General features: G+C 42.3%; 2 protein-coding genes across 12 annotated transcripts; one reads left to right on the forward strand and one right to left on the reverse strand.

Moving 5' to 3' along the window:
- Positions 1 to 6,377: 6,377 nt before the first annotated feature.
- Positions 6,378 to 21,875, reverse strand: LOC109902357 (survival of motor neuron protein). 11 transcript variants are annotated; one of them, XM_020498642.2, is made up of 11 exons: positions 21,578 to 21,867; positions 21,326 to 21,403; positions 16,870 to 16,995; positions 16,588 to 16,692; positions 15,321 to 15,527; positions 15,020 to 15,148; positions 14,694 to 14,831; positions 12,856 to 13,005; positions 11,105 to 11,168; positions 6,786 to 6,831; positions 6,378 to 6,606 (listed from the first exon to the last, which is right to left on the reverse strand). In XM_020498642.2, exons 1-9 carry the CDS (start codon positions 21,623 to 21,625, stop codon positions 11,106 to 11,108), a joined length of 1,044 nt encoding a protein of 347 aa, XP_020354231.1. In that variant the 5' UTR covers positions 21,626 to 21,867; the 3' UTR covers positions 6,378 to 6,606; positions 6,786 to 6,831; position 11,105. The 11 variants fall into 11 exon arrangements, 8 of the variants coding, with proteins under 8 accessions (XP_020354231.1, XP_031642131.1, XP_031642130.1 ...); XR_002256870.2 differs by lacking the exon at positions 11,105 to 11,168 and having other exon boundaries at positions 6,786 to 7,376; positions 21,578 to 21,875; XM_031786271.1 differs by lacking the exon at positions 6,786 to 6,831.
- A 2,412-nt stretch (positions 21,876 to 24,287) lies between these two features.
- Positions 24,288 to 26,314, forward strand: LOC109902355 (growth arrest and DNA damage-inducible protein GADD45 beta). Its single transcript, XM_020498639.2, has 4 exons — positions 24,288 to 24,549; positions 24,734 to 24,835; positions 25,003 to 25,219; positions 25,376 to 26,314. The coding sequence occupies exons 1-4, from the start codon at positions 24,506 to 24,508 to the stop codon at positions 25,487 to 25,489; spliced, it is 477 nt and encodes a 158-aa protein (XP_020354228.1). The 5' UTR covers positions 24,288 to 24,505; the 3' UTR covers positions 25,490 to 26,314.
- The last annotated feature ends 45,775 nt before the right edge of the window (positions 26,315 to 72,089 follow it).

Consider the following 72,089-nt stretch of genomic DNA (forward strand, 5'->3'; position numbering starts at 1 on the left):
CCCGCTCCTCTTTTCCAAATAAAAAAAGTATCTACTGTTCTTTTCGCCTTTTTCAAGCCATTGTTTTCTGGACCTTATGAAGGCTCCTCTAGCCTTTTCCGCATAAAATGTAACAAGTTGATTCTGTTAATCATTCAATTTAGCTTTCTCATTAAGATCAAGATGCTCAATCTCTGCGATATCAACAATTGTCCTAGAGAGCTCTGCTACCTCACAGCTCCTTCTTAAAGCAAGCCATTTCCCATAAGTAATACAGGCTGAGCGGATTTTACGTTTCAGAAGTTCAGAAGTCCAAATATTTCCCATATTCTGCATTAAAGGTAGCTACATTCCAGTAAACAGAAATGTGATTCTTAATCACATTTTTTAAAATCATCATGCAATAACAATGATTTATTGAATCTCCATTAACCACCAGAATATTTCTTATTATAATTACTGCACATTCTTACAGTCAGCCAAATGACTTTATGATCCCTTCGGGACTGCAGGCAGTATTTTTACCTCTACAGTCTTGGGTTCAAGACTAGAGGTTATCACCCACAAGTAAATTATTTTTAAAATATTTTGTTTGTTTTTAGTTTTTAGTTTTTTACCCCTTTTTCTCCCCAGTTTCATGGTATCCAATTGATAGTTACAGTCTTGTCTCATCGCTGCAACTCCCGTACGGACTCGGTAGAGTTGAAGGTCGAGAGCCGTGCGTCCTCCGAAACACAACCCAACCAAGCCGCAAGACACAGTGCCCACTTATCTCCGAAGCCAGCTGCACCAATGTGTTGGAGGAAACACAGTACAGCTGGCGACCGTGTCAGTGCGTACTGCGTCCGACCCATCACAGGAGTCACCAATGCGCAATGGGACAAGGACATATTTTCCGGCCAAACCCTCCCTAACCAGGACGCCGCTGGGCCAATTGTGCGCCACCCCATGGACCTCCTGGTAGCAGCCAGCTGTGACAGAGCCTGGGCTCGCAACCCCGAATCTCTGGTGGCCTTAGACCACTGTGCCACCCGGGAGGCCTGGCACTAACATGGTTACTCCATGAATATCAGTCTGAAAGAAGTTGTTCAAAAGAGCCAGTGGTCTCTACAAGGCAGAATGCTGAATAAAATTATATTTACACGTTATCGGTTGTATATGCTGTTGGTCATTTTGGCAGTAGGATGTGGAGATAGGGTATCCACAAGAAAGAGTTGCACGGGTAGGTTCTGTTGCTTTGATTTTTAATATGTTGACGCATTGCATGTGATGCACAATATGTAAACAATAGCCGAACATAACCGACTGTAGTTGACCGAAGCGCGTTTCCTCGCAATCAGCTGAAAGTGTTTGCCTTTCGGTTAGGCTCGGCCATATTGTGAAAGATGGAGGCCTATTAGTCATCTAGTGTATACAGTGCCTTCATAAAGTATTCACACCCATTGACACATTTTCCACATTTTGTTGTGTTACAGACAGAATTTAAAATGGTTTCAATTTACATTTATTTTTTGTAATTGACCTACACCGAATACCCCATAATAGGTATGGAATTGTTTTTCAAAATTCTTTACAAATTAATTAAAAATGAAATGTCTTGAGTCAATAAGCATTCAAACCCTTTTTATGACAAGCTTAAATAAGTTCAGTAGTAAACATTTGCTTAACAAGTCAAAAAAAGTTGCATGATAGTGTTTAACATGATTTTTGACGTGGCCAGAACTTTTGATATGGTAGACCATTTCATTCTTGTTGGCCGGCTAAGGAGTATTGGTGTCTCTGAGGGGTCTTTGCCCTGGTTTGCTAACTACCTCTCTCAAAGAGTGCAATGTATAAAGTCAGAAAATCTGCTGTCTCAGCAACTGCCTGTCACCAAGGGAGTACCCCAAGGCTCAATCCTAGGCCCCACGTGCTTCTCAATTTACATCAACAACATAGCTCAGGCAGTAGGAAGCTCTCTCATCCATTTGTATTTGTGTTAAATGCTCTACAATAAAGCTTTCTTTAGTGTCCAACAAGCTTTCTCTACCCTTAACCTTGTTCTGAACACCTCCATAACAAAGGTCATGTGGTTTGGTAAGAAGAATGTCCCTCTCCCCATAGGTGTGATTACTACCTCTGAGGGTTTAGAGCTTGAGGTAGTCACCTCATACAAGTACTTGGGAGTATGGCTAGACAGTACACTGTCCTTCTCTCAGCACATATCAAAGCTGCAGGCTAAGGTTAAATCTAGACTTGGTTTCCTCTATTGAAATCGCTCCTCTTTCACCCGCTGCCAAACTAACCCTGATTCAGATGACCATCCTACCCTTGCTAGATTACGGAGACATAATTTATAGATCAGCAGGTAAGTGTGCTCTCGAGCGGCTAGACATTCTTTACCATTCGGCCATAAAATTTGCCACCAATGCTCCTTATAGGACACATCACTGCACTCTATACTTCTCTGTAAACTGGTCATCTCTGTATACCCATAGCAAGACCCACTGGTTGATGCTTATTTATAAAACTCTCTTGGGCCTCACTCCCCCTATCTGAGATATCTACTGCAGCCCTCATCCTCCACATACAACACCCGTTCTGCCAGTCACATTCTGTTAAAAGGTCCCCAAAGCACACACATCCCTGGGTCACACATCCCTTGTCTTTTCAGTTCGCTGCAGCTAGCGACTGGAACGAGCTGCAACAAACACTCAAACTGGACAGTTTTATCTCAACCTCTTCATTCAAAGACTCAATCATGGACACTCTTACTGTCAGTTGTGGCAGCATTGCGTGATGTATTGTTGTCTCTACCGTCTTGCCCTTTGTGCTGTTGTCTGTGCCTAATAATGTTTGAACCATGTTTTGTGCTGCTACCATGATGTTTTGCTACCATGTTGTGTTGTCATGTGTTGCTGCCTTGCTACGTTGATGTCCTAGGTCACTCTTTATGTAGTGTTGTGTTGTCTCTCTTCTGGGGATGTGTGTTTTGTCCTATATTTATATGTTATTTATTTATTTATTTTTAATCCCAGCCCCCGTCCCCGCAGGAGGTCTTTTGTCTATGGTAGGCCGTCATTGTAAATAAGAATTTGTTCTTAACTGACTTGCCTAGTTAAATAAAATAATATAAAAAATAAATTGAATGACCACCTCATCTCTGTACCCCACACATACAATTACATGTAATGTTCCTCAGTCAAGCAGTGAATTTCAAACACAGATTCAACCACAAAGACCACGGAGGTTTTCCAATGCCTCGCAAAGAAGAGCACCTATTGATTGATGTGTAAAAAAATAAAATCTGACATTGAATATCCCTTTTAACATGGTGAAGTTATAAATTACACTTTGGATGGTGTACAGTATCAATACACTCAGTCACTACAAAGATACAGGCGTCCTTCCTAATTTAGTTACTGGAGAGGAAGGAAACCGCTCAGGGATTTCACCACGAGGCCAATGGTGACTTTAAAACAGTTTCAGAGTGGCTGTGATAGGAGAAAACTGAGGATGGATTAACATTGTAGTTTCTCCACAATACGAACCTAATTAACCGAGTGAAGGAAGCTTGTACAGAATAAAATGATTCCAAAACATGTATCCTGTGATTGCAACAAGGCACTAAAGTAATACTGAAAAAAAATTGTCAAAGCAATAAACTTTTTGTTCTGGATACAAAGTGTTACATTTGGGGCAAATCCAATACAACACATTACTGAATACCACTCTCCATATTTTTAAGCATAGTGGTGGCTGCATCATGTTATAGGTATGGTTGTAAACATTAAGTACTGGGGAGGTTTTCAGGATAAAAATAAATAAATGGAATGGTGCTAAGCACAGTCAAAATCCTAGAGATAAACCTGGTTCAGTCTGCTTTCCATCAGACACTGGGATATTAATTCACCTTTCAGCAGAACAATAACCTAAAACACAAGGCCAAATCTACAATGGAGTTGCTTACCAAGAAGACAGTGATTACTCTTGCAGAGTTACAGTTTTGACTTAAATCTGATTAAAAATCTATGACAAGACTTGAAAATGGTTTCTAGCAATGATCAACAACCAATTCGACAGAGCTTGAAGAATTATGAAAATAATAATGGGCAAGTATTGTACAATCTAGTTGTGCAAAGCCCTTAGAGACTTACCCAGAAATACTCTGCCATAATTGCTGTCAAAGATGATTCTAACATGTATTGCCTCAGGGGGTTGAATACTTACATGTATTCAAGGATTATTAATTTTTTTGCTCATTGTGGATTACAGGATGTCTAAAAGCTGCAGCCACGCCCCAGTTCTCATTGATGGCACTGAGGTGGAGCGTGTGCCCAGCTTCAAATTCCTGGGTGTCTACATCTCCGAGGACCTCTTTTGGACCATCAACACCTCATCCCTGGTCAAAAAAGGCGTAGGACGTGATGCATCATCAGGGACACTTCACATCCATGCCACAAATTGTTTTCCTTCCTACCATCAGGCTAACGGTACATGTCTCTACGTTCCCACAACTAGCAGGCTCAAGAACAGATCCTTTCCAGCTATTGTAACCCTGCTGAATTCTGTGACATAGCACTAGCCATATCCACCCGCCCACCTCTTAGTACTGCCTCTTAGGGACCTTGTTGCACGACTCTCTTTGCACTCTTCACAGTACTACTGGACTCAGTACTACTGTTTTTTTGCAAGATGACGTTTTACGTTTTACATTCTCCCAACCAACTATGCTATTTTGTTATTATTCTGACATTTCACATTCTAAAATAAAGTGGTGATCCTAACTGACCTAAGACAGATAATTCTTACTAGGATTAAATGTCAGGAATTGTGAAAAACTGAGTTTAAATGTATTTGGCTAAGGTGGGGGTTGGGTTGTGTATCGGAGGACGCATGACTTTCAACCTTCGTCTCTCCGAGCCCGTACGGGAGTTGTAGCGATGAGACAAGATAGTAGCTACTACAACAATTGGACACTACGAAATTGGGGAGAAAAAAGGGGTAAAAAATATATATATAACAAAGATTGTACTTAATTGTTTCACTTGTACATTTTTTGTACTCTTTTATTTGCACTTCTGGTTAGATGCTAACAGCATTTCATTGTGGTGTACTTGTACTTGTTCAATGACAAAGTTTAATCTAACTATAAGACTGCAGATATGGCCAGGGCAATAAATTGCAATTCTGTACTGTGAGACACCTAAGGCTGTGGGGAGACAGGGAGACAGGACGGACAGCTGAACATTCTCGCAGTGGCAGAGTAACAACAACTGCACAGGATTGGTAAATCTGAACATCACACCTGCGGGATGGATACAGGATGGCAACAACAACTGCCCGAGTTACACCAGGAACGCACAATCCCTCCATTGCTCAGACTGTCTGAGAGAGGCTGGACAGGGCTTGTAGGCCTGCTCTAAGGCAGGTCCTCACCAAACATCACAGGCAACAACGTCGCCTATGGGCACAAACCCACCATCGCTGGACCAGACAGGACTGACAAATGTGCTCTTCACTGACAAGTTGCGGTTTTATCTCACCAGGGGTGATGGTCGGATTCACGTTTATCGTCAAAGGAATGAGCGTTACACCGAGGCCTGTACTCTGGAGCGGGATGGGTCGGTCATGGTCTGGGGCGGTGTGTCATAGCATCATCGGACTGAGCTTATTGTCATTGCAGGCAATCTCCACGCTGTGCGTTACAGGGAAGACATCCCCCTCCCTCATGTGGTACCCTTCCTGCAGGCTCATCCTGACATGACCCTCCAGCATGCCCATGCCACCAGCCATACTGCTCGTTCTGTGTATGATTTCCTGCAAGACAGGAATGTCAGTGTTCTGCCATGGACAGCGAAGAGCCCGGATCTCAATCCCATTGAGCACGCCTGGGACCTGTTGGATCGGAGGGTGAGGACTAGGGCCATTCCCCCCAGAAATGTCTGGGAACTTGCAGGTGCCTTGGTAGAAGAGCAGGGTAAAATCTCACAGCAAGAACAGGCAAATCTGGTGCAGTCCATGAGGAGGAGATGCACTGCAGTACTTAATGTAGCCGTGGAAAGTCAAGGGGTGTGAATACGTTAAGGCACTGTATATAAATAAATCATCACTGCTTTGTCATTGCTGTCCTACATTTTCAATCTGATACAAATCTATATTCTCTGGACAAATTGAAAATAAAGTCTCAAATAAATTTAGTCTAAAATATCATGTCAATTAAGGCCAATTTTGATTATTATGGTAGCATAATGATGACAGATAATACAATGCTGTAATATGTGTATTATTATTAATAAAAATAGGTGGTAGTTTCCTTTTCACACGTGGACATGTTTTGCCTCTTGAAATTTCAGCTCTGTTGCACCCTCTAGAGTAATATCTCCCAACATTTTCAATGCAGAGATGTAGGTAGTAAAGACGTTTACTTCTTTAATTAAAGAGAAGTCTTCAAAAAATTTAATTCAATTCTTAAACATTTACATATCTAAAAGAGAAACATTTGAGAAAACACAATTTGTCCTCATACAGTGTGATGATTGATCTGATGGTAGCTGTCATCCTCGATTCCCTCGTTCCCCGTGAACACTCGCACAACTTCCCAATTCTTGCACCTTTGCCAACTGCACATTGTTGATCCGCATCACACTGTGGGTACAGAGAACTTATTTATTTTTGCTCTAGTACACTGTAACCTACTTGACAATATCAGACACAAAATAATGGTCACTCAAATGACAAACATTTCGATGCTCTGGCATTTCTAAACAAGTTTCTACAATACAATTATATTACAATAAAGTAAATCCTAAACCCAATCCTCTTACCATGGGAACCCAACCAAACTTCTAATCCTAGGACAATGTCTGCTTACTACAGAGAAGAAACAAGTTTAGTTTGGCATGTCCATGTTTCTGTCTGCAATGGTAGCTTATAAACATAGACAATCTAACAGTTTCAACAGTTTCACCATTATGAGCTATATGCATTAGTGTCCATTCGTGCAATCAATGTGTGTGAATTGATAGCACACAAAACCATCTGTCCAAGTCATTGAGCAATGTACTTTTTAGAAGTTAGAACCCTATTGGTAGGCCTATAAACCCTTTATAAAACATAATCATGTTATTCCAGCAAGCATTAACTAAAGAACTTTTCAATAATCTTTTTTCATCTGGTGTCTGGATTGAGTCTTCTTCAGGGGAGCGCCTTTCTTTTTCCAGAAAGTCGTGGGAGCTGGTCGTCAGTACCAACACAGAGTAGGTAGCGCGGAGGAGGAGGAGCTGGCTGCCGATTATGGTGCTGAAATGCACTGAACCTGATTGGAGGTCGATAGCAAAGAGACGCGGGCGGGGCAGGCGCAGCAGTAGGTCTAGACGTCTGGGCTCGTATTCCGGCTGGCAGACCACCTGGAACAACTTTTCATTGACATCATCTGTTACTATAATCATAACACTGAAATGATGGAAAGATTTGACAGGTAACATGTTGAGTCAAATGTGTTCACATTGCCTATACATTTGATTTATTAGGATCCCCATTAGCCAACGCCAATGGTGACAGCAAGTCTTACTGGTGTCCAACACATAACGGGGGGAAAAAACAGTTTACATGTTAATGTTTTGAAATGTGTGTAAATTGTAACGTGTGTGTGTGAGCATCTATCAGTTCCACATGTCAGTACATAGACACGGGAGAGAGAAGGGCAACGGTGTGGATTTATGTTTTTTTGTTGTATACATGTGCTTTTGCCATTTTCTAAGGGGAACATAACTTATTCAACTCAAACTGTTATTCTACAATGTAGAAAATACTAAAATAAAACATTTTAAAAACCTTTTGACTGGTACTGTATATTGGCAGCTATTGTGTATCCTAGACAAAAATCCATAGAAATCTTACAGCGTTTCTGCAAAGAACTCTTTACATAAAATTGTCTAACTACAGTATTCAAATTCCCAATATAGATACTAAATCAATCCTATTTTGAGAGTCTAAGGGTCATTTGATCTTTTGACCATCTACGTCAAACCACATCTGCTTCCCATCTCCTCATCCTTGACCTAAGAGTCGTTCCAAATTGGCCCCCAGTGTTATATCTGGAACACTGCGTCATCCACACAGATCATTGACTTATTAAAAGTTCAATTTCGTGGTGACTGGTGAAGGTGTGTGTCATTTAAGACTCAAATAATGATTTAAACCACATTTTCTGCATTTAGGCTGCACATATACTTGATGCAAAAATATGCAATTTTTTTTCTCAATTTTTTTTACATTGGTGTTTAATAAAAGTGTAAAAATTTAACTAGTCCCTACTCGCTCACACATTTCTGAGAAACAGTTTAATTAATTGCCATAATATTGACACTATAGTTCTTACGTCCTGAAGAAAACTATGTGGTGAATCTCAGGGATAAAGGTGAGGAGATGAGTAAACCATGCTGGGTGGTTTGAGAGACCCAATTGCCACCAGTCTGATATTATATTGTTTATCATGTCTGCTATCCTTTTAAACAATTACTATTCAATTGCATCTAAATAAAACATGCATAACAAAATTCCAAGGCATGTGACTTGGTCGTAATCCTTTTCTCTTGACAAAAAAAAGCAAGTGACAAGTCTGAAATAATTGAACACAAACTTCCTTATCAGTAAGCAGACATCAGTGAAGCATGACCATTGGTCAACAATGTATTCCAGATGTCCTGAAACAGGGAAAACAGCACCCAGATTGTCCGAATATATACTGAACAAACATATAAAACGCAACATGTAAAGTATTGGTCCCATATTTCATGAGCTGAAATAAAAGATCACAGAAGAAATGTCCCATACAGACAAAAAGCTTATTCTTGATATGTGCACAAATTTGTTTACATCCCTGTTAGTGAGCATCTCCTTTGCCAAGATAATCCATCCACCTGACAGGTGTGGCATATCAAGAAGCTGATGAGCATGATCATTACACAGGTGCACCTTGTGCTGGGGGCAATGAAAGGCCACTCTAAAAAACAACAACACAATGCCACAGATGTCTCAATGTTTTGAGGGAGCCTGCAATTGGCATGCTGACTGCAGGAATGTCCACCAGAGCTGTTGCCAGAGAATTTTATATTTTACCATATGCTGCCTCAAACCTTGTTTTAGAGAATTTGGCAGTACGGCAATGTTCAATATATTTGCAATGTACAGCAGTAAAATAAATTCCTCAAATGAACTGAAACCAACATTTCCTGACAACAGCTGAGGGATCAACAATTCATTCTAATGGTTTCCACTTGACCAAAAACTAGCATCCCATTATTTTCTCTTTCCCCCAAAAACTATCCTTGGCAAACCTTTTATCAACAGTATAAAAAAAACTGAAAAGTGTCAAAAACTGAAAAGTAAAGATAGTTTTCCAAAAAGCCTCTTAAAGAGCAAAGTTAACGCCATATTGAACTAGGGTCAACATACCCCTAACTGCTTATCCACATCACCTTCTTGTCAAAACACACATTTTCAGTAAGAAAAAAACCTGCAAACTGTGATGCATCCCACAGAGCCCAAAATTAGACTACCTCTGTGTAGTACACGATCATTCAGTCTTTGGAACTCTTGTCCTGTTGCAACAGGACAGCTCTTTCCTCTTCTTCCCCAATCTTGGGTCTTAAACCTGATCCACCTCTACGCAGACGACATCATTCTGTATACTTCTGGCCCTTTGGACACTGTGCTAACAACCCTCCAGATGAGCTTCAATGCCATACAACTCTCCATCGCTGCCTGCACCTGCCTGCCCGTCCAACGTCACTACTCTGGATGGTTCTGACTTAGAATATGTGGAGAACTACAAATACCTCGGTGTCTGGTTAGACTGTAAACTCTCCTTCCAGACTCACATCAAACATCTCCAATCCAAAGTTAAATCTAGAATTGGCTTCCTATTTTGCAACAAAGCATCCTTCACTCATGCTGCCAAACATAACCTTGTAAAACTGACCACCCTACCGATCCTCAATTTCAGCGATGTCATTTACAAAATAGCTTCCAATACCCTACTCAATAAATTGGATGCAGTCTATCACAGTGCCATCCATTTTGGCACCAAAGCCCCATATAATACCCACCACTGCAACCTGTACGCTCTCGTTGGCTGGCCCTCACTTCATACTCGTCGCCAAACCCACTGGCTCCAGGTCATCTACAAGACCTTGCTAGGTAAAGTCCCCCCTTATCTCAGCTCGCCGGTCAACATAGCATCACCCACCTGTAGCACGCGCTGCAACAGGTATATCTCTCTGGTCACCCCCATAACCAATTCTTCCTTTGGCCGCCTCTCCTTCCAGTTCTCTGCTGCCAATGACTGGAACGAACTATAAAAATCTCTGACACTGGAAACACTTCTCCCTCACTAGCTTTAAGCACCAGCTGTCAGAGTAGCTCACAGATTACTGCACCTGTACATAGCCCATCTATAATTTAGCCCAAACAATTACCTCTCCCCCTACTGTATTTATTTATTTTATATTGCTCCTTTGCACCCCATTATTTCTCTCTCTACTTTGCACATTTTTACACTGCAAATCTACCATTCCAGTGTTTTACTTGCTATATTGTATTTACTTCACCACCATGGCCTTTTTTTGCCTCTACCTCCCTTATCTCACCTCATTTCCTCATATTGTATATAGACTTATTTTCCTACCGTATTATTGACTGTATGTTTGTTTTACTCCATGTGTAACTGTGTTGTTGTATGTGTCAAACTGCTTAGCTTTATCTTGGCCAGGTCGCCATTGTAAATGAGAACTTGTTCTCAACTTGCCTACCTGGTTAAATAAAGGTGAAATAAATAAATACAATTAAAAACCCATTAGAAAGGGAACAGGCAGGCAGTTATGAGAGCTTAATAGTACATAGCCTACCTGTGGAATTCCCCAGGGTGGTATCTTCAGTCCTAATATATCCTCATACGAGAATTACTCAGCCTGCAATCTTCAGTGACTGCAAAACTTAGGCCTTTACTTTTATAAGATTCAAATAAACCTACAGTTTTAATCGATAGATAGTGCCATCCCACATCCCAATTCAAATATTTAAAATAACCTTTGATAAAGCAGTGGAATTGGAATTGAAACCGCATGAAGGTAGATCACTTTACCTTATTCCTCTGCCTGTTTCTCTTTATCAGCCCTCCTGCGACTTGTTTTCGTCTGTTGCATTGCCTAAGTACCAACAAGTTAAGTTCTATATTTCATTATGGAATCACTACAAAGCTGTTCAGCTCAAAATCACGATCCGGGAGAAGGATATCAAGGAGAGGTCAATTTAAGGTTGACAAGAAAAATAAGTATTCATGTCATACCCCATACGAGACCCTGAAATGTTAAATGAGGAGTACTGACATTTACCTAGAAACCTACAGTGCATTCGGAAAGTATTCAGACCCCTTGACTTTTTCCACATTTTGCTACTTTAACAGCCCTATTCTAAAATGGATTAAATAGTTTTTTCCCCCTCATCAATCTACACACAATACCCCATAATGACAAAGCAAACACCGTTTTTTTTATTTTTTACTTTGCACATTTTTTAAAGATACCCTTTACTCAATAATTTGTTGAAACACCTTTGGCAGTGATTACAGCCTTGAGTATGACGCTACAAGCTTGGCACACCTGTATTTGGAGAGTTTCTCCTATTCTTCTCTGCAGATCCTCTCAAGCTCTGGCTGGTTGGATGGGGAGCGTCACTGCACAGATATTTTCAGGTCTCTCCAGAGATGTTCGATCGTGGTCAAGTCCGGGCTCTTGAAGGCACACTCAAGGACATTCATAGACATGCCCCGAAGCCACTCCTGTGTTGTCTTGGTTGTGTGCTTAGGGTCGTGGTCCTGTTGGAAGGTGAACCGTCGCCCCAGTCGGAGGTCTTGAGAGCTCTGGAGCAGGTTTTTATTAAGGATCGCTCTGTACTTTGCGCCGTTCATCTTTCCCTCGATCCTGGACTCACCTCCCAGACAGTCCCTGAAAAACATCCCCACAGCATGATGCTGCCACCACCATGCTTCACCGTAGGGATGGTGCCAGGTTTCCTCCAGACGTGACACTTGGTATTCAGCCCAAAGAGTTCAATTTTGGTTTCGTCAGACCAGAGAATCTTGTTTCTCATGGTGCGAGAGTCCTTTACCACTCTACCATTAAGACTAAATTGGTGGAGTGCTGCAGAGATGGTTGTCCTTCTGGAAGGTTCTCCCATCTCCACAGAGGAACTCTGGAGCTCTGTCAGGGACCATCGGGTTCTTGGTCACCTCCCTGACCAAGGCCCTTCTCCCCCAATTGTTCAGTATGGCCAGGCGGCCAGCTCTAAGAAGAGTCTTGGTGGTTGCAAACTTCTTCCATTTAAGAATGATGGTGGCCACTGGGTTCTTGGGAACCGTCATGCTGCATAAATGTTCTGGTACCTTTCCCCAGATCTGTGCCTCGACACAATCCTGTCTCAGATCTCTACGGACAATTCCTTCGATCTCATGGCTTGGTTTTTGCTCGGACATGCACCGTCAATTGTTGGACCAATCAATTTAATTTACCACAGGTGAACTCCAATCAAGTTGTAGAAACATCAAGGAGGATCAATGGAAACAGGAAGCTCCTGGGCTCAATTTCGAGGCTCATACATAAGTATTCAGACCTTTTGCTAAGTAAGGTATCCGTTTTTTATTTGTAATAAATGTGATTTTTTTTTCTTTCGCTTTGTCATTATGGGGTATTGTGTGTAGATTGAGGAGGGTTATTAATTTTAGAATAAGGCTGTAACGAAATGTGGAAAAGGTCAATAGGTCTGAATACTTTCTGAATGCACATGGCAGTGTCAATAGGAATGCATGGTCTAGAAATGGAAAAGGCTCTTGCTAACCATGTAGCAGCCGGTGTGGTAGCCACACAGGTACCAGGACAGGAGCATGCTGGATATGTCTGTCACGGCTGAGTCTAGCCCATCGCTAGCATCGGCCAGCACTGCTCGGGGGGGCCATACACACGGTGGAGGTGGAGGAGGCAGGAAGTCCTGGAGAAGAAGATACCATTATTACACCTACAGTGCATTCGGCAAGTATTCAGACCCTTTGACTTTTTCCACATTTTGTTACGTTACAGCCTTATTCTAAAATGTATTAAATACAAAAAAATCGTCAGCAATCTACGTACACACAATACCCCATAATAACAAAGCGAAAACAGGTTCAGAAATGTTTGCAAATTTATACAAAACTGAAATACCTTATTTTACATAGGTATTCAGACTCGAGATTGAGCTCAGGTGCATCCCGTTTCCATTGATCATCCTTGAGATGTTTCTACAACTTGATTGGAGTCCACCTGTGGTAAATTCAATTGGTTGGAAATTATTTGGAAAGCACACACCTGTCCATATAAGGTCCCACAGTTGACAGTGCATGTCAGAGCAAAAACCAAGCCATGAGGTCGAAGGAATTGTCCGTAGAGCTACGAAACAGGACTGTGTCTCTTTCTAGAGCTGGCCGCCCGTCCAAATTGAGCAATCGGGGGAGAAGGGCATTGGTCAGGGAGGAGACCAAGAACCCGATGGTCACTCTGACAGAGCTCTAGAGTTCCTCTGTGCACTCCGCCAACCAGGCCTTCATGGTTGAGTGGAAGACGGAAGCCACTCCTCAGTAAAAAGGGACATGATAGCCCGCTTGGAGTTTGCCAAAAGGCACCTAAAGACTCCCAGAAATTAAGAAATAAAATTATCTGGTCTGATGAAACCAATATTGAGCTCTTTGGCCTGAATGCAAAGCGTCACATCTGAAGGAAACCATCCCTACGGTGAAGCATGGTGGTGGCAGCATCATCATGCTGTGGGGATGTTTTTCAGCAGTAGGGACTGGGAGACTAGTCAGTATCAAGGCAAAGATGAACAGAGAAAAGTAGAGAGAGATCCTTAATGAAAACCTGATCCAGAGCGCTCTGGACCTCCGACTGGGGCAAAGGATAACCTTCCAACAGGACAACGACCCTACGCACACAGTGGCTTCAGGACAAGTCTCAATATCCTTGAGTGGCCCAGCAAGAGCCCGGACTTGAACCCGCTCGAACATCTCTGGAGAGACTTGAAAAGAGCTGTGCAGCAACACTCCCCTTCCAACCTGACAGAGCTTGAGAGGATCTGCAGAGAAGAATAGGATAAACTCTCCAAATACAGGTGTGCCAAGCTTGTAGCTTCATACCCAAGAAGAATCAAGGCTGTAATCACTGCCAAAGGTGCTTCAACAAAGTACTGAGTAAAGGGTCTGAATACTTAAGTAAATGTGATATTTAAGTTGGTTTAAAAATATAAATTAGCAAACATGTCTGAAAACCTATTTTTGCTTCGTCATTATGGGGTACTGTGTGTAGATTGATGAGGGGGATAAACAATTTGGAATAAGGCTGTAACCTAACAAAATGTAGCAAAAGTCAAGGGGTCTGAATACTTTCTGAAGGCACGTATATGAAATACAAGCTGAGTAGCTCTTATTTATTGCACACCCACGACATGGAGGTAGCCAATCAAATCAAAAGTGTATTTGTCACGTGCGCCAAATACAACAGCACAGTGAAATGCTTACTTACAGGCTCTAACCAACAGCGTAAAAAAGGTATTAGGTGAACAATAGATAAGTAAATAAATAAACACAACAGTCTCACACAGGTTGAAGATAGAAATGTAGGTAAGAACACACACAGTAGTCTCACCAGAGAGTCCTTGGGCGGTGGCACTGGAGGAAAGAAGGAAAAGGGGTGATTGTTTGGTACCTCTCGCCGGCCACTTGGCTTCTTCTTATCCCCATGCTCCTTGCCAAAGTCATAGCTGCTTTTGCCATAGTCTTTTCCCTAAATATCACACACACACACAAATCTTACAACAAATATCAGAATTGTCACATGCCATAGTGACAAGTCTTAAATAATTGAATGCAAACTTCCTTATCAGTAAACATCAGACCTCAGTAAAGCATGGCCATTGGTCAACAATGAAATTCCAGGTGTCCTGAAACAGAGGGAACAGCACCCAGACTCACTGGAGCAAACTTAGGTGGCTGAGGTGAGGACAGCTCCTCTCGTCCCTCTTGTTGAGCTGTCCTCCAAACTCTTTCCATCCTCTTCCAATCAGCAATGTTGTTACTAGTGGAGCTGAACCCATCAACAGCCTAGGCACAAGAGAATTGCCTTAATGGACAGACCCACGCACTGCTTTATCCTGGATTGACTGACATGTTTGTGGTAATTTAAACTTTGATACTATAAAATGATGACCCTACAAGTAACACTTATTCCATCTGTCATACAAGGCCAAAAATGAATGTTCAAGTGAAGTGTTACCCCTTGTTGCACTTTGGCATCAACTCTTCCTCTGTGGCCTCCCAGTTCTACTGGAGATAGCAGGCTGCTCAGCTCCAGCTCTTCCTCATTCCCGTAGCCTTCAAACTTCACCCGGCAGCGTTCGCCCCTCAACCACACCAGCACCGCTGGGTAAACCAGGCCATCCTCGGAGTACACCGTACGACACCGGTATCCCAGCCTCCACACCTGGTACACATAGGTGTTTTTATTACTACAACTGGTAGTAATAACAGCAAGCTTGAGAAAAGGAACCGAAAGAAGTCGAGTTAACAGTGCTATCATGAATCTTTTACCATGGGTTTCTTTATTAGTCACACACCGTTGCAAAACGTTTTACACCGTAGCACGTTTTGCTACAAGAACAAAGTGTTCTCCTGATAAAGACATAAAAACGCAGAATTCCTGCTTTTTGGTTTTGGAAGGGGCCATCTGCTGACCACATGCCACAATCTCAGTCTTCTGTATAGCCTAACTCAGGGATGGCCAACTTTGACGGGAGTGGGGACCACAAAAAATCTGAACGCAGTGGCTCACAGGTCTGTGTACCCACATCCATACCCACACATGCAGTCAGAGCCGGCTCTAGCCTTTCAGGGCCCTAAGCAAAAGTTTGTTGAGATTCGGGGAGTTTTGATTCTCTCAGTTCTGGTCGGTTGTCTCCAAGCTTCTCTTTCGCTATCTTTTTCATCATTACATCTCTGAAGGATGAAAGAAAAACAAAAGGAGTTGTGTTTCTCCTAGGATTTTTTCAGTAGCGTTGGCAAAGGTAGCGGGGGGCTGGGGTCTACCCCCTTGGATCTTTTTTGGGGGGGGGGACAACAGAGAAGGACACTTCTTAAACGGACATTCTACTCCAAAATAAATTCAAATTAAACACCATCTGAAATAGAATTGTCCCTTTAAAACCATTGTAACCTTTAGCTCGACTGATGCAGCATAGTGGCTTTAGGCTGAAGCATAGGGTTGCTCATCTGCATTTACCATTTAAAAACCCAAAGACTTTGCATGCATCAAATTCTACTTGCTACAAATATACGTTGTAACTTGTCCCTCTGACCAATTAATATGTATCGGATTTTTTTGGTCCTCCAATAAATCGGTACCAGCGTTGATAAATCACAATCAGTCGACCTCTAAATGGGACCCTACCTCCCACTATTGAAAGAATCACAGAAAGAGCATTGTGGAAAAGCATCACCCCTACATATTCCAAGTGTTCATTTTCAACCTATGCCTAATTGATTACCTTTGAGTTTGTCTTCGGGTCAACTGGTCCTTTGGTCGGCACATATGATTCAGACAGCGTCTGCGGATTGTCTGCAAGCTTCTCACCGCTCTCTTTTTCAGCCCTCTAAAAGATGAAACGATGAGATTATTCAGGACCTGTTTTGGAAAAGTGTTCTTCTATTTGGTTTTAAGACATTCCTCCCATCCTCAATTCACAAGGATGAATCTCATGACTTGGAAGGTGCCACCTGCTGACCACATCCCAAAAAACTCAAGTCTCCCGTATAGCCTAACTGATTACCTTTGAGTTTGCCTTTGGTTCAACCGGCTCCTTACTCAACACATGAGATTTGGGGAGTTTTGAGTCTGTCAATTTCGGTGGGTTGTTTCCAAGCTTCTCTTTGCTCTCTTTTTCATCATTACAGCTCTAAAAAGGATTAAACAAATATTACAGGAGAAAATGCAGGATTCGTTATTGGATCATTGTCATGTCTTGGGGGTATGACATTTGACCCTCTTAACATTCTCATTCATCCCTATTCACAATTCATTCAGGATTACCTGTAATAAATGGTAGCATCCAAATTAATGTAGAAGTGTTTAGAAACATATTTTATTCTTATTTATATTAAAAGTAACTCCAAAATGGCACAATATATTAATTACCATTCATTTCTATTGGGCACAAAATAATCTGAAAGACAGCCAGACATGAAGGAGACATTCATGCTATTTTTGGGGGGTTTTAACACGTGCCTCCCATTCTTCGACTCACAAGGGGTGAATGTCATGAGTTAGAAGGGGCCATCCTCTGACCACAAAACATTTAGAGACTCAGATACCAAGATGAAACAATGATGAGAAAAAGCTTCAAGCCTGCACACCCCAAAAATGTCAGTCTATCTATAGACTTATTACCTTGGAGTCTGCCCTTGGGTCACTTGGTTCCAGACCTGGCACACAAGATTTGGACAATTCTGATTCAAACAATTTCTGTAGATTGTCACAAAGCTTCTCACTACTCTCTTTTTCATTGTTTAAGCTCTGAAGTATGAATGAAACAAAGGAGATTCATTAATGTACTGTTTTTCGTTTCAAGACGTCGCCGTCAACAAAACAAGTCTTACAGGCACCAGTTTTGTCGTACCTGGACTACTGCTCAGTCAAATTATGGTCAAATTCTGGCCGCCACAAAGAGGGACATAGGCAAATTACAGTTGGCCCAGAACAGAGCAGCAGGGCTGGCCCTTAAATGTACACGGGGAAATAACATCAATAACATGCATGTCAATCTCTCCTGGCTCACAGTAGAGGAGAGGCTGACTGCATCATTACTCGTCTTTGGGAGAAGTATTAACATGCTGAAAGCACCGAGCTGTCAGTTTAAATGCTCAGACACCCATGCATACCCCACAAGACATGCCACCAGAGGTCTCTTCACAGTCCCCAAGTCCAGAACAGACTATGGGAAATGCAAAGTACTACTGGATGTTGTTAAGAGATAGATGAGAGAGGTTGAGTGGAGCTGAAGGGTGGGACTAAAACAAAACAAAGATAACTAATGTAAAATATATTGTGTTTGTAAAATGTATATACACTGCTCAAAAAAATAAAGGGAACACTTAAACAACAAAATGTAACTCCAAGTTAATCACACTTCTGTGAAATCAAACTGTCCACTTAGGAAGCAACACTGATTGACAATAAATGTCACATGCTATTGTGCAAATGGAATAGACAACGTTTGGAAATTATAGGCAAATAGCAAGACACCCCCAATAAAGGAGTGGTTCTGCAGGTGGTGACCACAGACCACTTCTCAGTTCCTATGCTTCCTGGCTGATGTTTTGGTCACGTTTGAATGCTGGCGGTGCTTTCACTCTAGTGGTAACATGAGACGGAGTCTACAACCCACACAAGTGGCTCGGGTAGTGCAGCTCATCCAGGATGGCACATCAATGCGAGCTGTGACAAGAAGGTTTGCTGTGTCTGTCAGCGTAGTGTCCAGAGCATGGAGGTGCTACCAGGAGACAGGCCAGTACATCAGGAGACGTGGAGGAGGCCAACAACCCAGCAGCAGGACCGCTACCTCCGCCTTTGTGCAAGGAGGAGCACTGCCAGAGCCCAGCAAAATGACCTCCAGCAGGCCACAAATGTGCATGCGTCTGTTCAAACGGTCAGAAACAGACTCCATGAGGGTGGTATGAGGGCCCGACGTCCACAGGTGGGGGTTGTGCTTACAGCCCAACACCGTGCAGGACGTTTGGCATTTGCCAGAGAACACCAAGATTGGCAAATTCGCCACTGGCGCCCTGTGCTCTTCACAGATGGAAGCAGGTTCACACTGAGCACATGTGACAGACGTGACAGAGTCTGGAGACGCCGTGGAGAACGTTTTGCTGCCTGCAACATCCTCCAGCATGACCGGTTTGGCGGTGGGTCAGTCATGGTGTGGGGTGGCATTTCTTTGGGGGGGCCGCACAGCCCTCCATGTGCTCGCCAGAGGTAGCCTGACTGCCATTAGGTACCCCTTGTGAGACCATATGCTGGTGCGGTTGGCCCTGGGTTCCTCCTAATGCAAGACAATGCTAGACCTCATGTGGCTGGAGTGTGTCAGCAGTTCCTGCAAGAGGAAGGCCTTGATGCTAAGGACTGGCCCACCTGTTCCCCAGACCTGAATCCAATTGAGCACATCTGGGACATCATGTCTCGCTCCATCCACCAACGCCACGTTGCACCACAGACTGTCCAGGAGTTGGCAGATGCTTTAGTCCAGGTCTGGGAGGAGATCCCTCAGGAGATCATCCGCCACCTCATCAGGAGCATGCCCAGGCGTTGTAGGGAGGTCATACAGGCACATGGAGGTCACACACACTACCGAGCCTCATTTTGACTTGTTTTAAGGACATTACATCAAAGTTGGATCAGCCTGTAGTGTGGTTTTCCACTTTAACTTTGAGTGTGACAAATTTGATTTCCATTGATAATTTTTGTGTGATTTTGTTGTCAGCACATTCAATTATGTAAAGAAAAAAGTATTTAATAAGAATATTTCATTCATTCAGATCTAGGATGTGTTATTTTAGTGTTCCCTTAATTTTTTTTATATACACATACATACATACATACATACATACATACATACATACATACATACATACATACATACATACATACATACATACATACATACATACGGGGGACTGGAAATCATGCAGTCAATTACACTGATGGAAGCTACAATCTGCAATATTAAAGCTGCTCTACCCCCTAAAAATGTTTATGAAATAAACGCACAGTACTACATAGAGCCATGACTACATGGAACTCTATTCCACATCAACTAACTCAGTTAAGCAGTCAAATCAACAAACAAAAACATTTTAAGATAAAACTACACCTTATGGAACAGTGCGGATTGTGAAGAGACAGACACACACTACTATACACTTTAATATTGCTGTATTATGGATTTTGTATTTTACACTGAAAAAAATATATATAATCCCAACATGTAAAGTGTTGGTCCCATGTTTCATGAGCCGAATAAAAGAACCCAGAAATGTTCCATACGCACAAAAAGCTTATTTCACAAAATAATGTTGCATCCATCCATCTGACCGGTGGCATATCAAGAAGCTGATTAAACGGCATGATCATTTTACAGGTGCACCTTGTGCTGGAGCCAATAAATAGCTACTAAAATGTGCCGTTGTCACAAAACACAATGACCCAGATGTCTCAAGTTTTGACAGAGCGTGCCATTGGCATGCTGACTACAGGAAGGTCCACCAGAGCTGTTACAGAGAATGTAAATGTTAATTTTTCTACCATAAGAGAAATTGACATTCATTTTGCCTCCAATGTCATTTATGGTATGGACAGTGAACTCAATTGCAGTTTATCAATGGAAATTAGAATGCAGAGATACCGTGCCATTTATCTGCTGCCATCACCTCATTTTTCAGCATGAAAATGCACGGCACCATGTCAAAAGGATCTGTACACAACTCCTGGAAGCTGAACATTCCCCAGTTCTTCCATGGCCTGCATACTCACTAGACATGTCACCCATTGAGCATGCTCTGAGATGCTCTGTACCAACAAGTACGACAGCGTGTTCCAGTTCCCGCCAATATCCAGCAACTTTGCACAGTCATTGAAGAGGAGTGGGACAACATTCCACAGGACACAATCAACAGCCTGATCAACTCTATGTGAAGGAGATGTGTCGAGCTGCATGAGGCAAATGGTGGTCACACCAGATACTGACTGGTTATCTGATCCACGCCACAACCTTTCTTTTTAATGCTACTAACAAGTGCATGTTTTTATTCCCAGATATAGATTAGGGCCTAATTCATTCATTTCAATTGAGTGATTTCCTTATATGAATTGTAACTCAGTAAAATATTTTATATTGTTGCATTTATATTTTCGTTCAGTATAGATATGGTGTGGTATAGTGTGTCATGTACTGTTTTATTTTGTATGCAATTGCCGCTTGTTTGGACACCAGGAAGAGTAGCAGCAGCTAATGGGGATCAGTAATAAAATACTCCCCACCACCATCGACTCACAAGGGACAAATCTCATGAGGCGCTTCCTTTCCCTTTGTCTTGTCTCTTTGAGCTGAAGGAAGCTAGCTAGCTAAGTAACGCTACATCAGAGCCAAGTATTTAGGGGAGAAAACATCTATGGCTCTGCACTACACCAAATTAGTTCATCCATCCACTTGTATACTTGTCAAACTTTACCCGAAATGTTCGGAGCCCGTCTTCATAGGCCTTTACCAGTGCGGAGTCGTCAGTAGCCACAGCTAAAGACACGTTATCCTACATCAAAACAGTAACAACATACTTTACATTTTAACTTCGTAATAATAAGAAGTAGCTAGCAATGGACGTTAGCTATTAACTTTCTCATTGGTTAACTGGCTCATCATCAGCTTGGTTGAGATTGTAACGTTAGTTAGCTAGTAACTTCACGTTATGCGATAAAACCCTTACCTCGACTCTTTCACTTCGGAAAACAATACTTTCATAATATTCATCCATAACTAGCTAGTTGAATTAAACACACGTATTAACTTGTTATATTTTTCGTGACATTAGGCCATTGTCAAGTTTAGTAGCAAACGCTTTGATTGCGCATCGTTCAAAACACCTGGGAACTCGGAAATATCCGACTTCAGTGTGTTCAAGATAACTACAAATGTGGGAAAATTAGTTTTGAACCGTCATCCAACTTGGAATTCCAAGTAGGAAACTCTGGCATCTGTCTAGAGCACCGACTTGAAGGTCATGATTTGACCACGTTTTTTTCCCGAGTTCACAGTCACCTTGAAAACACAATTAGGCTACATTAATGGTGCGTTCAAGACAACTGGGAACTCGGAAAAATACGAGGTCAAATCATGACGTCAATGACCTTGTCGGAAAGTCAGAGTTCTAGTTGGCCCTCAATATTAATTACCGTGTTAGGATAACCACAGTGAGTTCCCCAGGGTGTCTTTCCATGCACCCCATATGAAGAACGCGAGACCTCTGTATTACAAGTTGCAGGTCTACCAAAATTACTTCTTTTTTTTAAAGCACGCAATTCCCCCCTTATAATCAGATACCGTTCGGAATGGACTTGGGCAGAAGATTAGAACGTTCCCTTTCATCTGTGACTAGAGATTCACACCGATATGAGTCCAGAAATTCGGGGCCCAGAAATACTAACGATCAAATATAGGCTAAGCAGTCACATCTATTTGTTAATAACATAATCCGCCGATTTATCAAGGAATTGATCAACTGCTACAAAGTTGACAGTGCATGACATCTTCACCAAGAGAAGAAGAACATCGATAGCCTAGATTGTATTTGTGGACTAGTGTGCTATAATTTGATTTCATCACAACTGCGCTATTCACAGCTCAAGATAAGCCTTTCCAGTCGCTTGACAATTTATGATATAAGCCTATCAAACCTGAACTACACTACTGCAGTATCAAGTAGTGGTTGCTAATTGTCCCCATTGTCTGTTTGGTTTACATTCATATAGCGTGAAACGCGTGATTTCAGAATTGGGAGCAGATCAGGGAACAAATCAGCGAATTTCTCCAAAATGGGCCACACCTGATACTGTGTAAAGTGCGACTAGTCTGAATCAATATCAGTCTTCGAGAGTGTAGATATTCAATTGGCCACTAAACGGCGCTCCACGCTAAGAAGAACAACGTTTTATTATAGCCTCACTGCACATACGGCTTTCTGATCACTGTTCTAGCACTCTCATTAGGTACATGTTTAAGCAAACAATGAACGTTTTGAGCCAATATGACAATTAAAATATGTAGCCCCTAGAGTTGAACAATAACATGAGGTTTATTTAAAAGTTGTATATTTATACAAATTAGTAAGCAGTCTACTTTATCTATATGGATATCATCTGCAGAGTATCTGCATTATCTGCAGAAATGTGGCTTTTTCAGTACAATGTGAGAGCTTGGTCTTGGTCTCATGACACAATTCAGCATAAGGGGGGACAGTAAGAGTTGCAACTTGTTACAACATGTTTCAACTTGCAGTTTCCTTGCGATGCAGCACAGAGTCCACTGAGGGGCGACACGTGGTGAGCGATCTAATGTGAAACCCCACTGTTCTTTCTTACAATCACCATACTCTATAGAACAGGCCTTAAAAACATATAATTGAAAACTGTTCCCGAGAGTATTGGCTAACATATAAACCTATAAGTATTGGATGCTATAGGCCAATGCACATATAATAACAATGTAATAAGCATATAATAACAATGTAATAAGCATATAATAACAATGTAATAAGCATTCATAGGCCCATACAGTAAGTAGCCTTCAGTATCATGCAACATATGGATTGGAAGAAGTTAGAATTGAGACAAATGGAGTAGCCTAGTTTACCTGTCTGTCTGTAAAGTGAGATTCCGTAACAGACAGGATAACGCAATCCACTAATAGATCCTGTGACTGCAGATGCAATTTGCCACGGTGGAACTAGAAGCTAGGTATAGGTGATGAAAGTTCCAGGTAGCTGAGTTCACCGCAGAAATTCGGTCACATTCTATAAGATAGACGACTTTCAGAAGAAAAAAACAGGTAGGGGAGCAGATACCCCAAGAAAATGTCATTTACATTGGTTTAACTGTCTGGACGCATCTTGGTTACACAGTACAGTACTATGGGCTGCTTGCTGCACGTGGTTTAACAAGAGGGAGGCCAGGTGCTATGGTAACAAACATGGATGTTAACAATGTGTCCCTCTCTGCAAACTCCTCTGACTGCGGTGCAATCAACCAACGGACTTTGTCACAATGTTATTTTTGGCATAAAAACAATTGCATTAATTGTTGTATTGAAAAATGTAATGGAACAATATAGCTTATGTTAAATTAAACATACTTTCATAGACATGATCACAGTGTCGACCCCAATATGAAGAAATACGCAGCAATGGAGAAGCTAAAGAAATTAATTCGGTGGCACACCGTAGAAGTAAACAAATTGATACTGAGCGAGGAAGGTGGGGGATTCTCTGAGACAGCCCACGTGGGTCCCCGAAATGTGTTGGCGTAAACAGCCAATGGTTGAAAAGAGTAGGGATTCCATGTATACCAATGAACAAATCAGGAAAGTAGCGAGTGAGTAACACCACGCCCATGACGAGAGTGGATATAACCATTGAGTTTCGCACGATTGTGTCAGAAACCACTGAGCCACAGACAGGAGAACTATTACAAGGACTTTGCAATTCAACAACGAGCGAGTTTACGCTGAAACACTGCAAGTTAACCTATACCATATTGGATTACTTCATTGACACGGACGTTCTGCAAACCCCGATTCGGGAATATACTCATTGGAGATTATCCTGGATATCCTTGTGGATTATACAATTACGGATTTCAATATGACTCTGGAGGAACTCGTTGGATGCAATATCACTGAGAAAAAGTAAGTTCCTTGTACATTTGTCGCTCATAATAGCTGACACCTTGCTGCAACATACTGTGCATTGAGAGTAGATGGTTTGGCAGTGAACCGTGAAGCACATATAGCCTCAGTACTGAATTCACCAGGTGTTAGTAGCCTATTCTCAATTGCGGTGCATAACTAACATAATGTATTTTTCTTGAAGGATGGAGACCGTGAATCAAGCACTAGAAGAGCTGCTGGTGGCAGCGCAGCAACAAGACTGCCTGACTGTGGGAGTCTACGAGTCTGCAAAGCTGATGAATGTGTAAGTACATTATTGACCATTCTATCCTATGATTGACCATTCCATAATATGAGTCAATGGTGCATAGCTGCAAGCATGACGCCCATTGCAAGACTTTTGTCTGCATATGTATCTATATTTGATATACAGAACAGATCATTCATGTACTATTCCCTTTCTTTCTGCAGTGATCCTGACAGTGTTGTGTTGTGTGTTCTGGCGACTGACGAGGATGTCATTCCACTGCAGATTCACTTCACGCTCATCCAAGCCTTCTGTTGCGACAACGACATCAACATACTGCGTGTCTCCGGCATGAGGCGCCTCGCTCAGGTTCTTGGCGAGCCAAGCACCGCTGACAGCAACGGCAACGAGCCCAATGATCTGCACTGCATCCTTGTCACTGTAAGTACATCCTCCTATATTCTTATTTGGATTACACTGAACGGGCAATAGGCTTTATGCGTAGTTATTCATTTTGAATACATCGAAATGATCAAATCATCACAATTTCCTAATTCAAGACATTCCTGACGATATCTCTCCCCCTTTTGCCTACAGAACACCCAGTGCCAATCTCTGAAATGCCAAGCGTTGCAGGATGTCGGCAACTACTGCGAGGAGAGTCGTTGCAAGAACCAATGGGTACCTTACCTGTCCCTGCAGGAGCGCTGAACTAATGACCCTCGCTGAGAAACGTGAAAGCGATGAAAACAAGTGAACAAGTCGTCATTCTTCCAGAATGAGAAAGGCGTTCAAGAAGGCATCGTCGACATGCCTGTGTTTGCCTGCTCTGGGCCGCTATCCAGTGACGGAGATGAGCATGCGAAGGTTCCGATGGACAATGCGCATACAACCATGACGCATCTGACCCCGCTCTCTTCCTTCGCGGAAAGGAACTGTGTCGGCGGGAGTGGGGCGTAGGAACGAACTGTAGAGAAATCTCGCTGCTGTTTGCCCAGCCATGTTGGAACAACCGGCGGGGGCGGTTGCATCGCGTGGGAACGGACTTGCAGTTTCGTTATTTGAGAGGAGGGACAAAGCAACTGTATCAATGAGAATACAGACTTGAAACTGAGTTTAACCCTATGCTTTCTGACGTGGAAGTCAGTGTGTTTATGATGCAATGTGCAATGTGAATGACTGCAATGCTCTACAGTTGGATGTTATGAGTAACAGTGCAATGCAGAAGTCTTCAGAGCAACAATGCCTATGGGTGTTATTGTGTAAGAGATATCGATAGGGTATTGTGTAAAATATTTTTGATAGAGTATTCTGGTTACACTCATAGCCAGGTGGCTGCCTGTTAAGAGGGTCAAAAACAATGTAACAATGCCACAATGTAACAATGCCACAATGTTGCCATGTATTGATTTATTTGACATTGACACAATTAACTAATGTATTGCCATTATTTAAGTTGAACAGAGTAATATATAACAGTGAAATGCATTGTTGAATAGAATGTTAAACTTATTTGAATAAATGATTGAACTGAAATTGAATTCTCTGAGTGCTTTATCCTATGGGAAAGGGGGCGTGCAATTATTTGCCGAGGTGTGCTTTGGGTACTGTTTCAGTGTTCTCCAACATTGTTTCTGGTAACCTAGGCCTACTGTGCAGTATTGCACATATATGAACTTCACTCCAGCTGGGAATCAATCAGACAGTAATTAACAGGCCTATACCTATTGGATTATAAGGAACCAATTCAGAGTATTTTATGTTCACCCTTGTCCTGTCTATAATGTACACATGGAATCAGCAACACTTCCTAAAACAGTCCCAATACTTTACTTACACTTGATGCCATTTCAACTTTACAGCCATGAATGAAAACCTGCATCAGAATGTAGCCTATATACTGTTTTTCCAAGGCTGGAGTTTTAAATGACACCCAGCCTAATGCATATGAACTAATGTCTTGCTATTTCTCACCAAGATGTAGGTTTCACAACACCATTATTAAATGCAATCGTGTACTTTCATACACATTGTTGAGATACACTGTTTACTTTAGGCCAGACAGTAGCTTTCTGATGCTGTGATGCATCCACAGTAGCCTACAGTTTGATATCCAGAGAGCCTTCATCACTCAAATGCCATGCACGGGTAGTTGGAAGCATCTAAGCTCTCAAATCTTGAATCGGTCTACGTAAAGATTGAATCCTTTCACCTGAGTTTCTTGTGCAATTAATGTAAAAAGACAGGTCAAACCTAGTTTCAGTTATGGGTCTTTTGTTGTTTAAAAAGACAAATAGGAACCAACCAAACAGGTGGGCTGTACTGTAGTTTCAAACTGATTTTTCCTTCACAAACTGATTTTTGCCCCCAATGAGACACTAACTGAAAAAAGGATTGCAGCATGGCTCGTGGTATATTCTCCTTCCTTGTACTGTTGACGGCACTTATCCTCTTTCAAAACCCCTTGTGCAAACAAACAGAGTGTATCAAGATCTGGGTGTACAAATAGATGAGGGTGCAGACCCGTCTCCTGGCTTTACTGGTAACTACTTCACATCCTGGATGGCGGCCAGCACTGTTGTGACACCCTGCCCAGGAACAGACTGTGACTCCATATAGGCCCAGAAATGCAGTATACTTCCTTGACTTGGCAGTTGTCCTGGACCTTTCGTGTGCCTAGGGTACAGCTTAGTCCTAGGTCACTAACGGCAGTTCACTCAATCTATTGTTGGCCTGTCTGGGACACAGGTAACAGACAGTTGGCTGATCTAGATAAGGCTTAAGGTTTGAACTACGATAGTTTGGTACATCGGAGAGACAAGGGTGCCACTGGGATGAGCTGTAGCCTAGTAATGATGTTGTAATAGGCAAATAAGTCCAAATCTTCTCTCCAAAAAATTGGACAGAGAGCTGCAATATATAATAAAATAAGCTGCAGAGTGCAGAGGTGGTTTAAGGGGAGGGAAACAAGCCTATTTGGACATCTACAGTCCAAAATCGACATACTGCAGGCTATACTACACTGAGTGTACAAAACATTAAATACACCGTCCTAATATTGAGTTGCACCCCATTTTGCTCTCAGAACAGCCTCAATTTGTCGGGGCATGGACTTTACAAGGAAAGCGTTCCACAGTTATGCTGGCCCATGTTGCCTCCAATGCTTCCCACAGTTGTGACAAGTTGGCTGGATGTTCTTTGGGTGATGGACCATTCATGATATATACACATGGGAAAATGTTGAGTGTGAAAAACCCAGTAGCATTGCAGTTCTTGACATACTCATACCGGTGCGCCTGGCACCTACCACCATACCCCGTTCAAAGGTACTTAAATATTTTGTCTTGCCCATTCACCCCCTGAATGGCACACATATACATGCATGTCTCAATCGTTTAGGCTTGAAAATGATTATTTAACCTGTCTCCTCCCCTTCATCTACACTGATTGAAGTGGATTTAACAGGGGACATCAATAATGGTTCATAGCTTTCACCTGGATTCACCTGGTCAGTCTATGTCATGGAAAGAGCAGGTTTTTCTAATGTTTTGCACACTCAGTGTATGTCCTCTGATACACCTTTCATTATACGTATACAGTACATACAGTACCATTAAAAAATTAGGACACACCAACTAATTCAAAGGTTGTTTTTTTGTTTGTTTTTTACTATTTTCTACATTGTAGTATAATATTGAATACATCAAAACAATGAAATAACACATATGGAATCATGTAGAAACCAAAAAAGTGTTAAACAAAGCTAAATATATGTTTTTGTTTTAGAATCTTTTAAGTAGCCACCCTTTGCCTTGATGACAGCTTTGCACACTCTTGACATTCTCTCAACCAGCTTCATCTGGAATGCTTTTCCAACATTCTTGAACGAGTTCCCACATTTGCTGAGCACTTGTTGGCTGCTTTTCCTTCACTCTGCGGTCCAGCTCATGCCAAACCATCTCAATTGGGTTGAGGTCGTGTGATTGTGGTGGCCAGGTCATCTGTTGCAGCACTCCATCCCTCTACAATTTGGCCTTATAGCCCTTACACAGCCTGGAGGTGTGTTGGGTCATTGTCTTGTTGAAAAACAAATGATAGTCCCACTAAGCGCAAACCAGATGTGATGGCGTATCACTACAGAATGCTGTAGTAGCCATTCTGGTTAAGTATGCCTGGAATTCTAAATAAATCACAGACAGTGTCACCAGCAAAGCACCCCCCGCACCATCACACCTCCTCCTCCATGCTTCACAGTGGGAACCACACATGTGGAGTGTCACCCAGTCCAGGGCTTCCAGCGACAGTTCCCAGTCCAGGGCTTCCGGCGACAGTTCCCATTCCAGAGCTTCCGGCGACAGTTCACAGTCCGGAACCTCCTGAGACGGTCCACAGTCCGGAACCTCCTGAGATGGTCCACAGTCCGGAACCTCCTCAGACTGTCCACAGCCCGGAACCTCCGGCGACGGTCAACGGTCTGGAACCTTCAACGAGGGTCAACGGTCCGGAGCTTCCAAACACGGCGTCCAGTCCAGCTCCATGGCAGGAGCTCTCCTCTGCGCCGATGCCCAGTCCAGATATGGCGTCCAGTCCCGCTCCATGGCGGGAGCCTTCCTCTGCACCGAGGTCCAGGCCAGGGCTGGTGTCCAGTCCCACTCCATGACAGGAGCCTTCCTTGACACCGAGGTCCAGGCCAGGCACATTGTTCAGCCTGGGTCCATGGCTGGATCCACGGGATGAGCGGGATCTTCGGCCCGCACCAGAGCCGCCCCCGATGCTGCCGGTTCCACGGGATGAGTGGGTTCTTCACCCCGCACCGAAGTTGCCACCGACACTAATCAAACCCTACCCTCCCCATTTGGTTTCAGGTTTTGCGGCCGGAGTCCGCACCTTTGGGGGGGGGGGGACTGTCACGCCCTGACCATAGAGAGCCCTTGGTTCTCTATGGTGTTTAGGTCAGAGCGTGACTGGGGGGTATTCTAGTTGTCTCTAATTGGGGATCATATTTAGGGAGCCTTTTTCCACCTGTGTTTTGTGGGATATTGTTTTTGAGTTAGTGTATGTAGCACCTGTGTAGTCACGGTTCGTTGTTTGTTTCTTATTTTGTTTTATAGTTTCCCTTTAATAAATTATGTGGAACTGTAATCACGCTGCGCCTTGGTCCTTCTCTACAAACGATCTTGACATGGAGATCATCCGTTCACCTACTCTGCGTCCAACAAAGACACGGCGGTTGGAACCAAAAATCTCAAATTTGGACTCATCAGACCAAAGGACAGATTTCCACCAGTCTAATGTCCATTGTTAGTGTTTCGTGGCACAAACAATTCTCTTCTTATTGTTAGTGTACTTTAGTAGAGGTTTCTTTGCAGCAATCGACCACAAAGGCCTGATTCACGCAGTCTCCTCTGAACAGTTTATTTATTTGGGCTGCAATATCTGAGGCTGGTAAGTCTAAGGAACTTATCCTCTGCAACAGAGGTAACTCTAGGTCTTCCTTTCCTGTGGCGGTCCTCATGAGAGCCAGTTTCATCATAGCTCTTGATGGTTCTTGAATTTTTCCATATTGACTGACCTTTATGTCTTAAAGTAATGATAGACTGTCGTTTCTCTTTGCTTATTTGAGCTGTTCTTGCCAATAATATGGATGGCCTTTAACCAAATAGGTTTACCACACCTACCTTGTCACAACACAACTGATTGGCCGAAACGCATTAAGAAGAAAATACATTCCACAAATGAACTTTTAACAAGGCACGCCTGTTAATTGAAATGCATTCCAGGTACATACCTCATGAAGCTGGTAGAGAGAATGCCAAGAGTGTGCAAAGCTGTCATCAAGGCAAAGGGTGGCTACTTTGAATAAAAAAAATTTGAAGAACACTTTTTTGTTTGTTACATGATTTCATGTGTTATTTCATAGTTTTAATGCCTTCACTATTATTCTACGTAGAAAATAGTTTTTTTTAAATAAAGAAAAACCCTTGAATGAGTAGATGTGTCCAAACTTTAGACTTTTACTGTACATATGTGCAAACAGTGAACATAGCCTAATCTAAAACCACTGTCACCGCACTTGCAGGTTTCTATCAGTGAGGTTGGGGAATCCTGTCCAGACAAAATAGAAGGGGATAGACAGGGAGAGAAAGCGAATCGTGAAAGAAGCCCTAGTAGTAGGTGTGCGGTGGGATCATTGGTCTCACACACACACACACACACACACACACACACACACACACACACACACACACACACACACACACACACACACACACACACACACACACACACACACACACACACACACTATAATTAGGTCACTATGGCAACCACAGATCAGTGTCCGAGACTAAATAGGCCCCAAACTGGTGTGATAAGGCTTTAGAATAGACTGTGTCATTTATCCCTGCAGCACGTTATACATGTCGGGAGGAGTTACAAGTAACCAATGATACCATAAACAGGAGCCCTATAGAAGTGGTCCTGTGCGGCTCAGTTGGTAGAGCATGTCGCTTGTGTTGCCAGGGCTGTGGGTTTCGATTCCCATGGGGGACTAGTATGAAAATGAATGTACTCACTGGATAAGAGCATCTACAAAAATGTGAAATGTAATTCTGGGGTGGCTTTTGCCATAAACACTTACTCTCTATCAGAAGAGCATGTGGTTTAGAGCGTAAAATGGAATCCAGTGTGTGGCTCCAAGATATACATCATACCTGTGTTCTGGCTGTCCTGCAACCAGACAGACATCAAACAAATGTCACAGAGTTTTCCACGTGTGTGTGTGTGTTAGAGAGAGAGAGCGCAATATTCTCTCGTCTCAACATTTGCAAAAATATTGATTGCCATTTTGTGGACATCATTCCTGGCCATTATTACAGCCAGAATTGAATCTCCCTTCTAGCTTTTAAGATGTATTGGAATACATGAGGCAAGCACATGAGAGACTGTATATGTCTCATTCTGTAGACATGTAAGATAAAGATTTCGCACTAGAAAGCAACAATAATAGCTCTGGTAAATCTTAAAACAGAGTTTCATGCATTCCTTAAATAGAAGGCATATTTTTTGTTACAGAGACAGAGGGCTATTTTCGAAGTCTTCATTATCATAGCATCATGCCCAGATCTATTGCTGCTCTGTTTTTATGGAGTGAGATGACCACATACACACAATGCAGCTCGGTAAAGTGTGCGTCACATTGCCATAGAAACGGCAAGGGGTAGCCAGAGTATCTTTGCTGGCTCTGTATCAAGTGTTTCTAGTCTTTATCTTTGTTAAATAATGAGTACAACCTGAACCAATCACACTTGGCTACTGACATGTATTCTACCACGTATGGGTGTCGTCATTGCTAGGTCCCTGTATTTTGGTGAATCATGTCACATGACCTGGATTTTAACCTTTATTTAAAGAGTTTTCATCAAACTGTCCCCTTTTTTTTATGTCGATGGTCCAGCACCATCCTCAGAAAATGTAAATAATTTTGGTGTAACTCTAATTTCTGGAGAAAAAAAATCAAATACAGGTCATGTGACATAAATTAAAGGGTCCTAGTTTCATTTCTTATGTAAAGTTGGATTTGAGACATTGGATGCTGCATCACAGTCACAGGAAGATGATCAGTCATAGCAAAATTGAGCATTTCTGGTGCTGAGAAATGTGGCAGGTTTTTTGAAGAAGAAAATTAATAAATCACGCCAATTTATATCCGCGAACGACAACGTTATAATACTGTATATTATTTAGAAGGCACTCAGGACAGGGAAACACTCGTTATTTTCTCCAATGTCACATATTTGTTATTGCTGTTTAATTACACATCATCACCACGACACGGTATTGTTCACTCAGGAGAAAACGAGAATCTCCTACGATTTCCGCCTAGGTTCTGTGTCGTGCGCGACTTGCTTGGCAGCAGCGCCGCTGGAATGCAAAGAATGCGGACCGAGCGGCGCGTCTTGACGGGAAGTGCGCTCGAGTAGGTTTTTCAAACGGTAATTTGCATAGGCAGTGTGGCCCTCTTTTCCAGAGCGAAGTCAGGTAGGCAGGCTGAAGACACACTCACGTTCACGTTTGCACACACAATGGAGCTAAATAAAAGATAATTTAACATAAGAACTTGTATTATAAAATGCAATAAAACAATTCAGTGAAGCAGCAGATGACTGTATGATTGGGAATAATCATGGGTGCAAATGCCATATTTCGTTACCTAATTCAACCGATAATAATAAACACCGAGCTCTGTTGACATAGCTATGCAGCTTTCACTCAACAACTTTTAAGGATTTTACATTTTGTGATGTTCTCTTCCAAGTTGTTTTCGCGGGTCACAAAAAGCAAAATTAGCATGACACGAGCTGAATTAAATGTCAAAGGCTTTGAGAATAAACAGCTTGGTATAAGCACCGTGCAACAGAACAGTGTCATTTCACAGAGATACACATGTTTTCATGAGAAATCTAGAAAATAACAGGAATTTCGAATACATTGCCAGTGCTTGGTTTGGCTGGAAGCATGTCAAGTGATGGTTTGCTGCTAATGGGCCTCTGTATGCCTATGTAGATATTCCATTCAAAATCTGCCATTTCCAGCTACAATAGTCATTTACAACATTAACAATGTCTACACTTTATTTCTGATCAATTTGATGTTATTTTAATGGACAAAAAAATGTGTTTTTCTTTCAAAAACAAGGACATTTCTAAGTGACCCCAAATTTTTGAACTGTATTTTTCTGGAATTTGTCTTTCAGCATAACTGAACTTTCCTCCACCAGTGAATCAACAACGGTTAACAAGCAGCACTTTAGGTATTTTGTCTTTGTATTTCCCAATCTTTATGATAATAGATAATGACTACGAAAGCTCAGGATTTGCAGTCAGATTGGTAACTAAATCACCCTGCCTGGTCTAAGTGGTTTGACTGCTACTTACAGGCATGATCATAAATATTTCAGTTATGGACTATCAAATATTACATTATGTTGCATGTTTTCTCAAATGTTAGAGTGAAAACCTTAGGATTGTAAAATGTAACTTTGCCACCTGGCAAACAGGTTAATAACTTGTAGCTACACAATTCCCTTCCATTCATGGTCCCCTTTCTATGCGCTAAAGGGTCATCACTGAGGACAGCCTGCAGGAGGAGGAGGACCACAAGGCAGGGCCGCCGGAAAAAGTGAGGCCACATTTGCCACACGCAGCATTTGCCAAAGCACTTTTGATTTAGTTTAATAAAAAATATTGTCGCCAAAGTACTCTTTTTTTAGACCGATTTGCATCACGAATTGTCAACTCTTGCACAATTTATCTGTCCTTCACATCCGAGTTCTTCACATTCAAGTGTTTCTGCAGGCGCTTTGTGTATCTTGACCAATCAGATTCACGGAAATCGCAGGTCGTGTGCGGGCAGGGCACAACCCACAAAGATCGAGGTGCGCTGTCCGCTTTCCTCTGGTATTTATTTAGCAAGAGTGATAATAAATCACTCACGACAGACACAAGCAAAAATGATTTCATAAATGTAGCAGCCTATACACCTAAACATTAGCGATCTGATATGCTGTGTTGCATGGAAACTAGACCATTTTTCAGTCTGACCAACTGTAGGCCACTAACAACAGCAGCTGCATAGTCTAGCCTACTATGCGCCCTGTCCTTCTGGCCAGGGTAAACTTGGGCTGAATACCTAGACTTTTTTAATACAAAATGATTAACTGGAATTAATCAATAAACACAATAGCTGACACAGACTGAGTTACTTTTCAATTAGGCCTACAGTTGCATAGGACAGGACTACACGATACAAACCTGCATAAAGTAAGCTCAGCGATGTGAGTTTTATTGTCCAATCATGCTGGTGTCCACATTACTAACATACTATCATGGTTCAAACACACCAAGACAGTTGAGAAGAGGGCACGACAAAAACTATTCCCCATCAGGAGACTAAAAAGATTTGGCATGGGTCCTCAGATCCTCAAAAGGTTCTACAGCTGCACCATCAAGAGCATCCTGACGGGTTGCATCACTGCCTGGTATGGCAACTGCTCGGCCTCCGACCGCAAGGCATTACAGAGGGTAGTGCATATGGCCCAGTACATCACCGGGGCCAAGCTTTCTGCCATCCAGGACCTCTATACCAGGCGGTGTCAGAGGAAGGCCCGAGAAATTGTCAAAGACTCCAGCCACCTTAGTCATAGACTGTTCTCTCTGCTACCACACGGCAAGCGGTACCGGAGCGTCAAGGTCCAAGAGGCTTCTAAACAGCTTCTACTCCAAACCAAAAGACTCCTGAACATCTAATCAAATGGCTACCCAGACTATTTGCATTGTCCCCTCCTCTTTTACGCTGCTGCTACTCTCTGTTATTATCTATGCATAGTCACTTTAATCACTCTACCTACATATACAGATGACCTTATTTACCTCGACTAACCGGTGCCTCCACACATTGACTCTGTACCGGTACCCCATGTATATGGGTATTTTTCTTAATCTGCATTGTTGATTAAGGGCTCGTAAGTAAGCATTTCACTCACTGTAAAGTGTTGTATTCGGCGCATGTGACAAATAAAATTTGATTTGATTTGATTTTTTATATAACACAAACAGATCGAAGACCAAGCTAACATTTGGCTGATTGTCAGAACAAAAAGAGTGAAACTTCAATGTACTTGAGGACTACTCTAGAAATGTTTAGTTTGGTACAGGAAACACCTTCCAGCCGGTGTCAATTTTGCTGTTATTCTGGCTGAACTTTTTGATGTGACTGTAAATTAGGCATAGTTGGCTAGCTAGCAAGCAAGGGATAAGAACGTTGCCAGCCAGTATGGCAATGGAACATTTAGAATAAATATCCATGGATACTGAACAAAAAGACTAAACGACTGGGAAGAACGTTGCCAGCCAGTCTCTGGCAACCGAACCAATAGAACGAACAACCAGCTTGGGTAGTTTGGGTAGTTTGGGTAGTAACCCTAGATTTGTGTCGTGAATATATCTTGTGGAAGGATGAAATAGTATGAATAAATTAATTTAAAAAACGCTTTGAATGAAAATATGTCAATCATTATTTGAATATTTTGGTAACATGTAAAAGTGGGAATGCCCTTGAAGCCGTTGTTCAGAGGATATATTGGGACGGTTTTCATTTGTGCCTGATATCAAAAATGAAAGAAAAGTTATGTTGCAAATTCAGCAGGCTATGGTGTGAAATAGGCTTGTGCAGTCTTTATTTTATTACTTATCTTTAAAGCCGTCTTTGGCGTGCTTTGGTGTGCTTATCGAATCACAAGCACCCTTTTCCCACGCCTATCGTCCCTTCCCTTCTTCTATCTATGGAGCAGCTTATTGCGTTGTGGCCAGAGACATTTAATCCATAGAAGGGGTTTTGAAACCTCTAACCCTGGCAATTTGACTGTTAAACTCATGGGTACAGTAGCAATGGCTGCTAGTCTTGACTTTAATGTGAACTACCATCTATGAATTACATGTCTATGGTTGGTTGCGGCTGTCAGTTTGCCTGTCGCAAATTTCAAAATACAATCATACGAAATACACATTGTTTGGAAAGCAAATTATGTCATTACTAAATGTGTAATGTAATAGACGTTATTTCTTTACACACACAAAAACATTTGATTAATAAAATATTGAATCAGTCGTCTTCCTTAAATGAAGGGGATGATGACAGAAAGGGAGAGTATGATGGGTATGATGATATCTGATTTAATTGGTGCTCAACCTGCAGCTCAGACACTTAATTCAGGATAAATGGAGTTAGCCCTGAGTTAGCCTGCCCCGGAGCAGGTTAGTTCTGAAGGATTCGTTGCCATAGAAACTTACCTGGCTAAAACTTGTTCCACTTTCGTGGTACCGGTTATCCCGAGTTGAACTCAGAGTTGACCAAAGTTACCTTGCTAACTCTTCAAACCTGATTCATGGTATAGGGCTCAGCTCCAAATGTTTTTTGAAGGGGTAAGGGGGTGGTCTCTAGACAATTCTATCAGCCAATCAGGCTGTATATGTAAATATATTCAAAAATGTATCCACACGCTAACAGTCGGAATGAGCATTTCAGTGGCCCAAGGAAGCTCGGGGAAATCAATTATAATATTCATATATTAAACATTCACACACAGTGATTTATTAGATTTATTAGTGATGATTTAAAAATAAAATGTCTGCATGGGTGCTTCAAAATAATATGTCTGCATGGGTGCTTTAAAATAATATGTCTGCATGGGTGCTTCAAAATAATATGTCTGCATGGGTGCTTTAAAATAATATGTCTGCATGGGTGCTTTAAAATAATATGTCTGCATGGGTGCTTTAAAATAATATGTCTGCATGGGTGCTTTAAAATAATATGTCTGCATGGGTGCCTTAAGGGTGCTTAATACAGCAGTCCTTCCGTGGTTCTGAGTGCAGAAAAGTAGAGTCAGAGTATTCTAAAGTCTGTAGGATGGGAGAGACTGGCAGGAGACTTGCAAAGGGATACAGCTAAAAAGGGAAGTTTGGTTCTCTCTCGACACAGACAGACAGGCAGAGTTGGAGACATACTCAAGCATAGCCTTACGCCCAGTTTTTCAGACTTTTTTTAATGCTAACTCACACAAAACATAGAGGCTTGATCTGTGTGTGCAGCTGGGATGGCTCCCACCCACCCTACCACTGTGTCTGTCTGCCTGCTAGTCTGTCGGGGGAGGTCTGCAGCAACAGGCAATGTGGATTATAATTAATGGACATTTGTGTAGGGGTTGATACATTTTTCGTAAGGGAAAATCAAGTCTGAAATTTCTAAGTGGAAATTAAAGCCTTTTTAAACCTCAAATACACTACACATTTCAAATGTCCTGCATTGCAGGAATGTTCTCCTGTAACAGGGTGATCAAATTAAGATCCTAAGAGCCAGCGCAGCCTAAAGCACCGCTAACCTAGTTTAGTGCCAGACTAGGAGTCTGAGGTCACAGCAAAGCTGCATATAAACAGAAATTAAAAGACACCAGGCGTGTTTTACGACCTCATGCCATCCTGCAATCTAGACCAAATCAAACAGGAGCTGCCAATGAATCCAACACTGACTAGGATCAATGCTTTGTTTCAACATTATAAACTGTAGCAGAGTAGCGATAAACTGGGCCTCAATTGCACACTGAAAGGAGGTTTACAGCAGATGCCAGTGAACAGAATATTCTCTCAGCCACTGCTGCATGGCGGTCATATCGGTACTCAGCATTAAGAGAATGGGGTTGAAACTGAAGTGTCAGGAAGTGAAGAAACAATGAGAGTTTATTTTGGTCCAATATTCCCCCCGAGCATGTAACAAGGCGATTATAATGTGGCGCATTGTTGAACTTGGTCTGACAGACTGACTGCGTCTGGAACCGTCCTTGCCCACAGGTTCAAGTTGACTCAAGATACAGAGGCTGCAAGGGCGAGTGGATAGTGTTTCGCTGTCTAGGGCAGGTCCCATAGCAACTATGCCAACAGCACACCAAACAGTCAATAAGCATGTTGTTTGACTTTCCCTTGTTAAACCATAGCTATAGTTAAGTCCCCTAGTCCCTCACTGATAAAAGAGCTAAGCATAATGATAATGAACCATGACTAAGCAGCAAGGCAAGTGCGTGAGCAAAACCACAGAACAAACACGTTATTGTCAACTGGCCAGGGTACTTGAGGTCAAATGACCTCAAGTTGTTAAACACGGTAAGATGATATATTTTAAGCGACTGCATGGTGACAGAGTGATCATCCTATGGTAACTCATGAGGCCAGCGAGACCTTTTGTGATCTTAGCAGAGTCGTGGAATAGGCTTTGGACATGTGACCTCCTTCCAACGAGGTCTCCAAATGACACTGCTTGACCTGACACTTTTGATGCTCTCACATCTCGGCTTATGGGCACTCATAAAATACCCTACCTCCCTCACTGTGTCTGAAGCATCAGTGCCAATGAATCATGGGCTGGCTACCTTTGAAGTAAAATAAAGTGCCATTATTGTTTCGAAGGTGATGGTCGGGGATATTTTAGAAGTGTTTCAACCCCAAAGCCATAAAAACAGCAAAGGTAACTCATAGCGTCAACGGAGAGTGCGAGTGTGTGAACCCTGCGATAATAGGATCTATTGTGCGACAAACACTTCTCACACTGAGAGACAATGCCTTGCTGTGTCTTCCAAGTCACAACAGCCACTCTGCAAAAACGGTGGAAAATGTTTTAGGAGCTGCCCTGAGGGCTCCCGGCCGACACACCGAAAAGCACAATAGCTGTGTTCATGGTCTCTGCACGCAGGCTCTACTGCAAGACAGGGCGGCTGCAGTCTGGAGCCACGCACGCTGAGCCCAGCTGACATCAAGCCAGCCTAGAAAAAAAAAAAAACTACAGGAACAGGAGCCCTTTTCTTTCCAGCAAAGCATTACTCTGCCCCATTTAATGTTGCTGACAGAATTAAATCTGTAAGACTCCAGCTATAAATAGCGGGCTGAGAGGACTATTTTTAGAAGGCTCTGGCTATATTTAAATGTAAAGGGAGTGGTACTCTCTTTAGACTGGGCCTTTTTAGACCAGAGGGATTTTTCAATTGACTCTTCCTTTTTTGAAGAAATTAAATCTTCCACTCAAGGTTACCCCCCCCCCTTCACCTCAAATGGCTACAGAGAAATGTGGCGACTCTTTTGTGTGCTGGCGAGTGCTAAATGGGGACTCAGTGCCTGTGAGGTGGCTGGGCCAGTGTAGAGCAGTAGCTCTTAATTACAGACCCACGTTAGGGGCCCCCAACCCATCTCCCCAACCTCTCCACCCCACTCCATAACCCAACCACTCCCCACCCACCCAACTTCTCTTTATTCTGGAACCCAACATCATATTACCCTAATTCACAATCGATTGAACAACAGAGGGACATTTATTAAGGTTTGTCCATCTAATCAGAAGAATAACTTAACTGTTCTACTTTGTGAGGTGAACCTTGTGGTCGTTGTGTGTGTCCTTTCTGTGACTGACGATCCTTTGTGAAGAATATACAGTTTTGCTTATGGAGATAATAATATCTCAACCAACAGATGGAAGTTTCAGTTCTCAAACGGAGAAGTCATGTTGCAGCCTATGCTGTGTATTTGCATCTCATGAGCTAGTCATCCTGAATTACTTGAGTTGAGTAAAATCCAGAGTCAAGGGGAGTTTTTGTTGGCCCATGGGGGGCCTCGGGGAGGGGGGGGGGGGGCAGCCCTCACCACATGACTCAGCGGGGATGCCCAAGGTGTCCATGTAGGTAAACCCTGCTGAAGACAGCGCTTTGCATATTCACTGAGACACAAACCTTAGATTAACAACTGTGTCTGATGGGAATTATCTGTGGGACTTTCATGCTTCGTTAAGATTATAGAGCATTTGCTTACGGTATATAACCTCATGCCCTCACACACACCCATAGGGATCCTGTCACTCATTTACTATGTACCTTTTCAATTATAACGAACAAGAGAGAAGTTAGAGTCAAACCAATGGTAAACCCAGGATCAGTTTGGGTTGTGTAGCTCATGATGGTTAAAGATAGGATTGGGGAACCATGAGCTGAACTGGAATCAGTTGTTCAAGGTGGGAAAGCAGCATTATCAGCTATCTCCCAACTGAATACCACAACAGGCCTTTTGCAGTATAATTAGGCAAACTAATGAGATAAGAATAAACAAATCAGACCTTTTGCATTTAGAATTTGAACAAATCCCCCTTTAACCATTGTAATCATATTCAGAAAAGCCCCAAAATGCTTTGTGGTTGTGTTTGTACACTGTACCCTACTGTTTATAATGTGTGTGTGTCAGTTTCTTTCTTCTTTCATCTAAATGGCTGTTAAAAAAAAATGTTTTTAGCACAGTCATATCTTGGGTGGTCTCGTTAAGTGCAATGTACTGTAGCTGGCTTATTGCCCAGAAACATTTATTACGTTTATTCTTTGCTCCCAATCAATTATTAAAGAAACTGTTGCAAGAGGGGAAAATCATACTTGTCCTGGTCCTGTGTGGCTCAGTTGGTAAAGCATGGTTCTTGCAATGCTAGGGTTGTGGATTTGATTCCCACAGGGGACCAGTATGAAAGTGTATGCTCTCACTACTGTAAGTCACTCTGGATAAGAATGTCTGAGAAAATGAAAATATACAGCAGGCTATTGCAAAACCCAATAGGAAGAGAGTTGAGTACCTACATGGCCACGTATCGCTCACCTGCACAAATGCTGTAGTCCTTTTATGACCTCACCATCCCATAAACATATGCTACTTTGCCTTTTAGGGTGCCAGTTAAATAGGGAATAATGTCATAAAAAAGCCTAATAGAAAGCATGCCCACTTTCCGCTGGGCACAAGCTGGTTGAATTGTTTCAACATCATTTATCAACGTATTGTGACGTGGAATCTACTGTACAAAAGAAAATACATTGGATTTGAAAAAAGTCATAAACGTAAACTGTTGTTTAGAGGGTGACATTTCAACCACAAGAATATGTCATCATTGTAACCAATCTTCAACATAGACAAACCTTGTATCAACGATGTTGAATTTGTACCTTTCAAACAACGTCAGATCTTCAACGTTATATCCACTATCAAATCAGAAACAATCGTCTGGGCAGCGCCTACTGGAGAGTTGATCTACATCTATTCATTTGGTCTTCATTACAGGGTTTTAACCAAGCCCAGCTTAGTTTTTATGTTACCTACTTCCAATGCGCTATCGTGAGAATGATTATTCAGAGACCTCTTAATAACTAAATATATTCACTGTTGCTATCGAAGTCATTCCTTAAAGGTAGGTTAAAGAATAGGACTAAATCAAATCAAACTTTACATGCACTTTTAGTAAAGTTTGATTTGATTTAGTCCCATTCTTTATCTTTGATTATTGGTTGAGATGGCAACGTGAATACAACATATAAATGATTCATTTGTAGACAAACTGGAATTTCTTGACGTGAGGGCCCTTGGCTGACCCATGGCTCCCCATGACAAACACAATACAATATAACTTTTGCAATATAGTAAATGGCCTATTAACTTGTTGACAAGTTATCAAATGGTATGTTGGATTCACGTCTCCAACTAAACCAAACAAGTTAAAGAATAGGATTAAGCCAGTGGCTCAGATGAAACTATCCTCCATTGTCAACAAAACACAATCCAATCATCTTTTTCTAATACAGTAAATAGCCTAAAGTTAAGGCTATCTTACAAACTAATGTAACAGTATTTATTCACCCTTAAAATGAATAACACATCCATATGGCCAAATTTTGACGTTAGCCTACTGCAGGGCTTCCCAAACTCGGTCCTGGGGATCCCAAGGGGTGCATGTTTTTTTGTTTGTTGCCATAGCACTGCACAGCTGATTCAAATGATCAACTAATCATCAAGCTTTGATCATTTGAATCAGCTGTGTAATATTAGGGCAAAAACCAAAATGTGCACCCCTTGGGATCCCGAGAAGCGAGTTTGGGAAACGTTGGCCTACTGTAACTATGAATATCTTCTTATCTAATCATAAAAAGTGTGCATGCAAAGGTCACAGCTCTGTGGAGACCTTCACAATTGCAATAATCATCTGTGCAGAGTCTTGGAACAGCATTGATCACTTTCACTATGTACTTTTAATGTAATCTCAACTGCAATCCAGGTCATTCGGTTTTGCTATTAGATGAAGCACAGGGATAACACATTCATGCGTGGTGATAACACATTTAGATGACAACTCAACCAAAAATCTGACATTGTTTTTCCATTGGAATGTGATTGTGCTTTTAGACAGTTGAAAACATAGTGATAACACATTGGTAATTCAACAAACCTCTGGATGTCTTTTTGAGTGGTGAATGAAGTTTGAAATCTCACTGATCAACGTCTCAATCAAATATTACCAACATTTCCACTTTTAAATGGTGTGCCCAGTGTGTTGTGATAGGTTTCTTTCCCTAGCAACAGGAAGCTTACTGCAGAAGCCACCTCCTGATTGCCTACTGTTTTGCACTCGCTGCATTATGGGTGAATTGTTTGGTTGTCATTGGTTCTCACAGTTGGAACCATTTCCTCATATTGTTCCTCTGTATTCTAATCATAAAGCCATTTTGAGAACTACATTCAACTACAATTTTGCAGGAGATGTGCAGGACATAGCACGCAAAAAGAAACTCACATCAACAATGAAAATAGATAAATGCTGTTTTGGTTTTGCTTTTGTCCTGTAACTCCAGAGGATGGAGTTGAGGTGACACTCAAAATAATCTGTGGGGTGCAGAAGTCACTGGAAGCCAGTTGGCCTCAACCTCAGGCCTCTGCGACTGAAGATAGGCCATTGTTTGCATTGCCATTTTCTTTGTCTAAAATGGCAGCCTAATTGAAAGGCACCAGTAAAACCAGGGGTAGCCCACAAAGTCATGAGGAGTGCTCGTCTGATCGCCCATCAGCCAATGTTTCAGTGAGAATCAAGGCTTTGTTTGGGTCCTCCGAATCAGAGTGGAGTTGAAAAAGACCTCAAGTGAGGCCAACCTTGATTCACACACAACACACACGCACACATTATCTCTCTCTCTGTCTCTCTCTCTCTCTCTCTCTCTCTCTCTCTGCAGCCACAATCAGGAGTCTGTGGGGGTGTAGTGGGATAGAGTTGGGCAGGGTGGGGTTTGGGTGTACAGTGATACAGAGGCAGCCAGGCTTGGAGAGGGAGTAGTGTGTGTAGGGATTAGCAGTGTAGCTGGAAAGAAAATGCAAGGACATGAGTAATGTGAAAGAGACCAAGACGTTTCAGGCAGAGCCACGAGGCTCTGAATTGAGGTATAGCTTTCTCATTGGCATCAGTGTCTTCATTTGTTTAAGTGCTTGTGTGAACTGACTTTTGTATATTTTAAAGAATGAGAAATAATGAGCGCGATAGAGGGTGGAGGGGAGGAACGGTGTGACTAGCCACATAATGTACACACTTTGTCACTGAAATGTGCGTGAAGAAGAGAAAATATGCTTCTAATAGGCCTCTCCTCCCAATGAGCCACAAAGCACTTCACACAAACATACTGTACACAGTCCAAGATACTTGGTGCTTTCCTCACCACAGAGAAGGCACTAACTGTCTGAGCTGTAAATGTGATCATATCCAGAGTGCTGGAGAGTGACCAAAATAACATCATGTGACCCGTACCGCTTCACTATGTCAAAAAGACTCGCTCTTCTCATTTGCATCTGTGTTCTAATCTAGATGCAGTAATTCATTTTGAACGCAGATCAAAGGCACTGGAGCGTTCCTTCTGATTTCAGTGGTCTTCCCTTACTTAGAGGACTTCCATGCCTTTAGAAGGCAGTCGTTACTCAATGTGCCCTCATGCCTTTGTCACGTGACCTGACATGATAGTGTGTGAGTCAGATGAAATACTATTTACAGCTTTACCCCCAGTTCTAAAGCCTGTAATACTTTGTTCTTAGCGGTGTCCTTGTGAAGGAGTGGATAGCTCTGGCTGGTTTCCTCTTTGGGTAAATGATCGATTCGAGGCCATTTAGTGTTCACAAGGAGAACCTGATAAAAGGTTAACTGCATGACCTTTGCAGTGTGGTTACATATTTAGTGCGCCACACACACACGGACGCACACACACACATCACAAGTTTAGTTTAGTTTATTAGGATCCCCATTAGCTACTGTACATGCAGCAGCTACTCTTCCTGGGGTCCACATAAAATGTACAAATACGGTGCATTCGGAAAGCATTTCCTTTTCCCACATTTTGTAAAATTACTTACTTATTCCCCTCATCAATCTACACACAATACCCCATAATGACAATGTGAAAAAAGGTTTTATGTATCAACAAACAAACAAAAACGGAAATATCACATTTACATAAGTATTCAGACCCTTTGCTATGGGAGTCGAAATTGAGCTCAGGTGCATCCTGTTTCCATTGATCATCCTTGAGATGTTTCTACAACTTGATTGGAGTCCACCTATGGTAATTTCAATTGATTGTACATGGTTTAGAAAGGTACATACCTCACTATATAAGGTCTTACAGTTTACAGTGCATGTAAGAGAAAGAACCAAGCCATGAGGTCGGAGGAATTGTCCGTAGAGCTCCAAGACAGCATCATGCTGTTGGGATGTTTTTCACACGTATGTAAGTATGTCTCCCACAAGTATTGGGAGACCAGTCAGGATCGAGGGAAAGATGAACGGAGCAAAGTAGAGAGAGATCCTTGATCAGAGTGCTCAGGACCTCAGACTGGGGCGAAGGTTCATGTTCCAACAGAACAACGACCCTAAGCACACAGCCAAGACAATGCAGGAGTGGCTTCGGGACAAGTCTCTGAATGTCCTTGAGTGGCCCAGCCAGAGCCTGGACTTGAACCCAATCGAACATCTCTGGAGAGACCTGAAAATAGCTGTGCAGCGACACTCCTCATCCAACCTGACAGAGCTTGAGAGGATCTGTAGAGAAGAAAGGGAGACACTCCCCAAATGCAGGTGTGCCAAGCTTGTAGCATCATACCCAAGAAGACTCAAGTCTGTAATCGTTGCCAAAGGCGCTTCAACAAAATATTGAGTAAAGAGTCTGAATACTCATGTAAATGTGATATTTAATTTTTATAAATTTGCAAACATTTCTAAAAACCTGTTTTTGCTTTGTCATTATGGGGTGTTGTGTGTAGATTGATGAGGGATTCTTAAAATAAAAACCTGTAACATAGGCTGTAACATAACAAAATGTGAAAAAAGTAAATGGGTCTGAATAGTTTCCGAATGCACTGTACATGACAAAGTACAGAACAGTTATAGACAAGGTCATTAAATTAATAATAATAACACAATATATATATATATATATATATATGTGGTTTGAGTACCGTGAAGAAACCCATAGTGGCATGTCTGGTGGGGTATGTATGTATCTTTCTGAAGTATATGCAAATAGATTATGGTTAGGCATTTTGAACACACAAATGTTTCTTAAAAAAACAAGAAGCGAAGTAGTCAATTTCTCCTCAACGCTCAACCATGAAAGACTATCATGTATGTTGTTGATGTTAGCTCTATGTGTGCACGAGGGCACAACAACACAGATTTCCCATCAGGAGACTAAAAAGATTTGGCATGGGTCCTCAGATCCTCAAAAGGTTCTACAGCTGCACCATCGAGAGCTTCCTGACTGGTTGCATCACCGCCTGGTATGGCAACTGCTCGGCCTCCGACCGCAAGGCGCTAAAGAGGTTAGTGCGTACGGCCCCAGTACATCACTGGGGCCAAGCTTCCTGCTGTCCAGGATCTCTATACCAAGCGGTGTCAGAGGAAGGCCCTAAAAATTGCCAAAGACTCCAGCCACCCAGTCATAGACTGTTCTCTCTGCTACCGCACGGCAAGCGGTACCGGAGCGCCAAGTCTAGGTCCAAAAGCTTCTCAACTTCTTAACAGCTTCTACCCCCAAGCCATACGACTGCTGAAGAGCTAATCAAATGGCTACCATTTGCATTGACCACCCCTTTTAAAAATAATTCATTTAAATTTTTTCCCTGCTGCTACTTGCTGTTTATTGTCTATGCATAGTCACTTTACCCATACCTACACGTACATATTACCTCAATTACCTCGACTAACCTGTACCCCCTGTATATAGTTTCGTTATTGTTATTTTATTGTAACTTTATATATTTTTTTACTTTAGTTTATTTAGTAAATACTTTCTTAACTGTAATTTTTCTTAAAACTGTATTGTTGGTAAAGGGCTTAAGCATTTCACGGTAAGGTCCACCTACACCTGTTGTATTCGGCGCATGTGACAAATCAAATGTGATTTGATTTTGCAGTAATGGTGTCACGCCCTGGCCTTAGTTATCTTTGTTTTCTTTATTATTTTGGTTAGGCCAGGGTGTGACATGGGGGATTTATGTGTTTTGTCTGGTCTAGGGGTTTGTATGTTTATTGGGTGTTTACTAGTCTAGGTGTTTATGTAAGTCTATGGTTGCCTAGATTGGTTCTCAATTAGAGGCAGGGGTTTATCGTTGTCTCTGATTGGGAACCATATTTAGGCAGCCATGTTCTTTGGGTATTTTGTGGGTGGTTGTCTTCTGTCTTTGTGTCTATGCACCAGATAGGACTGTTTCAGTTTTGTCACATTTGTTGTTTTGTATTTTGTAGTGTTCATGTTTATTGTCCTTATTAAACATGTTGAACACTAACCACGCTGCATTTTGGTCCTCTCCTTCAACGGAAGAAAACCATTACAAATGGCAAGATGTGCTGCTTTGTTTTGAGCCAGCTGGAACTTTGCTAGGTCTTTCTTTGCTGTACCTGACCACATTACCGGGCAGTAACCGAGACGAGACCAGAGCCTGAACTAGTACAGTTTGTCTTTGTGTCAAACACACATCTTTTTTTTTTTATTACAGACATACCTCTCAACCTCTTCACAACAACTTTGTCAATATGACTTGACCATGATAACCGACTACCCAGTGTTACTACAACTTCTTCAACTTGTTCAATGGTCACACCCTTTGTACACAACTACTCTTAAGTTTTAGGTCTAATAGAACGGTTGGAACCAAATACAATGCTTTTGGTTTTAGATGTATTTAAGACCAGTTTATTGACACTGACTGTAACTCCTTGCTAAGAGTCTCAATGAGCTCACTGGATGTAGGTGCTGATGTGTAGAGTGTGCAATCATCAGCATAGTCATTTTAGCGTCTAGAAAGTGGCAAATCATTTGTAAAAATAGAGATTAACGGCCCAAGGAAACTGCCCTGATGGATACCACACTGTACATATAGTGTCTGATGTTAGAGAAGCTGCAATTGAAGAATACTCTCTGTTCTATTGGATAAGTTACACTCCAACTATGTGATGGCAATTGATATAAAACAAGTGAAGAGGGGGCTTTTGCCTAGTACTGGTAGCATTCTTATTCATTAGTCTTTGTCCTCTAACAAAGACATCTCACTAGGCCAGGTGTCAACAGAGGACCTCAAGGTGTCTCCTGAACTATTTGACCTATTCTCTTAGACCCAACCATCATATATGCTGTGAAACTGGACAACTAGTGCTACTGTGTCATTAGTGCGACTTTGACGGCCCCCATTGACTGTAGATGCCAGATGTAACACTGTACACCTTCAGGAGTATAAACCTCAGCCTTTGGTAAGGTTACCTGTCTGGAGTGACATGTCAAGCCCTCAACAATAGCTTTCTTCCTCATTCCTGATATAATGACATAGTGCCGCACTAACCTGTTGGTTACAGGTTTCCAAACAACCCTCTCTCGCTCTTTGTCACAGTCAAAGTTCCCCCATTCTGATTGTTAAGTCACCAGACTGTCAACGGCCCTTCCTCTGGAGACACCTACCACTCTGTTCCCTTCCTTTGCCCTCCTCTCTCTGTTTTCCTGAACAAAGAGAGACTAAGGTGGACAAGGTCTCTGTGTTGGGTTTGTTAACGGTGGATGAGGACCGGCCTACCCAGCTGGCCTGACACCTGCTTTGTCCAAGGGCGGCGTGTGTTGCAGCCGCCCGACCTCGTGCTTTATTGGGTGTCAGGGGGTCAGGGTTGGTCCTATTCATCAGCACGTTCCCAACTTTCCATGGCCTTCATGGTATACAAACAACAATGCAACTAAACTACTCCACAGTTCTAACTCCACAGTGTTCAGTCATGATACTACAAACAAGAGTAGCACAATGAAAAGAGGATTTGACTTGTTGTTATTGCTGGAGATGGGGTGTATCTGTTAGTTCATTGGTTGGTAACTCGGTGAGTTCATGGAAATGACTTTGGTGAGTGGATGAATAAAGCTAGTCCTTCTTAATGTTCCTTGGTTTGCTCATTTACAAATCGCATGTCAAACTGAGACATCTTGCGGTGGCTTCTCACAAGGCTCGTGTCACGCCTGCTCCCGCTCTTCCCACCTGGCGCTCGAGGGTACCGGGCTCCCCAGCATTACGCACTCCTGCCACCATCATTATGCACACCTGCTTCCCTCGTCGCGGGCATCAGCGATCAATTGAACTCACCTGGACTCAATCACTTGTGTTATTTCCTTCCCTATATCTGTCTGACCCCCCAGCTCTGTTCCCCGCTTCCACATTAACGTTCGTATGTCGTTTTTTTTACTTGTGTGCTGACGCTATTCCTGTCTTGTTCCTTGTCTGTTCTTCATTAAATGTTTGACTCCCTGCTTCTCGACTCTATCCTTACAGCTTGTGAATATATCAGGGATGAAGCAACAATCTGCGTCATACTACCAAAACTCTGGACACACTGTGTGCTTGTCCAAACTATGCTCATAAATTCGGTTGTTTATGTGTTCAGAGTGTACATTGACTTTCTGAGTAGCCTAAATCCCTTGAATGGTATCAGGAGAGGAAAGCATGGCAGGGCCCCCAAGGTCAGGGGTCAAATCTGTTCATAAAAGACGAATTTGGCACTTTGGAGAGAACAATGCCAACTCCTCCCTGGCACCACCGCCCGCCTCTAATCTCCACAGCAGCGTGTGCCACCATTTACATCACAAAGCTCCAGCAACCCCAGCGTATCCCCCTCCTCCCGTCCGCATTTGCCGCAAGGCTGGCCCAGTCCCTAAAAATAGACACCCTCCCCTGGCGCCCTGACCCTGTCTCACCCACCTCCTCCCCCTTCTCCCTAGTCGACGCCCTCTCCATGCTGTTCCCATTTTGTAGCCAACGAAGGACGAGCGGGTGGTGGGGGATAGATACTCCACTTGGAACTGAACTCATGCTGCTATGATGAGCGTTTGGTTGAGTGAAACCTCTCCAGGCTCGTGGAGTAAATGTTTCAGCCGCTTGCACGAGGTCTGCGGTTGTCGCATGTAAACACCTCACAGAAGTTGATTGTGTCTATCGGGTACTACTGCATTTACTTGCTCGTTTTGTTTTCTTTAGTGCATGCAAGCGTTAAAGTACCTTTGTGGAATAAATTAAGTCAAACTCTAAGGGAATGGGAGTTGAAAACAGACATCCTAGATGTTCTCATAGCAGGATCTGAGTGCACTCTGACTCATCCCCACCACAGGCGGGGATACATGCCCAGTCTGAAAGTGTCTGGAAAGCCAGCGCTCCACCCTGTAATAATAACGATGATTGAGCAGGGCACATGAGCCAAACAACTGCACACAGAGTCCCAGAGTAGACACCCACCCACCCGCCCACCAGGCCAGTCAGTGAGACGTCTGATCCCTCTGACTCTCCCCACTGTCTCCCCGCACTCCCCCTGCTCATTCATGGGCTGAGACTACACACAGAGATACAGACACAGACACACAAACATATGCATGCATGTGCAGACGCTCGCACACACACTACCGAGAGTAACATTTTTGAAATAAATGCCAAGGAAGCAGAGTTCAAATGTGAGACAATTCCCTCAAAGGGTCAACATAGCAAGCCAAACGTCCCACATTCAGCTGCCCCACAGCCCCACAGCATTGCTCACAAAACCAACGCTCTTAGTCACTGGTTATCTCACATCACAAACCCACCCCGACTCTCCCTTAGCTTCCTTTGGGTTGGTATAAATAGCTTTTGTCCAAATGTCATAAGACTGTTGGGAAAGAGAGTCTCCTTCGAAATCTCTATACAAACGTCAAACCCCAAGAAGAAATACAAAGTTCCAGGCGATGGTTTTGCTCTGGTCTTAGTTATACAGCCAAAATGTCTAGCGCTTCTGTGCTCAAATTTAATGTCAGGGTCGAAGACAAAATGCATTGTCGCACAATGTCTTTGGTACCAGGTAAAACGAAAATAGGGGATTGGTGAGTTTAGCCGCCCCTGCAGCAGTAAACCTAACAATCCGACATGATAATTATATGTGTGGAAGAAAAATGTTCGAGACAGTGTGCGCACAGTATGTTTTTCCTGTATGTGCATAACAAAGACTGACAAACATGTACATCTGTGAATTCCTGTCCTTGAGTGTTGCAGTGAGATAGTATTACATTTCACTCCCTTTTTGCATTGAATTGACCAATTAATGATGTTAGTTAGCTACTACTACTATGGACCTATGAGTTCAACTAAGAAGATACCCTAAGCCATAGGTCTGAAACATGAGGCATGGGGGCCATTTCTGGCCCCCACTTGATTTAATGTGTCCTACACTAGTTCTCACATCACTTGTGTAATACCCTGTGAAACCAAGTATTAGAAACACTACATTTTCACCTTTTTTGGAATTGCATTACATCAAACAATTGTGTTGCTTTCATGTTTCAACTTCAAAGAAGCGTTATGTCAATAATTTAAGAATCACGTTGAGTTCTTTGATGTACCATCCACTTAATTATTTCCATATATTGTGATTGATAGCGTTGATGTGAACTAAAGTAACCTGGTTTGGTTTAGCCAATTAGAAGCCTTTGTTAAGTTTTTGGGCCAATCGTGTGAACTCTGGGTTTGCTGTAGCACGGGACTTTGGAGGCACTGGAAGGCATGATTCTGCTCGAGATGTAAGGAGAAAAGAGACAACACTATTTGTTGTTGAGCTTAAAACGTTTACATCGGAAGAGATTACGAATTGCATTTAGCAAAACGGAATGTTGCTTGGGTTTCCATTCATTTTGGTGAATAATTCGTTATACCTTCATTTGAGCTCCAACGTGCGCACAAACTTTAGCTTGCAAGCTTGCTAGGTCGAACAGTGTCAATGACTGAGTTTTATAAGAGTGGACTCTAATACCCTGGGTTTTTCTATTTTTATTGCCATACACTGTAATTGATTGTATTGTGTAACTGATCATTTGTCCAATTGGGAGAAAATTCGGTCAATTTTTGTCAATATTCTACACAAAATATTCTGTGATGTCAAAATGGAAGAACAATTACAACATTTGTAAAACAATTATGAAAAACAAAACACTAATATATCTTGATTAGATAAGTATTCAACCCCCTGAGTCAATACATGTCAGAATCACTTTTTTGCAGAGATTACAGCTGTGAGTCTTTCAGGATAAATCTCCAAGAGCGTTCCACATCTGGATTGTGCAACATTTTCCCATTATTCATTTCAAAATCCTTCAAGCTCTGTCAAATTGGTTGTTGATCATTGCTAGACAACAATGTTCAGGTCTTGCCATAGATTTTCAAACAGATTTAAGTCAAAACGGTAACTCGGCTACTCTTCTTGGTAAGCAACCAGTGTGTAGATTTTGTGTTTTAGGTTATTGTCCTGCCGAAAGGTGAATTCAGGACGAACCAGGTTTTCCGCTAGGATTTTCCCTATGCTTAGCCCCATTCAGTTTATTTTTATCCTGAAAAACTGTCCAGTACTTAACAATTACAAACAAACCCATAACATGATGCAGCCACACTACGCTTGAAAACATGGAGAGTGGTGCTCAGTACTGTGTTGTATTGTATTTTCCCCAAACACAAATCTTTGTATTCAGGACAAAAAGTTAATTGCTTTGCCACGTTTTTTGCAGAAATACTTTAGTGCCTTGTTGTAAACAGAATGCATGTTTTGGAATATTTCTTATTCTATACAGGCTTCCTTCATTTTACTCTGTCAATTAGGTTAGTAGTGTGGAGTAACTACAATGTTTTTATATCCAGCCTCAGTTTTCTCCTATCACAGCCATTAAACTATGTAACTGTTTTGAAAGTCACCATTGGCCTCATGGTGAAATCCCTGAGTGGTTTCCTTCCTCTCTGGCAACTGAGTTTGAAGGATGCTTGTGTCTTTGTAGGGACTGGGTGTATTGATACACCATCCAAAGTGTAATTAATAACTTCACCATGCTCAAAGGGATATTCAGTGTCTTCTTTTATTATTTTTACCCAGCTACCAATAAGGTGCCCTTCTTTGCGAGGGATGAAACACCCCCGTTCTTTGTGGTTGAATCTGTGTTTGAAATTCACTGCTCGACTGAGGGATCTTACAGATAATTGTATGTGTGGGGTACAGAGATGAGGTGGTCATTAAAAAATCATGTTAAACACTATTATTGCACACAGAGTCCTTATTGCAACTTATGTGACTTGGTAAATACATTTTTACTTCTGATCTTATTTAGGCTTGCCATAACAAAGGGGTTGAATACTTATTGACTCAAGACATTTCAGCTTTTCATTTTGACATTATGGGGTATTGTGTGTAGGCTAGTGACAACAACAAAAAAATCTCAATTTAATCCATTTTAAATTGAGGCTGTAACACAACAAAATGTGGAAAAAGTCAAGGGGTGTGAATAGTTTCTCTATCCATTAGTAATATACCTCGCCTCTCATTTTCCCCCTAGCGAGTCAACATCCTACAAGTTCATTTACAGAGATGTCCTTTTCACCATTGTTACCATGCGGATCTATCTGAGTCTGGTGAAAGGGTTACACTTTCTTCTCAGATCTTCTAAAAATATTCAACCCCTAAAATTCTACCCCACAAAACTGCTAAAGAGCTAATCAAATGACTACCCGGACAACCTGCCTTGACCCTTTTTTGCGCTAACTCTCTTGCACTGACTCTATGCACACACACTGGACTCTACCCCACCCCACACACACACGCACACTTTCACACTCACCACATACGCTGCTGCTACTGTCTATTGTCTATCCTGTTGCCTAGTCACTTTAGTCCTACCTATATGTACATAGCTTCCTAAATTATTTTGTACCCCTCCACAGCAACTCAGTATCTGTACTCCTTGTATATAGGCATGCTATTTGTATTCATTATTGTTATTAGTTATTCACTGTGTATTTATTCCTTGTGTTACTATTTCAAATATATTCTTTAGCTTCTTTAGCACTGTTGGAAAAGGACCCGTAAGTAAGCATTTCAATGTTAGTCTACGCCTGTTGTTTATGAAGCATGTGACAAATACAATTTGATTTGATTTGGTGAAGCGTTGGGCTCAACCAGGAGGATCCTCTTGCCTAACTAATCTAACTAACAGTGTGACCTAGGTTTAGGTGGGATGAGAGGGGTTTATGCGAGGTCATGTTCCACAGATCCCACCCTCCCCTTTGCTGAACAGACAGTTGTCGTTTACCACTACTGTGGTAACGCCGGGCCCATTGGCACCCATTCTACAGCAGGATGGTTCCACGAAGGCAAAAGGAACTGCTTTGTGCCTTCACTGTGGCCCTGGCTGTCAGGCGGTCACAAGGGTTAATAAGCCAGGCATAATGGGAGCCTACATGTGGCGCCCCGAGTGTTGAGGAAGCTACTCTGAAAATATAGTTTACCAAGCTACCAATTACTTCACAGTGAAAGAAGTTAAGCTACACAAAAGGTACCTTTATGAAAAATATAGTTTACTTCACTAAAGTTACTTTAAAAGTAGTTAACTACACCGCTACATGGCATAAAAGTAAATAACTACAGAAAACACTACAAAGATTTGTATTTAGTTCAACTACCACCAAGTTACTGCAAAATGTCGCTAAATTACTGGTTGAACTACATGTAGTTCACTACTCCCCAACACTGGGCACTGCACTGTAGAGATTCATACCCAGCCCCAGCAGAGGCACTGCTGTGTCTCATTGCTGTGTCTCATTGCTGTGTCTCATTGCTGTGTCTCATTACTGTGTCTCATTGCTGTGTCTCATTACTGTGTCTCATTGCTGTGTCTCATTACTGTGTCTCATTGCTGTGTCTCATTACTGTGTCTCATTGCTGTGTCTCATTGCTGTGTCTCATTGCTGTGTCTCATTACTGTGTCTCACTGCTGTGTCTCATTGCTGTGTCTCATTACTGTGTCTCATTGCTGTGTTTCACTGATGTGTCTCATTGTTGTGTCTCATTACTGTGTCTCACTGCTGTGTCTCATTGCTGTGTCTCATTACTGTGTCTCATTGCTGTGTCTCATTGCTGTGTCTCATTGCTGTGTCTCATTATTACTGTGTCTCACTGCTGTGTCTCATTGCTGTGTCTCATTACTGTGTCTCATTGCTGTGTTTCACTGATGTGTCTCATTGTTGTGTCTCATTACTGTGTCTCATTGTTGTGTCTCATTGCTGTGTCTCATTGCTGTGTCTCATTGCTGTGTCTCACTGCTGTGTCTCATTGCTGTGTCTCATTACTGTGTCTCATTTCTGTGTTTCACTGATGTGTCTCATTGTTGTGTCTCATTACTGTGTCTCATTGCTGTGTCTCCTTACTGTGTCTCACTGCTGTGTCTCATTGCTGTGTCTCCTTACTGTGTCTCACTGCTGTGTCTCATTGCTGTGTCTCATTACTGTGTCTCATTGTTGTGTCTCACTGATGTGTCTCATTGTTGTGTCTCATTACTGTGTCTCACTGCTGTGTCTCATTGCTGTGTCTCATTACTGTGTCTCATTGCTGTGTCTCATTGCTGTGTCTCATTGCTGTGTCTCATTATTACTGTGTCTCACTGCTGTGTCTCATTGCTGTGTCTCATTACTGTGTCTCATTGCTGTGTTTCACTGATGTGTCTCATTGTTGTGTCTCATTACTGTGTCTCATTGTTGTGTCTCATTGCTGTGTCTCATTGCTGTGTCTCATTGCTGTGTCTCACTGCTGTGTCTCATTGCTGTGTCTCATTACTGTGTCTCATTTCTGTGTTTCACTGATGTGTCTCATTGTTGTGTCTCATTACTGTGTCTCATTGCTGTGTCTCCTTACTGTGTCTCACTGCTGTGTCTCATTGCTGTGTCTCCTTACTGTGTCTCACTGCTGTGTCTCATTGCTGTGTCTCATTACTGTGTCTCATTGTTGTGTCTCACTGCTGTGTCTCATTGCTGTGTCTCATTACTGTGTCTCATTGCTGTGTTTCACTGATGTGTCTCATTGTTGTGTCTCATTACTGTGTCTCATTGCTGTGTCTCATTACTGTGTCTCACTGCTGTGTCTCATTGCTGTGTCTCATTGCTGTGTAACTACTACACTGGGTAACTACTACAGCCCCTTGTGTCTTATTTTCGGGAATATTTCAATTATGTCAACATTTTATATCTATGTTTGGGGGATTGAAAACTGGTGGCAGTCTGTGCATACATTGCGTATTCCTGTATGTGCAAAGTACAATATCTAAGTAAGTGCAAAAGTACTTTACTCAAACATGTAAAATATAATGATGATTTTAACTTTTATATTTAGTGCAAAAGTTGAACAAAAGAAAAATGGATGGAAAATGCCCACCGTAACAATGGCTATAATCTAATAAAGTATTGGTTTTAAGGGGAGTGGCCAAAGGTTGTGAACTTCAGAGCCCCGTACCCCCTTCACACCCCTCCCACTGACAGTGGAACAGGTCAGCAGTTCAGGTCAGCCAGCCCTGGGACCCTGAGGAAGACAGAGAGAGAGAGAGAGATTACAGATCAGTGGGCCTCATTTCCCCTCTTTCTACAGATTTGACCTGATTCGGCCAGCTTTCACAGCGCTGGGAGTGACCCAGTAACTCTCACACAGAGACGCTGCCTCTGGCTCTGTGTGTGTTGTTTGCATGTATGTAGGGGTCCCTGCTGCTCGGTTCACAGTCTAGGCTGCCTGCTTGCTGACTCGCTCAGATGCACACCACGCTGACACAGCTGGTGGGGTGGGAGTTGGGGGGTGGGGACAGAGGGGACAGTTTTGATTAAACAAACGTCCCTGTGCAGAGTCCCCCCACACCTCCACCCTCCAACCCAGACCACTCCAGTTGCTAGGCAATGTTAGCTTGCAGGCGACCTACTTCAAAAACCACTTGCCTGTCTGTCCTGGTTTCCTCACAAAGTAAAGTTGATTTGCCTCTCCTTCCCTTCAGTTTTATGGTCATTTCAATTTGCCTCAAGCTGATGACGTACTTGCATAAACATTGTGAAAGAAACAAGTCGTTATTGGGGGTGAAATTCAAAAACCAAATTGTCATCATGCCCAGGAGAATTCCTGTTAAGCACAGCGTGAGTGTCCTGAAAGATTTCAGAAGAGAGCGCATAGGATGCCTCTTCATGGCCTAATTCAGATTCTCAGGGAAATACAGTGGATTTACTATGAGAGCTGTATCTATCTTCAAAATAACCCCAATTCCACACAATTTGAACATACTTTAAATGTGGATAACAATTGATCATCAGAAGTATCTATGCATTTTAAAACATATTGTTTGACAAACGTGCGACATGCATAGTAGATACACTTGCCATATCATTTTCAAATTCATTGGTGCAGTATTGTTGGTGCACCACATTGGCAAACAATGCCCTTCCCAGACTGACAGAGAGACAACTTTGTTGTGCAGACAAGATAGAAACCACGTCAGTTACTTGCTATGTTACGCTAATCCCCCATGCCTCAGTAAAGTTGAACAGGAGTGTGTGTAAGCAGGCTAGGCGTACCTATGAGAGTGGGAGAGATGACGAACTCCCTCCCTCCCTCCCCGTGTCTCAAAAAACAAGACCAATACGCTCTGCTGGATGGCCGCAACCAAGACACAGGCTTAGTGAGAAGAGAACAGATCTTAAGCAGGATTCCACAGTCATAATGTCAGAAATGTGTCGGTTAGAATTCGAGGCCTATACTTCCACGGAATGCAGACTGGAAAACATTGATGAGGAATTACAAAACTGTTGGTGTTATCACATTCTTGCCTGCATACTGCACATTCCAAAGTCAGTGGTAATGAGAGGTATGTGGGAGTGCGGACAACACCCAGAAAACGTTTCATGGCCTTTAAACCAGCTGCATGTGATGTTGCTTATATGAAAGCAAAGTCCATTTATAGCCTGTGTATGTTTGATGATTTACTGGTTCCAAACCTAATGACGCGATCTGCTCCGTAAAAAATGCTTAATGTTCGGTTGACGGCTGCAGCAAAAGAAATGAAAAGCTAACAGATTACAATTCTTTGTGGGGGATAGTTACTTCCAAATAGACCTATGGAATTTTCTTGAAGTGGTTGAATAGGAAGTTCCTGAATAAAAAGCATGGTGGCTGACTGTAAGGTCAGGTTGCAGAATGTCTGTCTGCAGCCTGGTTCCCCAATGCAAATCATCTATGTATGGGTCAAACCCTTTCAGCTGATCAAAAAGCGTTCGGGTATGCAATAATGTCACTAATCTAGCTATTTGCAAGTATTTGCACGACTTTCCATACAAAATAATATACGGTACATTGGACATGTTGGTCCCTGACCCCTCGTCTCATCCCCTCCCCCCTCTCCTCCCCCCTCCCCATCTGTCTGTATCCCTCTGTTTGTTCCAGGTTCAAATTTGTGCTTAGTCTTGACTCTTCCCGTCTCTCCCTGTCTCATTTCTCTCGCTCCCTCCCACTTGCCGGCCCATTCCACGGTGGCACGCCCCAGTCTCAGTCTGCTTGGAGAGGAAAAGAAAGGTTGGAAAAGGAGGGAGGGAGGCTGGAGTAGTTCTGAGTCACAGAGGGAAAACCCAAATACATGTGCCAAGAGAGGTCGGGGGAAAGTCTTCCCAGACAGTCTAAAGAGGAGAAAGAGAGGGAGAGAGGTAGAGAGATAAAGGTAGGCAGGGAGAGGTAGAGAGAGAGAGAGAGAGAGAAAGAGAGAGAGAGGTAGGCAGGGAGAGGTATAGAGAGAGAGAGAGAGAGAGAGAGAGAGAGAGAGAGAGAGAGAGAGAGAGAGAGAGAGAGAGAGAGAGAGAGAGAGAGAGGTAGGCAGGCAGGGAGAGGTAGAGAGAGAGAGAGAGGTAGGCAGGGAGAGGTAGAGAGAGAGAGAGAGAGAGAGAGAGAGAGAGAGGTAGGCAGGGAGAGGTAGAGAGAGAGAGAGAGAGAGAGAGAGAGAGAGAGAGAGAGAGAGGTAGAGAGAGAGAGAGAGAGAGAGGTAGGCAGGGAGAGGTAGAGAGAGAGAGTGAGAGATTCAGATTCAGAGCATTCAGACCAGACTATCTTTGCTTTAATCAAACAGGTGGCTGGGAACGTCTTTCCTCCCTCCCTCACTGTCTCAAGACTACACAGACAGGCAGACCTTTATAGACTAGACAGTATGACTCAATCTTTGTCAAATGAACTAAGAGTCTGACACTGAGAGACACTGAGATATTTCTTCCCAGGCCATATTTGTACATTTGTACAGTTTATACCCAAGTCACAGAGTACAGTTTTCTTATTTTTTCCCTGCAGCTTCTGCTACTGTTCAAAGGTACAGAACAAAGGTATATCAAGCAGCAGACTGCAGGGTCTGAATAATGTCTAGCCTGTGCCATATCCGATGACTATCATGAAGCTAGCACCTCAAAAAGCCCTGCAGATAAAATACTATAAAAATGAGATCTGGCAGTTTCTCTCATAAAGCGGCCAAGTGTTTGATGACATAAATCTTAAAGAGAATGAGTCAATCCCACAGGCAATGGCTGAATCACGCGTAGTGAAAAGAATCATTACATTTTCAACAAAACCACAATTTTGTTTCTCTCTTAGCAGTAGATATTATGCAATGCAATACCTTGTGGACTCATGATTCATGTCAGCTATGCGATGTAATCATCATGGGCAAAAATAAACAATCCTCAATAATCCACTCAAACTGTGTAAAAATAGCACTCATCTATGTCCACAATAGCACTAAGTGGAAACGGAGATGGGATGACCTAAAATGTCATGTTTTCATCCTCATTCAGGTAGCGGTGTGTGTGTGCGTGTGTGTGTGTGTGTGTGTGTGTCTGCCTGGGTTTGTGTTCCTGCCTGCCTGCATGTGTGCGTTTATAAAGTGAATCCAAGCCCACAGTGTTTAACCTCAACCCAGACCTTTCCGAGGCATCACGACTATAAACACAAACATATTTCCACCTGTTCCTTATCAACTTGTTATGGGCGCCTTTGAACTTCTTCTCTCATATCGCTCCAGCCGCGCACCTCTCATGGAGTCCGACTCATAGCTACCATCCCCAGCCATCTTAGACAGTTCAGCTGCAATGATGATACACAAGGGTCTGGATGTTGATTGAATGGTGTGGGTCGTACGCAAGATCTAGGATGAGAGGTCCCTACAAATGACTCACAACCCCAAACGTTTGACTGACTCAGACAGAAGATGCACATCGTACCCATTTCAGGACAACAGCATTTATAATTTATGGGCCCGAGAGTAAAAAGAGAGGAGAGGATTTCAAAAGAAAGCTATTTAGTGGTAGATTCAACCACAAGAAGTGAAAACGGCGGACTCACTTAAAACAATTGTTTTGGCTTCGTTACTGTAACAAATAAATCACCCGTAATTGTAGCTGCATGTGGAATGGTACGCTCCAAGATCCAGACAAATATGTGGCACTTACTCAGCCACAGCCTGTAAGACTTCCAGAAATGTCAACTAATATCATTCCTTAAAAAAACAGATCACACAACAGGGCATGAGTGAAGAGTGTATGACTAAACTCAGGTCTCATGAATAAACTTTCATCCACGCTTGAGCGACAACGACTTCCCCTACTCAAGGCACATGACCATCCTTCTGATTAGACGATGAAATGTTGTATTGAGTTGAGTAATTCATGGCACAAGTAATGCTAATTCAAGTAATGCAAATTCAAGTAATGCTAATTCAAGTAATGCTAGTGTGGGACAATAGTTTACTGTGCCTAGTATTACAGCTAACACCGACATACTGTATGTCCCTGTCTGTCCCCACTTTGCTTCCTCTGTACTCGCTGTGCTTCCTCTGTCCCCGCTGTGCTTCCTCTGTCCCCACTCAGAGGTTGAACTGTCTCAGTCTTCATTGAACTTCCCTCTGGAGTAGGAGGGGGAATTATGGTCCCCGTAGGCTAAGAAACTAGTCAAACACACACACACACCGGCCTGGCTTTACATACTCTGCCAGAGCCGCTGCTTACACACATACAATATGTGCGCAGACACACCACTTGACATATGAAGACACACACCGACTCAGATGCAGACACAGATAAACTCATCATAGTCTGTACTATGATAGTCTGCACAACAATAGTCACAATAGTCTGCACAACAGCACACGTTGCTGACAACTTACTGGAATTGGATACGTGCCAACTCGTGTCAGCAAACTCATCTTTCTTCCACTTTTTTTGTTTTGCCTTCACTGGAGTAAGCAAGAAAAGGACCACATGGAAATATATAACATGTTGTAGTTTAAAGCTCAGTGACTGTGTGCGTGTGTGTGTCCATTTGTGTGTATGTGTGTGTGCACGCAGCCTTATGTGACTGCACATGCTGAGATGGGCAGTTTTTTCTATTGGAAATAGGAATTTGAATTTACTTCTGAGTATTTTGTAGTTTGTATTAAACTGGGCTGAACTACACTTCAATGTATTTTGTGAAAACATACTTTCGAGAGCTGGATTATTTTTTTTATAGCGGTTCACCGTTTTGTCGCCCCCTTTCACCCTGCTGTTCGTAAAATTACAAAATACAGTTGAAGTCGGAAGTTTACATACACTTAGGTTGGAGTCATTAAAACTGGTTTTTCAACAGCTCTACAAATGTCTTGTTAACAAACTAAAGTGTTGGCAAGTCAGTTAGGACATCTACTTTGTGCATGACACAAGTAATTTTTCCAACAATTGTTTACAGACAGATTATTTAACTTATAATTCACTGTATCACAATTCCGGTGGGTCAGAAATTTACATACACTAAGTTCACTGTGCCTTTAAACCGCTTGGAAAATTCAAAAAAATGATGTCTATGCTTTAGAAGCTTCTGATAGGCTAATTGACATAATTTGATTCAATTGGAGGTGTACCTGTGGATGTATTTCAAGGCCTACCTTCAAACTCAGTGCCTCTTTGCTTTACATCATGGGAAAATCAAAAGAAATCAGCCAAGACCTCAGAAAAAAAATTGTGGTCTGGGTCATCCTTGTGAGTAATTTTCAAATGCCTGAAGGTACCACATTCATCTGTATAAACAACAGTACAGTTGTACAACAGTATAAACACCATGGGACCACGCAGCTGTCCTACCGTTCAGGAAGGAGACACGTTCTGTCTCCTAGAGATTAACGTACTGTGGTGCAAAAATTGCAAATCAATCCCAGAACAACAGCAAAGGACCTTGTGACGATGCTGGAAGAAACAGGTACACAAGTATCTGTATCCACAATAAAACGAGTCCTATATTGACATAACCTGAAAGGCTGCTCAGCAAGGAAGAAGCCACTGCTCCAAAACCACCATAAAAAAACTGCACATGGGGAGAAATATCGTACTTTTGGGAGAAATGTCCTCTGGTCTGATGAAACAAAAATATAACTGTTTGACCATAATGACCATCGTTATGTTTGGAGGGGGAGCCTTGCAAGCCGAAGAACACCATCCCAACCGTGAAGCACGGGAGTGGCAGCATCATGTTGTGGGGGTGCTTTGCTGCAGGAGGGACTGGTTACTTCACAAAATAGATGGCACCACGAGGAAAGAAATGTATGTGGATATATTGAACCAACATCTCAAGACATCAGTCAGGAAGTTAAAGCTTGGTCGGAAATGGGTCTTCCAAATGGACAATGACCTCACGCATACTTCCAAAGTTGTGGGAAAATGGCTTAATGACAACAAAGTCAAGGTATTGGATTGGCCATCACAAAGCCCTGACCTCAGTCTTATAGAAAATGTGTGTGCAGAACTGAAAAAGCGTGTGCGAGCAAGGAGGCCTAAAACCTGACTCAGTTACACCACCTCTGTCAGGAGGAATAGATCAAAATCCACCCAACGTATTGTAGGAAGCTTGTGGAAGGATACTTGAAAAATGTGACCCAAGTTAAACAATTTAAAGTCAATGCTACCAAATTCTAATTGAGTGTATGTAAGCTTCTGACCCACTAAATCATTCTTTCTACTATGATTCTGACATTTCACATTCTTAAAATACTGCCCTAAAACAGGGAATATTTACTAGGATTAAATGTCAGGAATTGTGAAAAACTGAGTTTTTAAATGTATTTGGCTAAGGTGTATGTAAACTTCCAACTTCAACTGTACATGTAAATGAAGTATTATGTATATTTTTTTATACATTGATCTTCATGGTATTTTGTAATTTTTGCCCATTCCTGCACCTGTGCACAATCAAAAGCACTCTGAAAAGGAAATACAGATGTAGGATCTTAATTTGAGCTAGCTTGCAACAGCACAAAAATAATCCTGCAGTAACAATAATTTATAATTATTTTGTGGATTATAATTAATAGTCATTTTTATAAAGGGGTTGATCATTTTTTGTTCAGGCAAATCAAGTCTGACATTTTAAAGTGGATTTTAAATCATTTTAAAATATTGACTACATTCAAGTCTGCATCTCCTGCTGTGCAGGAAATGTCTCAACAACGAAAGAGTGATCAAATTAAGTTACAGTGCGACACAAGGCAACAAACACTTTGGCTAGAATGATGACTACACATGTTGCATGATGATTTATAAGTGATGTCCTTCACCGCGTCACACACATATGCTTATGCATGCATTCACAAACAAAACCACAGTGCAGGTGCCCTACTAATAAACACATAATTTACTCCGTCTAAGAGACTAGTGGCTCTATCCAATCTGTATCGCTGAAGTGTTACAGATTGCACAATAGAAATGGAAAGGTCATTTCCAATTGACACATGAATGCAGTCTCCGCTCACATGGAAACGTTGCCTTTCAAATATCAATCATACTGTAACACTGATCTTCTGCCATCCAAATTGAATAGAGCTTTGGGTCTGGGTAATTGGCTTTGTAATAAACCCATAAGTATTATGTTATGGATCATTGACTTATGAAAATGACCTACCTGCTAAAAGAAACCTATACCATGATGTTAGGGTTTGAACTATCAAAGACAATCTACCTTCTGCTGGGTCTCAGAGTCTCAAAAGAAATCTCTCGTTTGAATAGTAAAAGAGTCCTTTTGATGAATAACCAGTTAGGGTGGTAGCAGGGAGCATGATGGGCATGGGTGGCTAATATCTCTCCCTACACAACTGGCATTAATAGAAACTCCCTTTTCTATTCTTCAGTGGATTCGAAACAATTATTCGGTGAACTTTAGCACGTAACCAGAGGACATGCTACTGGAGGCTGTTAGCCAAAGGCTGGCGTGAGCTACAAGTCAAACACATGAGGAGGTATGCTTTGTGCTCAGTCCTAATGCCAAGGTGTGCGTGCTTTGGTTAGGCTGTTCTACACACGCAATAGAATGACTAGACGCGGCAAAAGCAACCACTGTGCCAACACTCCATTCTAATCCTACCGGTCCGACTACTGATACCACTATTAAAATAACATAAATACTACGACAACAACAATTACTACCACTACTACTACTTCTACTATTACAACTGTTGATAATACTGCTATAACAACAACAACAACCCAAGCTTCTGTAAAATACTTTGCTTGTCTTATGAAGGATGTTTCTTTTGTGATGCATTTTCCTATGAATACTCCCTTTGTTAAAGCGACATTACAGCTATCATGACAGTGACTCCTATTCCTACTAATTGAACACTACTTCAATGCATTGGTCCCACAGCTAACTACTTTTCAATGGATATGTGTGTGTGTGTGTGTGTGTGTGTGTGTGTGTGTGTGTGTGTGTGTGTGTGTGTGTGTGTGTGTGTGTGTAGTGATGGCTGTGTGGTGACCAGGGCCGGACAGGGCCAGACCCAGGCCAGTCAGGGTGAGGGTCCAAACCAGGACAGTGCTTTGTGTTCACTGACACACATGTACACACATGATGGGCATGAGCGCCAGATGCACACTCGCACACACATCTCACTCACTCTCCGCCTGGATAACTAGCATTTGGACAGACCAAGAGATGGATGGAAAGAGAAAGAGAGGTAGGAGAAAGAGAGAAATAATTGAGTGTTCCCAAGCTGATTAAGTGAGAGAGGGTAAAACAGAAAGAATAAAGAGAGTGAGTAAGAAAGCGTCAGAAAGAGAAAGAAAGAGAGAGTGATAGAGAGAGAGAGAGAGACGGAACGAGACATGGGAGAGATAGAGGCACATTTCCTGCTTATATCTAACTCAGCCGAGCATGAGACAAAGCCACTTCCTGTGTCTGAAACAGCCATCATGCTTCACTTCCCCCACTTTGGAAGGCAGCACTTTGTACCCCTGACAAAAATACGCATGCAGGTCAACAAATGGCATTATTTTCATTCATCTAATCTTCAGTCAAAGTCCAAATGCCGTTGTCTGCAATTCATCATTTCAAACCAAACAAAGTCACGCCGAGACAAACAATGAAAAATGAAACGTCATTTTCCACATCTAAACGTTGTCATGCTGCCTTGTATGGTTATTATTAGTAAAGAAAGACACCTATTGATATTGATGGTGACGTGCAATACCGTCATGGGAATATTAAGTGTGTAATCAAGGTCTCAGGTTGTCATACAGGATGGCCTGCTCTTAACTGCATCAAGGAAACCTTTGACGCAAATGCATGTAAAACATTTCCCATGTGCACACACTATAATGCCAATACAATGTTCTCTCTCTTGCAGGACAAATGTCAGAGCCGGCTGAGTCAACAGTGGGAATATCCTGCAGTATCGAGTGTGTTTGTGTGTCTGCATGTGGGTATGTGTTTGTGTCAGGTGTGCATGTGTGTATGCAATATGTGTGTGTGTGTGTGTGGGGGGGGGGGGGGGGGGGGGGGGGGGGGGCACGTGTTCCATGCGTGCCTGAGTGCGGGTGTGTGCGTGTAAGTGTGTGAGGAGGATACTGTTTATTGACTCAACGCTCCTCTCAATGAATCATGTTGCCTGGATTCATGGGAGTAGACACAGGATCAACCAGCGCAGCAGCGCTCCTTTGGTTGGGACACACGTGTACAGCCACACCACCACTACCTCAGAACACCACATACCTCATCAACCCAATGTTGCACAACAATCTCCTGATCAACAACAGTAGAAGGAATGTGGGCTTCAAAGAGCAGAAACCAAGGTGGCACCACCTGTATTGTATCAATTGCATTGTCAAGTTCCAACTATGAGAAATATTCTGGTCTGGGAAGACTGAGGGGATACTGAAAGGGTTATTAATACAGGGTGCAATAAATTGTCATTAGCCTTTTACTGCAGTGGGTTAAATCAGGGTCACACAGAGTGTTTCTTTGCAGTCTTAAACTTTGAAACAAAGGTATACACCTCACACACATGGTTATGGTCTTGTAGAAGTCACTTGTGCCATGTCAGATATCGAGTTTTGCATTTGCATCCCAATATTACACTTTATATACATCACAGAAGACTGAAATATAACAAATATATATATTTAACATTCTGTAGAAACACCGGATTTTTGGCGAGTTTTTAAAAGAATCTTTATTAATGATGAAATGATGAAAAATATGAATAAAATCCCCCCCCCCCCCCCATGACATCACTAGGTCATTTGACTGCAGGAAAGGGCTACGTCTTTCTACTGAGGGAAATCAGCTGGCTGACTAATCATGTGGCAGTAGACATGTTGTTCAGATTTTACGAGGATGAGTCATGACACACCTACAGCATCTGTAGGCAGCATAGGGGCAGTTATTGTGCATATCGCCTTGCCGGCAGATTCATAACTCACATAAGGGAAAGTAAATCCAACTGTTCGGAGCCTATCAAAATCAATCACCAGCCAATACACAGACACATACACACACACACACACACAAAGACATACTGTACACACACATACTAGGGCATAGATTCAATCAGATCAGGAGTTAACTGATGATATCCAACAGCCGCATAGTGTCTGTTGTTTTTGGAGTTGTCGGAGGTGTAACTGTGTTAGAGCTATCAAATCTTTGAACAGCTGCTAGTGTGGTCATTGTCACAAAGTCACACCGGTCCCACTCGTGTAAGAAGTTCAGAACCAGAAACGCAACATGCACAATTTCAACAGTTTTACTGATTCACAGTTCATATAAGGAAATCAGTACATTTAAATACATTAAGTAGGCCCAAATCTATGGATATCACATGACTGGGCAGGTCGCGCCTGGGAGGGCGTAGGCCCACCCACTTGAGAGCCAGGCCCACCCACTTGGGAGCCAGCCCCAGCCAATCAGAACAAGTTTTTCCCTGCAAAAGTGCTTTATTACAGACAGAAATACTCCTCACTTTCATCAGCTGTCCGGGTGGCTGGTCTTTGACGATCCCTGTAGGTGAAGAAGCCAGATGTGCAGGTCCTGGGCTGGCATGGTGATACGTGGAGGCAGCTTGGAAGTAGAGAAATTAACATTCCATTCTCTGGCAACAGCTCTGGTGGACATGCCAACAGCATGCCAATTTCATAGTCCCTCAAAACTTGAGACATCTTTGGCATTGTATTGTGTGACAAAACTGTATACTTTAGAGTGGCCTTTTACATGTGTAATGACCATGCTGCTTAATCAGCTTCTTGACATGCCAATCCTTTCAGGTGGATGGATTATCTTGGCAAAGGGGAAATGTTCACTAATAGGGATGTAAATAAATTTGTGCCCAGCATTTTTTTTAAATAAGCTTTTTGTGCGTATGCAACAATTCTGGTATCTTTTATTTCAGCTCATGAATCATGGAACCAACACTTTACATGTGTGCATTAATATTTTAATTCAGTGTAAAAAGAAAACACTTATATACAGTTGAAGTCAGAAGTTTACATACACCTTAGCCAAATACATTTAAACTCAGTTTTTTTTTACAATTCCTGACATTTAATCATAGTAAAAATTCCCTGTCTTAGGTCAGTTAGGATCAAGTTAGGATCAAGAACGTGAAATGTCAGAATAATAGTAGAGAGAATTATTTATTTATTTCATCACATTTCCAGTGGGTCAGAAGTTTACACACACTCAATTAGTATTTGGTAGCATTGACTTTAAATTATTTAACCTGGGTCAAATGTTTCGGGTAGCGTTCCACAAGCTTCACACAATAAATTGGGTGAATTTTGGCCCATTCCTCCTGACAGAGCTGGTGTAACTGAGTCAGGTTTTAGGCCTCCTTGCTCGTACATGCTTTTCAGTTCTGCTCACAATTTTTTTTAGGATGACGTCAGGGCTTTGTGATGGCCACTCCAATACCTTGACTCTGTTGTGCTTAAGCCATTTTCCACAACTTTGGAGGTATGCGTGGGGTCATTGTCCATTTGGAAGACCCATTTGCGACCAGGATTTAACTTCCTGACGGATGTCTTGAGGTGTTGCTTCAATATATCCACATAATTGTTCTTTCTCGTGATGCCATCTATTTTGTGAAGTGCACCAGTCCCTCCTGCAGCAAAGCACTCCCACAACATGATGCTGCCACCCCCGTGCTTCACAGTTGGAATGGTGTTCTTCGGCTTGCAAGGCTCCCCCTCCAAACATAACGATGGTGATTATGGCCAAACAGTTCTATTTTTGTTTCATCAGACCAGAGGACATTTCTCCAAAAAGTACGATCTTTGTCTCCATGTGCAGTTGCAAACCGTAGTCTGGCTTTTTTTATGGCGATTTTGGAGCAGTGGCTTCTTCCTTGCTGAGTGGCCTTTCGGGTTATGTCGATATAGGACTCGTTTTACTGTGGATACAGATACTTTTGTACCTGTTTCCTCCAGCATCGTCACAAGGTCCTTTTCTGTTGTTCTGGGATTGATTTGCATTTTTCGCACCAAAGTATGTTCATCTCTAGGAGACAGAATGGTGTTTATACTTGCGTACTGTTGTTTGTACAGATTAATGTGGTACCTTCGGGCATTTAGAAATTACTCCCAAGGATGAACCAGACTTGTGGAGGTCTACAATTTTTTTTCTGAGGTCTTGGCTGATTTCTTTTGAATTTCCCATGAGGTCAAGCAAAGAGGCACTGTGTTTGAAGGTAGGTCTTGAAATACATCCACAGGTACACCTCCAATTGACTCAAATGATGTCAATTAGCCTATCAGTTTAAAGGCACAATCAACTTAGTGTATATGAACTTCTGACCCACTGGAATTGTGATACAGTGAATTATAAGTAAAATAATCTGTCTTTAAGCAATTGTTGGAAAAATCCCTTGTGTCATGCACAAAGTAGATGTCTTAACCGACTTGCCAAAACTTTAGTTTGCTAACAAGACACTTGTGGAGTGGTTGCAAAACTAGTTTTAATGACTCCAACCTAAGTGTATGTAAACCTCCGACTTCAACTGTATAATCGAGGTGTAGATTACAACACACATTCAAACTTGATCCCAAAAGGCTGCATGGGATCATTACTAATGCAATTTGGCGAATCCAATGACAATGTCCACAATAGGTATAACGCATGTAGCCGATTGCTGATTTGACAGCTCCAACGCAGTTACACCTCGATCATCGCCTAAATAAAAACAATGAAACTGCTATGAGGTTGTTGGTTATCGCGGGTTAAGGCAGAACTGATTGGATCTAACCCTAGATCTAACACCCACCATAGCATGAAAAGCCATCAAGCCGGACAGGAACACACAGACAGTGGACAGGATGTTTTCTTTACATTATCTTTCCTCTGACCCCATAACCCTCTCCTCCCTCCTCTCCCTAATCCTCCCTCCCTCCTCTGCACTGCCACAGGAAGTGAGTAGTGAGACGAGATCTATGCGGGTCACGAAGCAGCACTTGTCACCCCTGGGTGACCCTGTGGGGAACACTTGAGTGTGCAGCTCAAAATGGCGGACAAACATGTGTTGCGGTACTTCAATGCAGGCAGAGCCATGCTTCAGTCATGAGTGTGGAGTGGCTCAGTACTTGGCACTGTTTGGAAAAGGTGCATAGAAAGCAATAGCGGGACAGTCACCGGGAAGTTGAAGTGACTCAACGAGACTTAATGAGTCTAAGACACACGCATTGCTCATTGATAAGTCTGAAAGATGATGAGTCATTTGTGTTGAGTAAACATAGCAACATGGGAAGGAAGATATGAAATTAGGGAACGCTGTGTGACCACTTTCATCTGTCCATAGACACACCCAAGCAACTGTCACACACACACACACACACACACACACACACACACACACACACACACACACACACACACACACACACACACACACACACACACACACTGCTTCCAGCTGCCATATCTGCAGGGGTTTGGCTGAGGCACTGCAACAGGAAGCTGTCAGCAGTGCAACCTTGTGCAACTCCAATAAATCACTTCCTTAGCTAACTTCAGAGAAGCCAAGCAAAAGCACATGTGGGAAAAGAATTGAATGCTCCACTTGCAGCTGAGAGAAGATACTATAACAGTGGGACAAACACTTTAGCCACACCAGTTTATCAGCGCTAGTCTAGTCTAAGCTAAGCTAAGCGGGAGGTGAGGAGTCAGTTACTAATTTTAGCGGTGAGCTAATTTTACCAGAACTAAAATCAGCCAGGGAGGGCTTTCCTAATGGCTGTGAAAGACTGTGAGGAATTTCACACCTGCTCCTTTCACCACTGTTAGTGTACCGTAAGTATAGATGCTTTCAGGGCTGACAGTCCCTTCTGGGAGCTTTGCTAATGCTAATTTACCATCATTAGCGCTTTGAGTAAACAGCACAAGGTAAACAGGATATCTACAGGCTGCTACCTGATGGCTTTTGATGCAAGCAGCTAGTGCAGCATTACAACTATTTTGTGACTATGATAGGGTCTGAAATGCTAAAGCCAGTTATAGTAGCATAGGCAGAAATCCGTTGATGGCAGGGCCAGCTAAAATGTAGCAAAAAAGCATAGCCTACCGTATGCCCTACTGTAATCGATCGCACACAGTAAACATGTGATTTCGCATTACAGACCAAATAGTCTTGTAGGCCAACTTAAATCCATGACTCTAGCATTTAGCATGAGACTCACATAGACCTACACATAATAAACCATAGGCCTAGAACTAATAAACTATGAGACTGGAACATAATACCCTGATATAACAGTAATAATCACAATAAGCAGCCATAGCCTATATAACAGTGGTCACCAACCTCTCTTAGTCAAGATCACTTTATGAGTCAAAATGCAAGCCAAGTGCAATTCTCTGCTGGGCCCAGGAGATATCATTTTTTTTACCTTAATTTAACTAGATACGTCAGTTAAGAACAAATTTAAGTTTATTTACAATGACAGCCTACCCCTGCCAAACACTAACCTGGACAACGCTGTGCACCACCCTATGGGACTCCCAATCACGACCAGTTGTGATACAGCCTGGAATCCAACTAGGGTCTCTAGGGAGATTTTTTTTTTCACTTGCAAATGTATATGAAATACAGAAATATCAAATTTACATAAGTATTCACACCCTTGAGTCAATACTTTGTAGATGCACCTTTGGCAGCAATTACAGCTGTCAGTCTTTCTGGGTGTAATGAATACTCAGTGAGAAAAAGGTGTAGATTCACACGCAGAGCGCGGCAGATGTTTATTAAGCCTTCGCAGAAGGGAGGAATCGTGGTCACAGGCAGGCAACGGTCAATCACAGGCAGGCAGTCAAAAACAAACAATACCTCCCAACCTTACAAACAGAAAGAACTGAACTAAATAGGGAGCTGATGAGACCAGGTGAGAAACGAACACAGGTGAAATCAATGAACAAAAATGAAAGACAGGGCTACGTTCAAGAACACAAAGAAATAGGGCTACGTTCAAGAACACAAAGGTTGGCTAAGGAAATAAAAGCAGAAGCTTACACTGGGTAAGTCTCTAAGAGGTTTCCACACCTGGATTATGCAACATTTGCCCATTATTCTTTTCAAAATTATTCAAGCTATGTCAAATTGGTTGTTGATTATTGCTAAACAACCATTTTCAGGTCTTGCTATATATTTTCAAATAGATTTAAGTCAACACTGTAACTCGGCCACTCAGGAACATTCATTGTTTTCTTGGTAAGCAACTTCAGTTTAGATTTTGCCTTGTGTTTTAGGTTATTGTCCTGCTGAAAGGAGAATTAATCTCCCAGTGTCTAGTGGAAAGCAGACTTATCCAGGTTTCCCGCTAGGATTTTGCCTGTGCTTAGCTCCATTATGTTTGTTTTTAGGCTGAAAAACTCCCCAGTCCTTAAAAATTACAAGCATACCCATAACATGATGCAGCCACCACTATGTTTGAACATTTGGAGAGTGGTGCTCAGTACTGTATTTTCCCCAAACACAAATCTTTGTATTCAGGACAAAAAGTGCTTTGCCACGTTTTTTGCAGTAATACTTTAGTGCCTTGTTGTAAACAGAATGCATGTTTTGGAATATTTTTTATTCTATACAGGCTTCCTTCATTTTACTCTGTCAATTAGGTTAGTAGTGTGGAGAAACTACAATGTTTTTATATCCAGCCTCAGTTTTCTCCTATCGCAGCCATTAAACTATGTAACTGTTTTGAAAGTCACCATTGGCCTCATGGGGAAATTGCCATAACAAAGGGCC

This window comes from Oncorhynchus kisutch, linkage group LG13, assembly GCF_002021735.2.
Source record: "Oncorhynchus kisutch isolate 150728-3 linkage group LG13, Okis_V2, whole genome shotgun sequence".
NCBI classification, from domain to species: Eukaryota; Metazoa; Chordata; class Actinopteri; order Salmoniformes; family Salmonidae; genus Oncorhynchus; species Oncorhynchus kisutch.

Bases quoted from the DNA above. Each gene is read 5' to 3' on its own strand.
- LOC109902357 (XM_020498640.2), bottom strand. From the start codon at position 21,625: ATGGATGAATATTATGAAAGTATTGTTTTCCGAAGTGAAAGAGTCGAG. The intron at 21,404-21,577 runs GTAAGGGTTTTA...GTTTTGATGTAG, and splicing joins TCCGAAGTGAAAGAGTCGAG to GATAACGTGTCTTTAGCTGT. The intron at 16,693-16,869 runs GTAATCAGTTAG...TTCATCTTTTAG, and splicing joins AACCAAAGGCAAACTCAAAG to AGGGCTGAAAAAGAGAGCGG.
- LOC109902355 (XM_020498639.2), top strand. From the start codon at position 24,506: ATGACTCTGGAGGAACTCGTTGGATGCAATATCACTGAGAAAAA. The intron at 24,550-24,733 runs GTAAGTTCCTTG...TTTTTCTTGAAG, and splicing joins TGCAATATCACTGAGAAAAA to GATGGAGACCGTGAATCAAG. The intron at 25,220-25,375 runs GTAAGTACATCC...TTTTGCCTACAG, and splicing joins TGCACTGCATCCTTGTCACT to AACACCCAGTGCCAATCTCT.